Below are 72089 nucleotides of genomic sequence, written 5' to 3' on the forward strand. Positions count from 1 at the left end.
TATGAAAGTGACAAAACAAGAGACTCTCTATCATGAAGATCATGGTGCTACTTTGAAGCACAAGTGTGGCAAAGGATAGTAGCATTGTCCCTTCTCTCTTTTTCTCTCATTTTTTTGGGGCCTTCTCTTTTTTATGGCCTTTCTCTTTTTTTGGGCCTTCTATTTTTTATGGCCTTTCTCTTTTTTGGGCCTTCTCTTTTTTATGGCCTTTCTCTTTTATTTATTTATTCCTCACTTGGGACAATGCTCTAATAATGATGATCATCACACTTCTATTTATTTACAACTCGATACTAGAACAAAGATGACTCTATATGAATGCCTCCGGCGGTGTACCGTGATATGCAATGAACCAAGAGTGACATGTATGAAGGAATTATGAACGGTGGCTTTGCCACAAATAATATGTCAACTACATGATCATGCTAAGCGATATGACAATGATGAATGTGTCATGATGAACGGAATGATGGAAAGTTGCATGGCAATATATCTCGGAATGGCTATGGAAATGCCATACTAGGTAGGTATGGTGGCTGTTTTGAGGAAGATATAAGGAGGTTTATGTGTGAAAGAGCGTATCATATCATGGGGTTTGGATGCACCGGCGAAGTTTGCACCAACTCTCAATGTGAGAAAGGGCAATGCACGGTACCGAAGAGGCTAGCAAGGATGGAAGGGTGAGAGTGCGTATAATCCATGGACTCAACATTAGTCATAAAGAACTCACATACTTATTGCAAAAATCTACAAGTCATCAAAAACCTCGGTGCTACGCGCATGCTCCTAGGGGGATAGATTGGTAGGAAAAGACCATCGCTCGTCCCTGACCGCCACTCATAAGGAGGACAATCAAATAACACCTCATGTTTCAAATTTGTTACACAACGTTTACCATACGTGCATGCTACGGGACTTGCAAACTTCAACACAAGCACTTCTCAAATTCACAACTACTCAACTAGCACGACTTTGATATTATTATCTCCATATCTCAAAACAATCATCAAGCATCAAACTTCTCTCAGTATTCAATACTCTATATGTAAGTTTTTACTAATCTTGAATACCTAGCATATCAGGATTTTAAGCAAATTACCATGCTATTAAGACTCTCAAAATAATCTAAGTGAAGAATGAGAGTTCATCTATTTCTTCAAAATAAAACTACCACCATGCTCTAAAAGATATAAGTGAAGCACTAGAGCAAATGACAAACTACTCCGAAAGATATAAGTGAAGATCAATGAGTAGTCGAATAATTATGCAACTATGTGAAGACTCTCTAACATTTAATAATTTCAGATCTTGATACTTTATTCAAACAGAAAGCAAAACAAAATAAAATGGCATTCTAAGAATGGCAAACATCATGTGAATAAGAAAAAACTTAGGATCAACCGAAACTAACCGATAGTTGTTGAAGAAGAAAGGTGGGATGCCAACCGGGGCATCCCCAAGCTTAGATGCTTGAGACTTCTTGAAATATTATCTTGGGGTGCCTTGGGCATCCCCAAGCTTGAGCTTTTGTGTCTCCTTAATTCCTCTCATATCACGGTCTCCCTAAATCTCAAAAGCTTCATCCACACAAAACTCAACAAGGACTCGTGAGATAAGTTAGTATAAACCATTGCCAAAACCTTATCATACTCTACTGTAGCAGATACCTAAAATTATTATTCAACATTGCATACCAAATGCCTCTGCATATTTAATAGTCCTATCCTCAAATATAATCATTAGAGAAGCAAACATATGCAAACAATGCAAACATAACAGCAATCTGCCTAAACAGGATAGTCTGTAAAGAATGCTGCAACATCCATACTTCCCTAACTCCAAAAATTATGAAAGAAAATTAACACTGTAGTAAATTTATCAGAGCTTAATATGCAAAAGGTTTCAACATTTTGTCACATTCTTACTTTTCTCGGGAATTATTGCAACAGCGGTAAACTTTCTGTTTTCAAACAGCAACATGTATACTTGTAACATAGGCGTAGTAAAGGCTATCAATGCCACTTTTATTGAAATAAAAGATGCAAAACATTGTTCTAAATAACAGAAAGCAAATCCTAACAAAATAAATTGACGCTCCAAGAAAAACACATATCATGTGGTAAATAAAAATATAGCTCCAAGTAAAGTTACCGATGGACGAAGACGAAAGAGGGGATGCCTTCCGGGGCATCCCCAAGCTTAGGCTCTTGGTTGTCCTTGAATATTACCTTGGGGTGCCTTGGGCATCCCCAAGCTTAGGCTCTTGCCACTCCTTATTCCATAGTCCATCGAATCTTTACCCAAAACTTGAAAACTTCACAACACAAAACTTAAAAGAAAACTCGTAAGCTCCGTTAGTATAAGAAGGTAAATCACCACTTCAAGGTACTATAATGAACTCATTCTTTATTTATATGGGTGTTATACCTACTGTATTCCAACTTCTCTATGGTTTATAAACTAATTTACTAGCCATAGATTCACCAAAACAAGCAAACAACACACGCAAAACAGAATCTGTCAAAAACAGAACAATCTGTAGTAATCTGGATCAAACGTATACTTCTGGAACTCATAAAATTCTCAAATAAATTGCTGGACCTGAGGAATTTATCTATTAATCATCTTCAAATAGAATTAACTAAATAGCACTCTCAAAATAAAAATGGCAGCAATTCTCGTGAGCGCTAAAGTTTCTGTTTTTGACAGCATGATCAACAAGACTTTCCCAAAGTCTTCCCAAAGGTTCTACTTGGCACAAACACTAATTAAACACATTAAACCACATCTAAACAGAGGCTAGATGAATTATTTATTACTGAACAGGAACAAAAAGCAAGGAACAAAAATAAAGTTGGGTTGCCTCCCAACAAGCGCTATCATTTAACGCCCCTAGCTAGGCATGATGATTTCAATGATGCTCATAAAAGATAAGAATTGAAACATAAAGAGAGCATCATGAAGAATATGACTAGCACATTTAAGTCTAACATACTTCCTATGCATAGGGATTTTGTGAGCAAACAACTTGTGGGAACAATAATCAACTTGCATAGGAAGGTAAAACAAGCATAAATTCAAAATTTTAAGCACATAGAGAGGAAACTTGATATTATTGCAATTCCTACAAGCATATATTCCTGCATCATAATAATTTTCAGTAGCATCATGAATGAATTCAACAATATAACCAGCACCTAAAGCATTATTTTCATGATCCACAAGCATAGAAAATTTACTACTCTCCACATAAGCAAAATTCGGGATAGTGGGGGTATCATAAGAGACTTGAATATTATAAATTGTTTCCACATTAAAAGAGTAATGTTCAGAGAAGGGGTAATGATAATCATGACAAGTTTTATAAATATAATCCTCACTACTTTTTATAGCATATGTATCATCACAATAATCATCATAAGTAGGAGGCATGCTATCATCATTATAAACTTGCATATCAAAACTTGGGAGACTAAAAATATCATCTTCATTAATCATAGCTTCCCTAAGCTTGTGGCAAACATTAATTGCAGCAAATATATTCTCAAAAACATCACCTTAATCAAACATAGCATCCCCAAGCTTGGGCCTTTTCATATCATAAGAATAATCACTCTCATCGTTAATAGTATGGATAGCACCAATAGTATAGCATTTATCATATTCTTCCAAGAAAGTGCCAAAAATATTTTCAAGATCATAAGAAGTATCATTATCTTCCACAATTATATTTTCATGAGGCACAATAGTAATAGGAGCAGCATTATTTGGGAGAGATGTCTTTTTACCTCTCTTCCTTTTTCTTTTCTTCTTCTTCACCACATCATGTGTGGGTTCAATCCTCTTTTCAGAGCTCTTTATTAATGAGATTGGTTGAATAGGAGGCTCCTCCTCGTTACCTGATTCATCATAAGAAATAATAGGAGGATATTGGGAAGTCTCTTCCCTTTCATTAGTATTCTCTTCATCTTCTATTTGTTTTCTTTTCTTTATGTAGTTGGCAATATAAGGATTTTCAATGCAATTTACCGCACAATACATATAAATTTTCTCTAGATCAAAATGAAGAACTTTATCAAGATTAAACTTTGGAATACCCTCCGTTATACGTTTCATTTCCTCATACCCCAAAAGAAGACTAAGCTCTTTATGATGCTCAAGGGTAATCAAATTATCACAATTTTTGGATACGATTCGGTCATGAAACAATTTGCATTGGAGATTTAAATGACCATGTTCATTGCAAAGTTCACAAGGGGTGCGAAAAATATTGAATTTTTCAGCACAATCATCAAGACTTTCTTGCAACAATTCAGTTTCTAAGTACTTATGCCTATTGCAATATCTATCTTCCCTATTTGGTGTGTACTTACAAACCCAATGCACTCCACAAAAATTGACATGTTTATAGGAGACATTTTCATCATAACTAGTGCAATCATCATTAGTATCATGGATATTCAAAGAATTCGTACTAAAAACATTGCAATCATGCTCATCATTCAAATATTTAGTGCCAAACATTTTATGGATTTCTTCTTCTAGCACTTGAGCACAATTATCCTTTCCATCATACTCACGAAAGATATTAAAAAGGTGAAGCGTATGAGACAAACTCAATTCCATTTTTTATAGTTTTCTTTTATAAACTAAACTAGTGATAAAACAAGAAACTAAAAGACTCGATTGCAAGATCTAAAGATATACCTTCAAGCACTCACCTCCCCGGCAACGGCGCCAGAAAAGAGCTTGATGTCTACTACACAACCTTCTTCTTGTAGACGTTGTTGGGCCTCCAAGTGTAGAGGTTTGTAGGACAGTAGCAAATTTCCCTCAAGTGGATGACCTAAGGTTTATCAATCCGTAGGAGGCGTAGGATGAAGATGGTCTCTCTCAAGCAACCCTGCAACCAAATAACAAAGAGTCTCTTGTGTCCCCAACACACCCAATACAATGGTAAATTGTATAGGTGCACTAGTTCGGCGAAGAGATGGTGATACAAGTGGTATATGGATAGTAGATAAAGGTTTTTGTAATCTGAAAATATAAAAACAGCAAGGTAACTAATGATAAAAGTGAGCGTAAACGGTATTGCAATGCTAGGAAACAAGGCCTAGGGTTCATACTTTCGCTAGTGCAAGTCCTCTCAACAATACTAACATAATTGGATCACATAACTATCCCTCAACATGCAACAAAGAGTCACTCCAAAGTCACTAATAGCGGAGAACGAACGAAGAGATTATGGTAGGGTACGAAACCACCTCAAAGTTATTCTTTCCAATCAATCCGTTGGGCTATTCCTATAAGTGTCACAAACAGCCCTAGAGTTCGTACTAGAATAACACCTTAAGACACAAATCAATCAAAACCCTAATGTCACCTAGATACTCCAATGTCACCTCAAGTATCCGTGGGTATGATTATACGATATGCATCACACAATCTCAGATTCATCTATTCAACCAACACAAAGGACCTCAAATAGTGCCCCAAAGTTCTATCGGAGAATCACGACGAAAACGTGTGCCAACCCCTATGCATAGGTTCATGGGCGGAACCCGCAAGTTGATCACCAAAACATACATCAAGTGAATCACGTGATATCCCATTGTCACCACAGATACGCACGGCAAGACATACATCAAGTGTTCTCAAATCTTTAAAGACTCAATCCGATAAGATTACTTCAAAGGGGAAACTCAATTCATTACAAGAGAGAAGAGGGGGAGGAGAAACATAAGATCCAACTATAATAGCAAAGCTCGCGATACATCAAGATCGTGCCAAATCAAGAACACGAGAGAGAGAGAGAGAGATCAAACACATAGCTACTGGTACATACCCTCAGCCCCGAGGGAGAACTACTCCCTCCTCGTCATGGAGAGCACCGGGATGAAGATGGCCACTGGAGAAGGATTCCCCCTCCGGCAGGGTGTCGGAACGGGTCTAGATTGGCTTTCGGTGGCTACGGAGGCTTCTGGCGGCGGAACTCCCGATCTATTGTGCTCTCAGATGTTTTTAGGGTATATGGAGATATATAGGCAGAAGAAGTACGTCAGGGGGGCACGAGGGGCCCACGAGGGTGGAGGGCGCGCCCCCCTGCCTCGTGGCCTCCTCGTAGGTCCCCCGACATGCACTCCAAGTCTTCTAGGCTTCTTTCCTTCCAAAAATGAGTTCCGTGAAGTTTCAGGTCAATTGGACTCTGTTTGATTTTCCTTTTCTTCGAAACCGTAAAACAGGGTAAAAACAGAAACTGGCACTGGGCTCTGGGTTAATAGGTTAGTCCCAAAAATGATATAAAAGTGTATAATAAATCCCATAAACATTCAAGACAGTAGATAATATAGCATGGAGCAATCAAAAATTATAGATACGTTGGAGACGTATCAGCCATCCCCGCTTATGATGACGGCACAGTGGAACTCTCAATGAAAGCACCAATGTCGGTGTCAAAACCGGCGGATCTCGGGTAGGGGGTCCCGAACTGTGCGTCTAAGGCGGATGGTAACAGGAGGCAGGGGACACGATGTTTACCCAGGTTCGGGCCCTCTTGAAGGAGGTAATACCCTACGTCCTGCTTGATTGTTCTTGATGATATGAGTATTACAAGAGTTGAAACCCTAGAAGCTAGCCTATGGCATGATTGTATGTTGTCCTACGGACTAAACCCTCTGGTTTATATAGACACCGGAGGGGACTAGGGTTACACAAGGTCGGTTACAAGGGAGGAGATCTACATATCCGTATTGCCTAGCTTGCCTTCCACGCCAAGGAGAGTCCCATCCGGACACGGGACAAAGTCTTCAATCTCGTATCTTCATAGTCCAACAGTCCAGCCAAAGGATATAGTACGGCTGTCCGGAGACCCCCCTAATCCAGGACTCCCTCATGCACCATCCATGTTCAGCTGCAAGGAATCGTCACTATCATTTCCCGGAGTGTCATTCAGATCAATGCCATCATCTTCTTCTTCGTGCGCAACATTTTGCATATCATCATCAAGGAAAATCGATGGCTCCACAACAACATTCTACAACAAAATCAACACCCAAGTCAGTTTTTTTTGCTATGTGAGAAAACATGCAAAAAAACGTGAACAAAAAAAGTGGATGCAACATGTCAATCACAATTCCAAAACAACTCCTGCATGCAGCATTTTTGGATGTAGCATGTAACATCCAACAAGTAGCACGTAGCAAGTGCAACACATACTTGTAACATTTTACTAGCAGTCAACAGGAAGATGCTAGCATTAATTGACAACATATCCGAAAAATTACACAAAAATCAAACATGAGTATGTTGAGAACATCTCTTTTTAATCTCATGCTCATCAATTGAAATCAAAGGTTGCAACATTTTTTTGTGAACAAAAGGATCTAGGGTTGCAATTGGAAATCATACCAGATCAATTTCATCCCGGCCATGCCGTGCTGCATCTTGGAAGACCACACCAGGGTTGTAGTACCGTTGCAGCACCAGTCCACTACCACCAGGGCCTTGCCGCCTCAGGGGACTTCGGCCATGAACGACAGCGGAACTTGAGCCCAAATCCATGGAGGCAAGGAGGTCATTACGTATGTAAGACATGATTGAAGCAATTCCAAGGCCACTTGATAGATGGGGGAGCCCCTCCTCGACGTGATTTGGCTGTGGGGAACGAAAAACAGGCGGATCCGGCCGCCGCCGCCGCGGATCGGGGACGGGCAGACGCGGGGGATCTAGCTCCCCTATTTTTCAAGTTGTGGCTGTTTGTACAACGATTGCAACAAAACGTGTCTTTTTTTGCTGCAACGGTTGGTTCGGTACACACTCGCGCGCAGATCTAACGGTTCACACTAACCGCATCGGACGGCTCGAGCTTGACCGGCCCAACAGTTGGGCCGGTGCGCCGGCGTAGATCGCTGCCCTAAAAAACGACCGTGGGAAAGAAACAACCCATATGAAGATGGAGATGGGATAATTAGAGAGAAGAACCAAGCTGCACGGAAGGACTGGAAGAGAGGCAGCAGTCACATATGAAGAAGCAGAGTCCGAAACAAAGCACGTCAGCAGCGCGAAGGACGCAAGCAGACACCGAACCTGCCAGACCAAAGCGGCAAGGCCGCTGCAGCTCCCGCAAATTCCGCCCAAAATCACCACGGCCTCGCACCTGGTCCAGGGCAGAATCACAGAGCCACAAATGTCGCCGACGGCGAGGACGGCGATTACCCACAAAAAGAATAGATCCTAGCGGAGAGGCGCAGAACTCCAAAGCGCACGACGCTGGGCGCTGGCACCGCCCGACCTCCTCGAGCGGCAACGACGGTGGCAATGGGAACCCAGCGCAGCACCTCCCCTCCGTCAAGAACCGATCCGCCTTGCTTCCTCTGCATGCTCCCACTTCATCCTACGACTGTCTTTTTTCCTTTTTCCTTCCTAATCTAATCACCCCCCTATTTTAAACAGGATGGGGCCGGGCCTTATTTTGTTCCAATCAAATTAAGCCACATACGCGGAGCACGGATGGGCGCATGCCCGGGTAGCAGGCAAGTCTCGTCTCGTGAAGAACCGACCGGGCCGCCCACCAATTTTGACCCGAGCCTAAGCCAGCCCTTGGTCCCACCGACACCGCCGGCCCACAAGGCCACAACAGGCACATACTTTTACGTAAGGAGTCCAGCCAGCATCGGTACCCTCCGCACGACGTCTCATGATGGGGACCAGGTCAAAATCAAGACACCAAATCCCAAATTGCCAGCCTCAAATGATTGTGAGGGCTCTCAAACTAGAGAGCATAGTGAATTAAAAGATAGAATTTGGACGACAGGCCAGCTTCGGCGTAGGGGCTGGCCAAACTGTAACCTCTACCTGCTATGCAAGCAAAGTACGAAATCAGCAGCTCACCTTCTCTTTCAATGTCATCCATGATGTTCATCCTATGGATTGGGGAAACTGATTAAAACTTGGCTTGGTCGTCCGTGGTGGCGCAACAACGCTTTCGGAAGGTCACAATATTGAAGGGCGCTTAGAGCATCTACAACCGGACGCCTCAAACCATCCCTCATACGCCCGCGGACGCGTCCGATCACTGACCAGAATGAGAGAGAAGGGAAAACGTGACCCAACCGGATCCCTCGTATCATCCCTATACGCTCGGGCTGTCTGCGAGCCCTCATATCCATTTCAAATATGGGGAGGATATGAGGGCTCGCGGATGCGCCCGGGCATTCCGCCACGTAGGACACGGCCCCCACCCCAAACCATCTTTTCTCTTTCTTTATTAATTCTTTTATTTTTCTCTCTTCATCTTCACCAATCACGTGCAAGTGATCGGACATATGAGAAGAAAAATGAGGAGTGTGGCTGTGCAGATGAATAAATAGGGGCTCAAAATGGACACGCCCGGTCACTCGTGTCCGCGGGTGTTTAAGGAGTCATATTTGTTATGTCCCGCTGTAGATGCTCTTATCTTCCATGTGCTTCATATCTCTTGGGAAATCTGCAATGAGCGTAATGCACGAGTGTTTTGCAACAATGCGATTCCGGTAGGTGAGCTTGTGACCCGTAACAAAGCGGAGGCGTCGTTGTGGTGCCTTGCTGGGATGAAATCTTTGTGTAACATAATGTCGCGAGAGTGATGCTTGTAATTTGGCATTTGGCCTGAACTCCTAAAATCATCTTCTTATTTAAAAAAAATGGCAATTCGAATCTTTGGCTTGTTTAGAAAGAAAAGATTGGACTAGTAGTACTAGCCCTCGAAGTCGCACCCTCGCATGTACCAGGTCATAATTCGCTTCAAAAGAGATGGCAAATGACAGCAAATATGACATGATCATCGTTCGTCTGAATTGGAGGCTTTCAATAAAGTACCCCCACTTAATGATGAGCGACCCTACCAAAGCTCCTGCAAATCAAAAAAAAATCTTGACTTTAGCGAGGGAAAGGCCACCATTATCTTAATTTTAGTACCCGAGTGTGTTTGTTTTGAGCCCCTTATTATCTGTTCATGCAGTCATACTTCTTATTTTCTTCTTCTATGTTCGATCACTTGCATATGATTGATGGAGACGAAGAGGGAGAAAGAAAAGAAAGAATAAAAGAAAGAGAAAAGGCGGGTCATGTCCTATGTGGTGTACTGACCGGGCGCGTCCCGGCGCATTCACGAGCCCTCATATCCTCCCTATAGTTGGTCTGAATATTAGGGTTCATGGATAGCCTGGACGTATAAGCACGATATGAGGAGTTCGGTTGGATCACTTTTTTCTTCTCTCTCCTTTCAGTCACTGACCAGAAGCATCCGCGGACATTTGGGAAGGCCACATGTAGATGCTCTTAGCTATATATTCGTCACATGTTTTTCTTTTTGTTTTCTCTGTTGGTCACGCTAGTGGCGGCCGTGCGAGGGTCTTTCATCGGCTTCTCGTCCCATATCTAAAGGTATTCGTCTCCTTCCCTCCGGCTATCCTCTCCCCAATGGGGTCCGGTAGCAGGTGGACTTTGCTGATACTGGAGTAAGTGGGGTGCTGGTAGGGGTGGGGCCATGGGGGCCATTGCCCCCTCAAACAATTTACAAATTTTATTTTACTACTGCAATGTTTGTTCATCATACTAATTTATGTGTATTATAGTGTATATTTTTTATAGCCATTGGAGTGTCGATCATGGTTGACCCCCACATTGTTAAATTCTAGATCCACCATTGCTGGTAGCGTAGGGTCGGTTTCGGAGCAAGTGGTGGCCATGAGGCCAACTCCACCGCGCGACCCCAAACGGACGTCCATTTTGTCCGGATTCTGTCCGTTTGGTTAGGGATTTGGGGTCGTGTCCGGGTGTGTCCTGGGATGCGGTGGCCGTGCGCCCAGCGCGCGGACGCATCCTTTTGCCCCATCCTGTCCGTCAGGGCCAAAAATGCCCAAATTTTCATCAAAACTAGTTTTGAACCCAAATATTTGTCTGAAAATTAAAATAGTTTTACAACCCAATTGAAATTGTCTTTAATAAAATAGTTTTACAACCAAATCGAAATTGTCTTGACTAAACATAAAATGGACCAATACATCTATTGGTTGCCAATGTGATCCCACACGTGCTCAACCAAGTCATTTTGAAGATTCAAATGAGTGTGCTAATCACGCATCTCACGGTGGAATTGGGCAAACTGTTCAAATGTGGCCGGGTCTTGGTGCAGGGGCTCAATATTTTCACCTTGATAGTCAAATCATTGGTCGAAGATACTCTCATCACGCTCGTCCTCGACGATCATGTTGTGCATGATCACACAAGCAGTCATCACCTCCTAAAGCTTCCTTTCATCCCATGACAGTGTAGGGTTTCGAATGATACCCCACCGGGATTGTAGCACACCAAAAGCACGTTCCACATCCTTTCTAACACTCTTGCATTTGGGCAAATCTCTTTCTCTTCTCACCTTGGGGTTTCGAGATTGTCTTCACAAAAGTTGACCACTGAGGATATATACCATCTGCTAGATAGTATCCCTTGTTGTAATGGTGGTCGTTGATCTCAAAGTTGACAGGTGGGGAGTGGCCTTCTGCAAGCCTCGCGAAGTTTGGAGAATGCTGCAGCACGTTGATATCATTGTGAGAACCTGCCATGCCAAAGAAAGAATGCCATATCCAAAGATCATGTGATGCCACCGCTTCTAATATGACAGTGCACGCCTTGACATGCCCTTTGTACTGGCCCTTCCAAGCAAATGGATAGTTCTTCCACTCCCAGTGCATACGATCTATGCTGCCAAGCATGCCTAGAAAGCCTCTAGCTGCGTTGGTCGCCAACAATCTCTCTGTATCAGCGGCATTTGGCTGCCTCAAGTACTCTAGGTCAAACACCTCGATCACAGCCTGGCAAAACTTGTACATTGACACCAGACATGTTGTCTCACTCATACGCACATACTCATCCACCAGATCGCCTGGAATTCCATATGCAAGCATGCGGATGGCCGTGGTGCATTTCTGGTAAGAGGAGAATCCAAGCTTGCCAAGGGCATCCGTCTTGCACTCGAAGTATGGGTCATGAGCAACCACTCCCTCTCGGATACGATTGAACACATGGCTAGCCATTCGAAAATGGCGACGGAATTTATCTGGCTTGAAGAGAGGGGTGTTGGCAAAGTAATCAGCATAGAGCAAGGCGTGGCCTCTCTCCCTGTTGCGGTTCAGGTTGGGAGCATGGCCAGGGAGTGACCCCCTGTACCGAGGAAGCTGCCGTTGAATGTGGTCGTGAACGACCAGTGCAGCCACCACAATATCTTCATCATCCGATGACGAATCGTCCGATGAACAAAGGAAGTGATGGAAGAAAAACTCGTCTCCACTGTCCATACCTTTGTGGGAAAAATGCCGAACACCTTGCGGGCGTGGTGGTGAAGAGGCCACGATGATCACCTCGACACAGCAGGGGTGGTTGCCGGCCGGCTACTGGCCGTTGTGGAGCTCTCGTCGGAAGCTGCCGAGGACGCCGTGGTGCGTCGCCGACGGTCCTGTCCCCTCTGCGACTGGCAAAGACGGCGACGGCCAAACCTCCGATCGACGACCAAAACTACGGCCAAGGCGCGGTTTGGTAGGGACGGCCGGGGGCTGCGCGGTGAGGAGGCGGCCGGAGAATAGCGGCGGCGCCGGCGGCGGGGCGGGGTGGGAGAGAGAGGGTGGAAGCGTTGGGAGCGGAGGGACTGCTAGTGTCCCCGACAGGCGGGCCACGAGGGGGACAAGGGCGTGCGTCCAGGCCGTCCGCGCGCGTCCGTTTCACCCCAAACCGAGCGCAAGTTTGGGCCGGGGATGGGTCGAAAACAGACGGAATCCGGACTTTTGTCCGTTTGAGGTCGTGCGCTGGGCCGCGCTATTCGTCCGTTTTACCCCAAACGGACGGGGGCGGACAGGATAGGGTCGCGTGGTGGAGTTGGCCTGACGTTGGCAACACCCAAGGGCACCGCTTTTCTTGCTAGAGGCGATGTTGAGGTCCTCTCTTTTCATCCACATCCCCGCTGTTGGTGTCAAAACCGGCGTATCTCGGGTAGGGGGTCCCGAACTATGCGTCTAAGGCGGATGGTAACAGGAGGCAAGGGACACGATGTTTTACCCAGGTTCGGGCCCTCTTGATGGAGGTAAAACCCTACGCCCTGCTTGATTAATATTGATGATATGGGTAGTACAAGAGTAGATCTACCACGAGATCAAGGAGGCTAAACCCTAGAAGCTAGCCTATGGTATGATTGTTGTCCCTATGGACTAAAACCCTCCGGTTTATATAGACACCGGAGAGGGCTAGGGTTACACAGAGTCGGTTACAATGGTAGGAGATCTACATATCCGTATCGCCAAGCTTGCCTTCCACGCCAAGGAAAGTCCCTTCCGGACACGGGACGAAGTCTTCAATTTGTATCTTCATAGTCCAGGAGTCCGGCCGAAGGTATAGTCCGGCTATACGGACACCCCCTAATCCAGGACTCCTTCAGTAGCCCCCGAACCAGGCTTCAATGACGACGAGTCCGGCGCGCAGATTGTCTTCGGCATTGCAAGGCGGGTTCTCCTCCAAATTCCGTGTACCTGTCGAATAATGTCTGGTTTCTTGTAAATGTAGCGCTCCTTGGCTTCTACGCCCAATAATGGCCGTCTTCCACGTGTCAAACAAATACGAAAAGTCAGGGTGTTTTTATATTTACACCCCTAGCCGCGTGAATGAGCCGCCTATTTAAGGGGACGAGGATTTAGATCCAAACCACACCTTCTCCCCTCCGCGAGTATTCATCAGAGCGTATCCGACAGAGGTCCATTCTATCATGGCCGGCCGCCGCAGCTCCTCCTCTCGCCCTTCCAGCCCTCAGCCTGGAGATTGGGAGAGATGCTCCATCCCGCATAGCGAGCTAGTGACGCTCCAACCCAAGGGATTTCTCCCCCCGGCCTATATGGTCCCGGTTCGAGACGGACTTGCCACCTATAATGGCGAAGAGCAAGCGGAGAGCGCCCCCAATCCCTCCAAAGGAGAGCGGGTATGCCTTGTCCCTTACTTAATAAGATGGCTCGGATTTCCAATTTCATCCATTTCTCTGGGGGCTCCTGGAGTTCTATGGCCTCCAGTTGCACAACCTCATGCCTGCCTCCATATTGCATATCGCGGGCTTCGTAGCCCTTTGCGAGCTGTTTCTGGGCTGCGAGGCTCATTTCACGCTGTGGAAAAGGCTATTCTGCCTTGTGCCCCGTTCTCAGAAGGGGTCAATATATCAAGTGGGCGGAGCCAAAGTGTGGCGCATCGCCGGGACCGGATATCTATCCGGAACCCCAAAGAAGGCGTCCGAGGACTGGCCTTCGGAATGGTTTTATATAGAGGACGTCCCGCTGCCGGATCCTGTCCGGATCAGCCTCCCTGAGTTCGACAGTGCTCCCCTAAAGAAGTGCCTAAGCTGGCGTCCATGGAGCCCTCAGAGGGAAAGCGACAAGGACGTTCTTTACCTGATGGGCCAGATAAGATTGTTAGCTCATTCCAGACAGACCATGATCGGGGTCATGGTCGCATGCATCATGCGAGGGGTGAAACCGCTCCAGTATAGAGGCCACCCCATGTGGGACTTCAACGAGGAGGACGACGCCACCCGCCACGGCCGTAAGGGGCCGGATTCGGCTGCCGCTCTAATAAAGATCTTGTCCGCTTTGTACAAGGGAGAAGAGGATGAATTTCTCCGCGTCAACCCACAGGGTGGATTTTCTATGTACAATCCTCCAAGTTGGGTAAGTGGACACTTTTACTTGCCCATCCGTTTTACATTCCCATCGTTAAATATTCAGTCTAACGACTTCAACGCAGGAACTGCGCCAGACTGTTAAAGAAATAAACAGCCCTCCTCCACAACCCGAGGATCCGGGATGGTCTCTCGACCCGACCTCTCAAGAGAATCCGGACTTATCTGTGGAGCTGATTGATGGGGTGTTTCATCAATTGAGCAAGGACAATGCCTTGGTGGCCATTACGGCCGATTACCCAGGGCTACTCCCAGCCTCACAAGTAACTGAGACCGGAGTCCCAGCACTTTGAAAAGGGATCTATCCTCGCGTGTTTTTGATTGCCGTATGACAACCGTGTTTTGCAGGGGAGGTCCTTGAGACGGGAGGCCGAGCCTGCGGTGACTAGCCAACGAGGGGCGGAAAGGCCCCGCGGGCTGAAAAGAAGTGCGGTCCGGATTGAGACACCGGTGCAAAGGTATAGCACGCCATCTTATTCCCAGGTGTTATTCCTTCAAGGCATATTAACGCTCGTGCTCTCTTCAGGACGAAGAGACCTCGCCGGACTATATCCGGAGGGGTTGCCAATCACGCCTCCACCATCCAGGCTCCAAAGCCTGGTCCGAAAGCGGAGGCGAACACAAGGCGCGCACCGGACGCTCCTCCGACAGAGGATGCGGACAGGCCATCTGCCACCAATTCTGAGGTGGAGAGTGCCATGAACCACAGGCGTCGCTGGACAGTTCTTCACGACGCTTGTTTCTCCCAAGAGGCATTGGATGCCTTCAATTCGGGAGATGCGTACCTCCGTGTCACTCAAAATGGTCTAGCCAGAGCCACGGAGCAGTATGTAAAAGACATACGGGTAAGAAAATTTTGGTAATTATATATATACCAGTAGCCCCTGAGACTTGAAACATTTAGAATAACTGATTTAAGGATCATTTGTTATGCAGGTTCTTACAGAAAAGAATACCCTACTGTCCTAGGAGCTGGAAGAGTGCAAAGCACAACTTGAGGCCGCACTAGCCATGATAGGGGAGCCCAAGGAGACCCCCTCTGGTAATATACGCTTCGAAAGATAAGTATTTTGCGAAGTGCGGCGTGGGTGCAAATCTGACAAATGAAATTGCAGATTGCGCCGGATTAAATCCGGAAAAGCAACAACTCATATGCCAGCTGAAGGCTGGTGAGAGTGTGCTGAGAAAGGTGAGGCGGGAGAAGAACGATCTCCAAGATGCCAACACCAAGCTGGGCGTTGAACTGAAGGATGTTCGTGCCCAGCTGTTGGACTCCGTTAAGGAGAATCAGCGGCTTCGACGCGGCATATTTAGTAAGTGCTTAAACGAACTTTGAAAAAAGAGTTCGGCGAGGAAGTCGACTAACAGAGTAATGTCTGTAGGTATGCTAACAAGTCATCCTGCAGAGGAAATGCCCGGTTCTACGGGTGACCTTCTTTCCGAGCTCTCACAACTGCACGAGCGAGTTCGGCAGGTGATGCAAGGCGTCGCCCAGGCCTTGTGGCCATCCGTCTCCATGCCCGAAGGCCTTGGAGAGCTTGTAGAGAAGCTGAAGGGAGCACGGCGGTGCTTCCGATTGTGGAAGATGTCGGCCTGCCGTCAAGGCGCCAGGGAGGCCTGGGCCATGGTGAAGACGCGGTACATGAAGGCTGACCCAAACCGCATGGCCGAGGTCGGACCCGTGGGGCCTGATGGGAAGGAGATCCCTGTGAGCTTAGTATACGGCCAAGTAGAATTGGCCACAAAGTATTCCCAACAGTATTGTAAGCTAGACAGCCTGTTAGATGGTATTGAAGAGGAATATAATCAGTCAGATTGACTATGTAATTTTAATTGACATGTGTAATGCCTTCTAGCCGGATTGTAGATCTTTGTCATGGCCGACATTTTCGCTTCAACCTCGGGACCTGACGGTCCGGAGTGTGTCTGAATACCCTCGCGGTTATATAAGAACCAGGGTATGCATGGAGACCAGGCGTAGGGGTCATTAGTGCTTGAACAAACAAGTGCCCAACTAGTTATGTTATATTACATGGTTAGTAAGAAACATCTTCCAGGGAGAATAGTTCCGTTAGGGGTTCCTTTCCCTGGGAGGCATGCCCTAAAGTGCATGTCCATTTTGCGAAAAGAGATGTAGGAAAAACATCTGGGGCGTATAGATAAATAAGTGAAAAAAAGATCATCTTTAGTTCACCGACCCAATATTCCCTTAAGAACGCTAGCCTTCAGCTTCACCCAGTCTGAGGTACATCCGGCTGACCCGACAGTAACAATCGCAGAGGTGCTCCCTTTACCACCTAGCCGAACAATCGGGAACGTAGGGGTAAGCACAGGAGCCAGGCAACCCAGCTTGGCCAAAACTTAAGTCATATCGATGCATATAATGGTGAATAAAAGGTACATGCGGAAGTGTGACACATGTGTTGGGCATGAAGCCCGTATAAATAAGTTTCTGTTTAAAGAAGCCCCCAGGTTTAATGAGCGTGGATAGTGCGTCACTTTATGAGCCTTTAAAGGCTATAAGAGAGACAGAGAGAGAGGGGAGAAGGAGAGAAATGTAAGACAGAAAGTATAAAAAATGGACATAGGAAGGAGACGAACAGAGAGTCCGGCGCTAGGCATAGAATCTTCGGAGACGAGCTGCGTTCCATGGGTTCGGCTCCAGTCAGTTATCCGATGCATCTCGCAGGCGGTACGCTCCACCAATCGGGACTTGGTAAATTATGAAGGGACCTTCCCACTTGGGCTTGAGTTTGTCCTTTTTCTTGTCCGGCAGGCGTAGAACTAATTTGCCAACATTGTAATTTTTGGCCCGTACTTCTCTGCTTTGGTATCTTCGAGCCTGCTGTTGATAGAATGCGGAACGGGCTTCTGCCACGTCACACTCTTCCTCCAAGGCATCCAAACTGTCCTGCCGATCGAGCTCAGCTTCTCTTTCTTCGTACATGCGCACTCGAGGTGAGTCATGAATTATGTCGCAGGGCAAAACTGCCTCTGCACCGTACACCATGAAGAATGGTGTGTATCCGGTGGTGCGATTCGGCATGGTCCGTAGCCCCCAGAGTACGGAGTCGAGCTCCTCTACCCAGTGCGTATTAGATTCCTTAAGGGACCGCACTAATCTGGGTTTGATGTCGCTCATGATAAGACCATTTGCACGTTCGACCTGGGCGTTAGTTTGTGGGTGATAGACGGAAGCATAATCGAGCTTGATGCCCATGTTTTTGCACCAGAGTTTTACCTCGTCGGCCGTAAAGTTCGTGCCGTTATTAGTGATGATGCTGTGGGGGACGCCGTAACGGTGTACAACCCCGGATATAAAGTCTATCACCGGTCCGGATTCGGCCGTCTTAACAGGCTTGGCTTCTATCCATTTGGTGAACTTATCCACCATGACCAGTAAGTATTTTTTCTTGTGGGTTCCGCCTTTAAGGGGTCCAACCATGTCAAGCCCCCAGACCGCGAAGGGCCAAGTGATGGGGATAGTTTGGAGGGCGGTGGGTGGCATATGGCTTTGGTTTGCAAAAAGCTGGCAACCGACGCATCGTTGGACTAAGTCCTGGGCGTCTGCCCGGGCCGTCGGCCAATAAAAGCCGGGCAGTGCGGTTGGGTCCGGGCTGTTATTGCCGGGTTCCCCTTCCCATACTACGGATGGCTTGAACAGCCTTTCCAAGAAGATGTTGGGGGGACTACATCGCGTTTTGTGCCGATGCGTTCCAGGACATCTGCCGCCTGATTATTTTCCCGGGCTATATGGTGAAATTCGAGCCCTTCAAACCGAGCTGACATTTTTAGGACAGCGTTGCGATAAGCTGCCATTTTTTGATCCTTGGCATCAAAGTCTCCATTTATTTGGGATATTGCAAGGTTTGAGTCCCCGTGCACCTCTAGGCGTTGAATGCCCATGGATACTGCCATCCGGAGACCATGTAAAAGGGCCTTATATTCGGCTGCATTGTTGGAGTCTGTGTACATTATCTGGAGTACGTATTGAACTGTGTCTCCTGTGGGGGACGTCAAAACGACGCCAACCCCTAGACCGGCCAACATTTTGGAGCCGTCGAAGTGCATGACCCAGTTTGAATATGTGCCGTACTCTTTAGGGAGTTCGGCCTCCGTCCATTCTGCGACGAAGTCGGCCAAAACTTGCGACTTGATAGCTCGCCGTGGCTTGTAAGTTATGTCGAACGGGAGGAGCTCAATGGCCCATTTTGCAATCCGGCCCGTCGCGTCGCGGTTGTTTATAATATCGTTAAGTGGCACTTCTGAGGCTACTGTTATTGAACACTCTTGAAAGTAGTGTCGCAGCTTCCGGGATGCCATAAATACCGCGTATGCAATCTTTTGATAATGCGGGTACCATGACTTGCACGGAGTAAGGACAGTGGACACATAGTAGACTGGCTTTTGAAGGGGGAATTTGTGTCCGTCCATTTCTCGTTCTACGACGAGCACTGCGCTTACGACCTGATGGGTTGCTGCAATGTATAATAGCATTGGTTCGCCAATGTTTGGCGTGGCGAGGACTGGGTTTGTTGCCAAGATGGCTTTTATTTCATCGAGTCCGGCCGTGGCTGCATCCGTCCACTCGAAGTGTTCGGTGCGCCAAAGGAGGCGGTAAAGGGGTAGGGCCTTTTCTCCCAAGCGGGAGATAAAGCGGCTTAGAGCCGCCACGCATCCGGTTAATTTTTGTATTTGCTTGAGGTCCTTCGGGATATCCAATTGTGATAGAGCTCGGATCTTGGCTGGATTTGCTTCAATTCCTCTACCGGATACAATGAAGCCCAAGAGCTGTCCGGCTGGAACGCCGAAAACGCATTTTTCCGGGTTGAGCTTGATGTCATATGTTCGGAGGTTATCGAATGTTAGCCTCAAGTCGTCTACTAGAGATTCGACATGTCTTGTTTTAACGACCACATCATCTACGTATGCCTCCACTGTTTTGCCGATCTGGTTTGCCAGACATGTCTGAATCATGCGCTGATATGTTGCGCCAGCGTTTTTGAGCCCGAAGGGCATTGTGTTGAAGCAGAATGGGCCGTATGGTGTAATGAATGCCGTTGCGGCTTGGTCTGACTTTGCCATCTTTATTTGATGGTAGCCGGAGTATGCCTCGAGAAAACACAACGAATCGTGTCCTGCGGTAGCGTCGATAATTTGATCGATGTGGGGAGAGGGAAGGGATCCTTTGGGCAAGCCTTGTTAAGGTCTTTAAAATCAACGCACAGGCGCCAGGATTTGTACTTCTTTGGTACCATCACCAGGTTTGCTAGCCAGTACGGGTGTTTTATATCTTTGATGAATCCGGCCTCCAATAGTTTGGCTAGTTCCTCTGCCATGGCCTGTCTCTTAGGTTCAGAAAAATGCCGAAGAGCCTGTTTGACTGGCTTGAATCCTTTTAGGATATTTAAGTTGTGTTCGGCCAGCCTGCGTGGGATTCCTGGCATGTCTGAAGGGTGCCAGGTGAAAATGTCCCAGTTCTCTCGTAGGAACTCTCGCAGTGCGGCGTCTACATCAGGGTTTAACTGTGCCCCGATGGAAGCTGTTTTATTGGGGTCCGTTGGATGGACCTGGAATTTAACTATTTCGTCTGCCGGTTTAAAGGAGGTGGACTTGGATCTTTTGTCGAGTATCACATCGTCCCTATTCACCGTGGAGCGCAGCGCAGTCAGTTCCTCAGCCGTTAGGGCTTCGGATAGCGCCTCGAGGGCCAATGCAGCTGTCTTGTTTTCGGCGCGGAGTGCTATGTCCATATCACTAGCGAGAGTGATGATTCCGTTAGGCCCGGGCATCTTGAGCTTCATGTACCCGTAATGGGGTATTGCTTGGAAGATTGTAAATGCTTCCCGCCCTAGCAGAGCGTGATATCCGCTACTGAACGGGGCCACTTGGAACGTGACCTCTTCGGACCTATAATTATCCGGCGTGCCAAACACCACATCTAGTGTAATTTTTCCTATACAACGCGCTTCCCGACTGGGGATTATTCCTCTAAAGGTTGTGCTGCTTCGCTCAATGCAGTTCCAGTCTATTTCCATTTTTTGAAGGGTTTCCTCATAAATGAGGTTCAATCCGCTGCCGCCATCCATGAGTACCTTGGTAAGACGAAAGCCGTGCACTATTGGACTGAGGACCAATGCGGCTGGTGCTCGGGCTGTTCGGAATTTAGGTTCATCACTGACATTAAAAGTAATAGCCGTGTCACTCCATGGGTTTGTTGTTGCTACTTGGTAGACTTCAGCAAGGCTGCGGAGTGTTCTTTTTCGCATATTATTTGATGCGAAAGTCTCGAAGACTGTTAATACCGTACTGGTGTCTCTGGGTGGCTTTCTGTGGCTTCTGGAATTAGAAGATCTTCGCCAATTTTTGCCACCTGCCGGAGTATCCAACATGCTCTAAGGCTGTGAGTTGGTGTGGCGCCCTCTGCACTGTGAATTTTACAGGGTCCATTAAGCCATCCTTCCAGTATGGTTCCATGCCCTGTAGAGGGCTTTTGCTTTTTGGTATTGAACCCGGGTTTCTGGCGATGATGCACCCTTTTATTTCGGACTGGGTTTGTATTCAGGGCCGGATTGTCCCAAAATTTTATTTCGGTTTTCCAGGCGCTTTCCATCGCACAGTACTTTCGTACTATGGATGCCAAGTCAGCGAAGCGTGTAATATCATGGTGACTTATGGCATTGAGGATTCCCTTGTCCGTGCAATTATTGCAGAAGAATGAAATTGCGTCTTCCTCGCGGCAGTCCTTTATCCTGTTCATAACCAGGAGGAATCTGGCCCAGTAATGATGTACTGTTTCTTCGGGCTCTTGCCTAATTTGGGATAGATCGCTTATGTACGGGTGGGTGGGTGGAATCAAATCTGAAACCTCACCCAATCTAAGACCCAGGGGCCAAGGAGTTTCCGAACTCAGAAGTTTGGATTCTTGGACGCTGTCCAATGAATCTAGCCCGTCGCCTGACTTTAAGTTCAGGTCTTGAGTGATGTCCTCCCCTCCGCGGGTATCCGGCTTGGAGGGATCGGGAATCCGGACATAGCTAGTCCTTAAGATAGATGAAGGGTCGCCGCACTGTCCCTCTACCACGGCAACGTGATGGGTGACCTGGGGAGAGTTAATCTCTCTCAGATCGGGTTTAGGCCCAATCTGGTCGTAATCCGTAGCAACTCCCAGGGCGGCGAAGCGATCCAAGAGCTCATTTAGGGAAGAGAGCTCCATTGGATCTAGCTTCTCGGCGAATTCCGAGCTGACGTGAAGATTGCTTTCGATGACCCGAGAGGTCATCGTCGGCACAGCAGCCGAACGGGGGGTCATAAGGAAACCACCTAGCCTGAGAGTTTGGCCGACAGCCAAAGCTCCCTTAGCAACGGTGCCGTCTTTAAAGACGGGATGAGGCATCCTTCCTGATGGCGACGGCACAGAGGAACTCTCAATGAAAGCACCAATGTCGGTGTCGAAACCGGCGGATCTCGGGTAGGGGATCCCGAACTGTGCGTCTAAGGCGGATGGTAACAGGAGGCAGGGGACACGATGTTTTACCCAGGTTCGGGCCCTCTTGATGGAGGTAAAACCCTACGTCCTACTTGATTAATATTGATAATATTGGTAGTACAAGAGTAGATCTACCACGAGATTAAGGAGGCTAAACCCTAGAAGCTAGCCTATGGTATGATTGTTGTCCCTACGGACTAAAACCCTCCGATTTATATAGACACCGGAGAGGGCTAGGGTTACACAGAGTCGGTTACAATGGTAGGAGATCTACATATCCGTATCGCCAAGCTTGCCTTCCACGCCAAGGAAAGTCCCTTCCGGACACGGGACGAAGTCTTCAATTTGTATCTTCATAGTCCAGGAGTCCGGCCGAAGGTATAGTCCGGCTATCCGGACACCCCCTAATCCAGGACTCCCTCACCTGCTCTCTGCCGAATTTTGCCTCAGATTGGGCGGCGGTGGCGTCATTGTGTGCGTCATACCTGCCTTGGGGTGCCGCCTAGGGACCGTTGGGATCACGGGCAAGAGATGACGTGATTGATGGTCGTATGACGGCTAAGCGAGACAATATGTGGTCAGTCGAGCCTGGTTTGATGATCACTTCTTGTAGTGTGTGCGACGTAGTTACAGTGGGTCAACGCCATCGATCCTAGGATGAAGGGCATAGAGTTCCCTTTCCCGGTATGGCAGAGGCGACGTGTGTCAGAGCTTGTCTCTGTAGGTGTGCCCTTGCTCTCACTATCATATCATTCGTCTTGGTCGCTCAACAGTTTAATCTTCAAGTGATTGCTTTCAATAGTTTTCCTTTTCATCCGGTTATCTAATGGCTACACTATTAGTGTTGTGGTTGACACCTACCCTAGGTCTCGGGTGAGTGCCTCTACAGCAAAAAAAAAAGGCTCTTAAAGAAACTTCAAAAAAGGAGTATGGAGATCCATTTTTTTCTAGATCTCCTTGAATGTGATTTCACCATGAAATATTGTGGAATTTTTAGAAATTGTTTTCTATTTTTTTTCTGAATATAATGTTCATTGGAAGTTTCATCTATGGGATTATCGAAGAACATTCCTTCATATCTCGGATGATAGCACCAAAGTGTTGATACTTGTGAGCTGCGTTGGGATTTTCCCGAAGAGGAGGGGATGATGTAGTACAATAGAGATAAGTATTTCCCTCAGTTAAGAACCAAGGTTATCAATCCAGTGGGAAAATCATGCAGTGATATGTCTCCAATGTATCTATAATTTATGAAGTATTCATGCCGTTATATTATCATTCTTGAATGTTTTACAATCATTTTATAGCAATTTTATATCATTTTTGGGACTAACCTATTGACCCAGTGTCCAATGCCAGTTGCTGTTTTTTGCTTGTTTTTTACATCACAGGAAATCAATATCAAACGGAGTCCAAACATCGCGAAACTTTTTGTGGATTTTTTATGAACCAAAAGACCACCAATGGGCCAGAGCAGCACCTGGCGGGTGCCCCGAGGGGGGCACAAGCCACCAGGGGGCGCCTGGGGGCCCAGGCGCACCCAGGTGGGTTGTGCCCACCTCGGTGGACTTCCACACCTCTCTTTACCATATAAATTCCCAAATATTCCAAAAACCCTCGGGGTTAACCTAGATCAGAAGTTCCGCCGCCGCAAGGCTCTGTAGCCACCGAAAACCCTAGACCCCGTTCCGGCACCCTGCCCGAAGGGGAATCATCTCCAGTGGCCATCTTTATCATCCCGGCGGCCGCCACGATGAGGAGGGAGTAGTCCACCCTCGGGGCTGAGGGTTTATACCAGTAGCTATGTGTTTAATCTCTCTCTCTCTCTCTCTATCTCTCTCTCTCTCGTGTTCTTGAGATGTCACAATCTTGATGTATCATGGGCTTTGTTAATATAGTCGGATCATATGGTGTTTTCCCCTCTCTATCTTGTTGTGATGAATTGAGTTTTCCCTTTGAGATTTCGTTTTAACGGATTGAATACTTTTATGGATTTGAGAGCACTTGATATATGTCTTGCAAATGAATACTCGTGGTGACATTGGTGTGTTATTTTGATTCACTTGATATATGTTTTGGCACTCAACTCGCGGATTCCCGAGGTGACATTGGGGTAATCTACGCATAGGGGTTGATGCACGTTCTTGTCTTTGTTTCTCCGGTAGAAATCTTGGGGCACTCTTTGAAATTTGGATTGAGTATTATGAATCTGAAATTATTTGGTGTTATTTTAGTACGAACTCTTGGATAGATCGATCGGAAAGAATAGCTTCGAGGTGGTTTCGTACCCTACAAACGATTTCATCTTATGTTCTCCGCTAGATAGGAACTTTGGAGTAATTCTTCATCGCACTTTGAGGGGTGGTTATATGATCCAATTATATTAGCGCCGTTGAGAGATTGCACTAGCGAAAGTACGGACCCTAGGCCTCATTTTCAAGCATTGCAATACCGTTTTTGTGCTCGTTTACTATTTGCTATCTTGCTGTTTTTATTTATTTAGATTATCAAAATATATTTTTACCATCAATATTACACTTTTATCACCATCTCTTCGCCGAACTAGTGCACCTATACAAATTACCATTATATTTGGTGTGTGGGGACACAAGAGACTTTTTATTATTTAGTTGCAGGGTTGTTTGAGAGAGACCATCTTCATCCTACACCTCCCACAGATTGATAAACGTTAGGTCATCCACTTGAGATAAAATTGCTACTGTCCTACAAAACTCTGCGCTTGGAGACCCAACATGTGTCTACAAGAATAAAGTTGCGTAGTAGACATCATGAAACAACTCGTTAGCAGTACCTGCACACAAAATAACAAATACTTGCACCCAATGCAAACAAGGGGTTGTCGATACGTCTCCAACGTATATATAATTTTTTTATTGTTCCATGCTATCATATTATCATTTTTGGATGTTTTACAATCATTTTATAGCAACTTTATATCATTTTTTGGGACTAAGCTATTGACATAGTGCCTAGTGCCAGTTGCTGTTTTTTTTGCTTGTTTTTTTTTGCAGAAAATCAATACCAAACGGAGTCCAAACGCAACGAAACTTTTTGGAGAATTTTTCTGGGCCAGAAGACACATGATGGGCCAAAGAAGTACCAGAGGGGTGTCCCGAGGGGGGCACAACCCACTAGGACGCGTACCCCAATATTCCAGAAACCCTAGGGGAGTCGACGAAAATCAGTTTCAGCCGCCGCAAGTTCCAGAAACCACATATCCAATCTAGACACCATCACGGAGGGGTTCATCTTCCTCATTGGTGCCTCTCCGATGATGCATGGGTAGTTCATTGTAGACCTACAGGTCCGTAGTTAGTAGCTAGATGACTTCCTCTCTCTCTCTCTCTCTCTCTCTCTCTCTTTTGATTCTCAATACGATGGTCTCTTGGAGATCTATGTGATGCTTTTTTTGCGGTGTGTTTGTTGGGATGCGATGAACTTTGAGTTTATGATCAGATCTATGTTTTTATCCATGAAAGTTATTTGAGCCTTTTGATCTCTTATATGCATGATTACTTATAGCCTCGTATTTCTTCTTTGAATCTTTGGTTTAGTTAGGCCGACTAGATCGATTTTTCTCGTCATGGGAAGAGGTGCTTTGTAATGGGTTCAATCTTACGGTGCTCGATCCCAGTGACAGAAGGGAAAACGACATGTATGTATTGTTGCTATTACGGATAACAAGATGGGGTCTATTCATACATGAATAGATCTTGCCTACACCATGTCATCGTTCTTATTGCATTACTTCGTTTCTCCATGAACTTAATACACTAGATGCATGCTGGATAGCGGTCGATGTGTGAAGTAATAGTAGTAGATGCAGGCAGGAGTCGGTCTACTAAGCCTATATAATGATCATTGCCTGGATATCGTCATGATTATTTGAAGTTCTATCAATTACCTAACAGTAATTTGTTTACCTATATGCTATTTTTTTCGAGAGAAGGCACTAGTGAAATCTACGGCCCCGGGTCTCTTCTTTATTATATTTGCCTTTGAGATATATTTTTATTTGCTTTTATTTTTAGATCTATTAAGTCAAAAACCCAAAAATACGGTGCTGTAATTTTATTTATTTATTTTATCTTGCGTTCTTGCGAGATCTATTTATCCAATCTACTACAATTTTTATCTATCTTTTACCCGAGAGGGATTGACAACCCCTCTTTTACGTTGGGTTGCAAGTATTTGTTCTTTGTGTGCAGGTGCCGTTTACATAGTGTTGCGTGGTTCTCCTACTAGTTCGGTAACCTTGGTCTTATCACTGAGGGAAATACCTACCATAGCTGTGCTGCATCATCCTTTCCTCTTTGAGGAAATACAGACGTAGCTCAAGCCGCATCAGTTGTCAATCGCTCAACGGTTATTTGCAAGATCAAATTTTGTAGTGGTAGATAGATAGATTGAACACAAAATAAATAAAAGTAAATAAAATTGTAGCAAGGTATTTTTGGATTTTAATATATGATAAAAGTATTACCCGGGGGCCATAGTTTTCACTAAAGGCTTCTCTCCTGAAAATAGCATACAGTGGCTAAACAAATTACTGTTAGGCAATTGATAGAAAAGCAAATAATTATGACGATATCCAAGGCAACGATCATGTATATATGCATCACGTCCAAGACAAGTAGACCGAAACGATTCTGCATCTACTACTATTACTCCACACATCGACCGCTATCCAGGATGCATCTAGAGTATTAAGTTCACAAAGAACGGGGTAACACCTTAAGCAAGATGACATGATGTAGACAAAGTAAACTCACGCATGAATAAACTCCATATTTTTATTCTTAATGGGAATGATACAAATACATATCATGTCCCTTTCTGTCACTGGGATTGAGCACCGCAAGATCGAACCCATCACAAAGCACGTCTCCCATTGCAAGATAAATCAATCTAGTTGCCCAAATTAAACCAAATTAATAGATCATAGAGAAATACGAAGCTATAATAATCATGCATAAAAGAGTTCAGAAAAGACTCAAAAAAATATTCATGGATCACCTGATCATAAACTCACAATTCATTGGACCCAACAAACACATCGCAAAAAGTGATTACATCGAATAAAACTCCGAGAATATCGAGATTACATTGTATTGAAGATCAAATAGAGAGAAGAAGCCATCTATGTACTAACTATGGACCCGTAGGTCTGTAGTAAACTACTCACACATCATCGGAAGGGCAACAAGGTTGATGTAGAGCCCTCCGTGATTGATTTCCCCTTCGACAGAGTGCCGGAGAAGGCCCCCAGATGAGATCTCTCGAGAACAGAAGCTTGCGGCAGCGAAAAAAGGGTTTCTGGTGGCTCTCTGTTAGTTTCCTGATTTTAGAGAATTTATAAAAGCGGAATTAGGTCAAACGGAGCAAAGGCGGGCCCATGAGGCACTAGGCCGCACCTACCCCCTGGGCATGCCCTGATGGCTCGTGGCCACCTCCCTCATCTCCTGACTTCCTCCCGAAGCTTCTAGTGTCTCTTTTGTCCAGAAAAAAATCATTAAAAAGTTTCGTGTTATTTGGACTTCGTTTGGTACTAATATTCTGGAAAACTAAAAACAAGCAAAAAACTACAACTGACACTGGCACTAAGTTAATAGGTTAGTCCTAAAAATTGATATAATTGCCTGTAAATGTATATAAAACATTCAAGATTGATACTATAAGAGCATGGAACAATCAAAAATTGCAGATACGTTGGAGACGTATCAAGCGTCCAAATGAGCCCCTCTTGATATTAGAAAAAAGTCAATTTACTACCCAACCCCTTAATCTATCAAATGCCGCTCATAAACCATCTATGGTGGGTTTGCTAACTTGGGTGAGGTCAAAGCAGCATTTGACCAATGGCGCCCTACCATGAGCCACAACCCCTCTGCCCTCATGTATGCCAGAGCATAGTCAGTGCTCAGTTCATGCCGAACAAGTGCATCCGGCTTGGCTTGCTCGGTGTTGTGCTGCAGAGGGCTCCCCAGGACAGGAGTTCATCTCAGTAAGGTGGAGCCAAATGGCAGGGTGGCTTTGACCGGGGTGCTACTCGGCGACAAGGACTTCACCGTTGATGATTGGTGGTAGAGCGACTACTCGCGGTGAGGGCGTATGGATGCTCGTGGAAGGGTTCACGACTTTAGGAGCACTAAGGAGAGGAGGAAGCCGAGGAGGGGCAGGGGACTCATCGAAAAAGGAGATCAATGGCACGCAGGGAGATTCATGCCGGCTCCAGCGGCGACACCGCACTCGCAAGGTTGAGTGGCCCCGAGGGCGAGCTTGGGTAGGGGAGCGCCAGCAAGGATGAGTGCTGATGGGAGCGGCGCACGTGTAAGGTGATGGGTCACCTGACAAGAGAGCCCAATTGGTCAAATACTGCTTTGATCTTGTCCAGGTCAGCAAATCATGTGAGCAAACCCAACTAAACAGTATTTGATAGATTAGGTGGTTAAGAGAGAAAACAATGGTCAGCTGGTCATATGAATCATTCAATTTGTTTAGAGCAAGTGCAATAGTGCATAGTCAGCCGGCTGCAAGGCGTTCCACGTCAGAAAAAATCAAGCTGGAGGGGAGAGAAAGTAGGAGAGAGAACGGAGCGGGCGCTCCGTGAGTCGCCCGGCTACAGCGCATGCAATAAGGAAACATTGGATATAGAGCCGTCCGATAGTGTTGGTGCTTTTCCACACGCAAGCGCCGATACACATAGTATTGAATGTAATCCCGAAATCACTAATTGAGAAGTACTCCTTTCAAAGATTTCTATCCCCAGATTGCGACATGTGGCGCACTGCATGTGCGTCGCTTGTCGCAACCTGGGAATTTTCCTTTTTTTCTAGATCCGTTTATTCAAAACATTTTATCTCTTAAACCATGCGTCCAAATCTCGAACCATTTTCATTGTTGGATTCCTCGCGTCGAGATCTTCAAAACTAGATCCCACATTGATAAGTTTTGACGAACTTTTTCTCATAAAAAAACCGAACCAGGAGCATGTTATTTTTTCCCTTTCTGAAAGCCGTTCCCGAGAGGCACAACCATGCTTCTCACGGTAGCAAATCCGTGTCTCTCGAAGAAGCACAAAAAAACATGTATTTTTTTTCGTTTTCGAGAGGCACGTCCATGCCTCTCACGGAAGCAAAACCGTACCTCTCATGTAAGGAAAAATATGTGTTTTTTCGTTTCCGAGAAGCAGGGCCATGTCTCTCGCGAAAGCTAAGCAATGCCTCTCACGAAAGGAAAAAAGAGAGATAATGCTTTTTTTTCGTTCCCGAGAGGCACAACCATGCCTCTTGCGGAAGCAAAACCGTGCCTCTCACGAAAGGAAAAAAAAGAAAAAAAAACACATTTTTTTGTTTCCAAGAGGCATGGGCCTCTCGCGGAAGCTAAACCGTACCTCTCATGAAGAAAATAAATAAAGAAAACACGTTTTTTTGCGTAAAAATAATTTTTTGAAATTTTTTGTCGAAAAGGTAAGAAAACCGGTGAAAAACTGAAAAAACATCTAAAAAGCCAAAAATGCGTGCGAAAAAATAATAATAAATAAATCCCATAAGAGCGACGAGAGTGCGACACGTGGCAGCCGCTGAGAGCGCCCCACTCCCGAAGGAGTGCTCCTCAATTAGTTGCTCTCATGTAATCCATTGTAGCGACCCGACCCGAATGGGTCAAGTCTATGTGCTTAAGTGTCATCCCTGGATTGGTATGCTGACACACACAGTACTCGAAGGATTTATAACAGAGGTAAATCACATGTATAAAGTAACGTAAATACTATTACCTCAATCCATATAGCGGAAGCAACAAGGTTGTGGATTCCCATCAACACCAACGGCAAAGTTGAGTGTAGAAATCGTAACCCTAACGTATCACTTACTCGTCGTAAGATAATCCTGCAACATGAGACGTTGCAGCCCGGAACGGGTCAGTACATTGAATGTACTGGCAAATTCACACCATAGAGAATGATGAATAAAGACTATCACTACATGCATATTTGGCTGGTGGAAAAGCTCTATGGTTATAAGGTTTTTGCGTAAAGCCAATTTTTCCCTACTGCAAAGGAATACATTTTAATTAACTATCATGGTGGTTGTTGAACATTGAGAATGGTTGACAGCATTCTCAATCCCAATTAAGTAACATCATTAAACCCAACAATATTCATTTAAAGTAACGTGATGAGATCAACAGGATAATCCAAGAACTAAACACTCAAGATGTCCATAACCGGGGACACGGCTAATCATGATTAGTTTATACACTCTGCAGAGGTTTGCGCACTTTTCCCCACAAGACTCGATCGCCTCCGTTGGATTTCTCGCACTACATGGTGTTTGAGAAACGGATGACCGAGACACAGTCTTTCAGAAGCGCTAGCACCTTACGACGGATAGACCAGTACACCTACTTTCCCCTACATCTGCTAGTCTACCCTATAAGAGTTCGCACAACCTAGTCAACTATGCCAGAGCCCATAATGGCTTGTGGCTGCACACAGAAGTTTCTAGTATGAATAATCTCATGATCCCTTTGGGCCTGGGTGGCGGTCCAAATAAAAACAGGCAAATCCTGGAAACCCCAGGTGCCTCAATCCATCCAGATGTGTGTTAGGTTGCCACATTAGATAAACCCTTAATTATCAATCTCACATCTGTCATGGATATCACTCACCCAATCCACGTCTATTAGCATAGCATGGCATAATAAGCAAACGTAGAAGTAACTCCCAAAGGTTTGATAATAAACAGGTAATAGGTACTACCTCATATACTTCCCATCCCATAATTTAATTAGATCCTAATCATGCAATGTGTGAGGATTGATCTAATGCAATAAAACTGGGTATGGAAGGGGATATGATCAAAGTGTGAACTTGCTTGCAATGTCGATGAAGATGATTCGCACTCAAACTCTTGATAGATCTACTCGTCACACTCCGGTCAATCTATTGTAAGCAAGCAATAGTAACCACACATAAGCAATCACTCAAAAGACCAGAAAGATCGAAGAAGTCAATTCGGGAAACATCAAAACCAAGCAAATAGCTCTTGCAACATAAAACAATTTCTAATAGTACCAAAATTATGTGAATTTGGCCTTATCAGAAAATTTAGGTCAAGAGCTTCGATTTGCAAAAAGAATCAACTCAAGCGGAGTTACGGATAAAAAGATATGATCAAAAGAAGTTTGAATTCAAATCTGATCTAATTCAAATTTTAAAATTTTCAAAAACATGTTTGAGTTGGATTACTGGATAGAGGAGATCATAACGAAGAAGTGGGCGTTGGTTTCGTTGGATTTGGACTAACGAGTAAAAAGTTGTGCTTGTTTGAAGTATAGGGACTATTCTGTAAATAAAGTATTCACATCTAGGTCCCTAGCCGAAATTACAGAAAAAGAAAAAAAACTAAAAGGTGAACGTTCGTTTTCTATACCTAACCAGCGAACGTTCTCTGAATAGATCAATCTAAAAAAAAACTAAACCGTTTTTTAAACGAAAACCGAAATAAAGGAAAATAAACCGGACCTGGGCGGTTTTATACCGGTTCGGGGCGGTTCTTCGGTGAGGAACCGGCGGCGGATCTCCGACGAGGGCGGCGCGGCTCCGGCGACTGCGAGGAGCGGCGACAGCGGCGGGTGGCGGCGCGGCTAGGGCGGGGAGCGGCGCGGGGCGAAGCAGCAGGCCGGCGGCAGCAGCGGCGGCGGCGCGCGGCACAGGGCGGCGAAGCGTGCAGCGGCGGTGGCGAAGTCCGGCGAGGCGGCGCGATTCGGCGGGGCGCAGCGAGAGGAGAGAGAGGGAAACGGGGCCGGGGCGGCGCCCTTTATAGGAGGGGAGGGGAGGAGGACTTGGAGAAGGGGGCGAGGAGGAGGCCGGAGGCGACACGGCGTCCATGGTGGCGGCGGCGCTCCCGTGCTGGCTCGGGAGACCGAGCGGAGGTCGGGGACGGGGCGACGCGGGCTGGGCCGGCTGGCCTGGCACGGAGAGAGAGAGAGAGCAGTGCTGGGCTTCGGCCTGGCACTGTTCGAAGAGTTTTTTTAAAACATTTTTCACAGGCAACAAAAACAAAAACAAAAAAAAATTAAAAATAAACTAAAATATTATATAGGCATATAATATATCAAAATTTTCAGAAAAAGATTTTCTACAACATGGACATTTTTATAAAATCAAATAAAATCCAGAAAAATTCAAATAATTCAAAGAGTGATTCTGCTCTAATAAAATCCAGTAAAAATCATTTTAAAAATACCAAAATGATTTCAAATTAATTTCTCTCCAATTTTCTATTATAGGGAATCATGTTACCCTATTTTCCATGTATTTTGTTTTTGAAGAAAAATAATTTGAATAATACTCAATTAAATCCAAATTGAAAATAATTTCAAAAGAACTTTGAAATTGATCCTTTGAAACTCCCAACTCATATTTCATATAATTTGAAGAAGTTATTTTATCTTCTCTCGTGAAAATCATTGAGTTGCATAAAGTTTCAGAATTGAATTATTTCAAAATGAATTTCAAATATTTCCAAATACCCTTTCATTTAATTTAATGGAAGAAGTCATATCATCTTCACTTAAGGGTTTTGTATTTGAAAAGAATTTGAATTCATGGAGATCAGAAAGCAAATATGAAAGTTTGGGAAAGTCCTTTTATTCCCTCTCATTTAACTTTCAAAAAGTTTTAAATTCACTCACTTTCAGACAATCAATCAAACAATCAGTCAAATCTATCTATTTATTATAACATTCCAAAATTTAGAATTTTGGGATGTTACATCCATCCATAAATCCAAAAAAAAGGACCCCCGTCGGTATTGGGCTTTGGCGTGTGGTTGCTATGCTAAAAGGCCTTTGCACCTTAAAAAACCGGAGAAGACCGGTTTTGGTTCCCGGACGGACCGCCAGTCCGGTTCGGACGTGGAGAGCGAACTCGAGCCTCGCGGTTGTCGGAAAAGTCGGGGCGGCATAAATTTGCCAGCGCCGAGACACCCGGTGTCTACACAGGACAGGCCACGCAGGCAGGCCTCGTACGAGCCGTCCGATCCGGCCTCGCCTCCGACGCGCCCATCCGAGCCCTTCATCCCCGAACACCGGCCCCACAAAGACCTCAATCCGGCGCCACCTCACCCGTCTCCTCCTGTCGCCTGGGTGCAGAGTCCCCTCCTGAATCCGGATCGCATCGCGCGCTCCACCGTGCCGCCTCGATCGCCTCCTCCTCCGACGCCGGCGACGCCGACGCCGACGCCGGTGCGGCTGGCCGGCACCAGGAGGCGACCTGCCCTCCAGTTTCTCGCGGCGCGGCAGTGTTCGCGAGTGATCCGCCGGTAAGCGCCGCCTCTGCTTGCCGCTCCTGCCTTTCCTTTTCCTGAAGGCGAGGCCGTCCTTGGAGAGATCTCGGGACTAGGGTTCTCCGTCTTTAGCTGCGAGGATTTTCGGTAGTGTCTGGTGGGCGGGGCCGGGAAGCAATTGCGATCTCGAATATTTTGCGGTGGTTTTGTCATAGAAGTAGAACAAGTCGAAATCAACCCTGGCCACTTCGCTAGTTTGTGATAATTTTGGGCTTCCTGGGTGCAATTTTGTGCTGCGGGTCACCACATTCGGTTATTTGTTTGATACGAATGCAAAAAGGTTCGTGTGATCGTTTCGTGCGGCTATTTGGAGTCAAGTTTTATAAGTTATGTATAAACCGGAGAGTTATCAGGAGTGATCGATGCTGCTTGAAGGGTTGGCGTATTGATATTCGAAGTTGTACGATCAGGTTGAACCATCGGTTACACTACTGTGTACTGCCAGCAACTTCGTTTTGGTGAAATAGGATTCTAGGAATGTGCAACATTAGAATTTTGATGTAGAAGAACTATTGTATCAGATAGTATTTGAGCAGATTGGATTGAATTGTCTTTCTGTGGTGGTTTTCGCTTGCTTATGCTCAACTGACTTTTCACTTGCTATTGATCTGAAATTTGCAGGTTGGGTACCATTTCACTTGCGGAGGCCACCTGACACAGTTATCTTAAGACTGCTGTATACAAAATGTCTGAATTTCTTGAGCTTGAGGCTCTGGATGGGATAAGGATGCCATGGAACGTTATTCCAGGCACAAAGGAGGATGCTGTGAGCTGTGTCGTCCCTGTTTCTGCCATCTATACTCCTCTCAAGTCAATTCCTGATATGCCAGTAGTGCCATATGCTCCCCTTCGCTGCCGCATGTGTCGTTCCATCCTCAATCCCTTCTCCAGAGTCGACTATAGTGCTAAGATCTGGCTCTGTACATTCTGCTTTCAGCGCAATCAGTTCCCTCAACACTATTCCTCAATCTCAGAAAACAATCTTCCTCCAGAACTCTTCCCTCAGTATACCACTATTGAGTACATATCCACTGCAGAAACAGGTCCTGTAATGCCTCCTGTTTTCATCTTTGTTGTGGATACTTGCATTATCGAGGAAGAAATTGGTTACTTGAAGTCTGCTCTGGCACAGGCTACTGAGCTATTGCCAGATAATTCCCTTGTTGGATTCATTACTTTTGGGACATATGTACAGGTATAGTTCTGTGTTTACTCATAATGCTCTGTCCTTAAATGTTTTGTTCTGTATTCAATGCTTTATTTAGCAATATATTTTCAATATTGGTGCATGTAGGTGCATGAATTGGGTTTTGGTTTGTTGCCGAAGTCATATGTGTTCAAGGGAACAAAGGAGGTCAGCAAGGAACAAATATTGGAGCAAATGTGCTTCTTTGCAGGCAAACAAAAGCCCACCACAGGGGTTATAGCTGGAACTAGGGATGGTCTTTCATCAGAGAGCATCTCTAGGTTCCTTGTGCCTGCTTCAGAGTGCGAGTTTGTACTGAACTCAGTTAAGAATCGATATCATTCAATAGAAAATCATATTGTCTATATAACTGTTCTTATCCCAAAATTTTAATGTGGCAAGTCCATGATACAATGATTTCACTGTATGTATAGGTTATTGAAGAGCTGCAAAAGGACCCTTGGCATATTCCAGCTGATCAACGTGCATCAAGATGCACTGGAGCTGCATTAAGTGTGGCCGCCAGTCTCTTGGGGGTTTGTGTCCCTGGATCAGGTGCTAGGATCATGGCATTTGTTGGGGGTCCATCTACAGAGGGACCTGGTTCTGTAAGTCCAATTAATATTGAATAATTGCCATCTTTTGAGCTATTTGGTTGTCTATCATACTATCACAATTATGGGTTCACATGTTTAGATGTGAAACTGGAAAGGTTCTTACTCTTGGAGCACCATCCTTTCCTCATGTTCTAAGAAACACTACTATTTTATATTTGAACATTAAGTCATTTTTGCATGCTCTAGCATTCCACCTTTGCTTTGTGACAAAATACTATTGTTTCTTTTCTTGAAAAGGTAAACTCATGTTTATCTCACTGTTTTCATTGGTTTTAGAGCAAATCTCTGCACCAAAAGCTCCCCTATTGAAGGACAGCAATATGCACTGTTTTCTGCCAAATTGCTCTGAGTACATATGTTGATTATGCTTGGAACTTATCTTATCTATGATTTACATATATCACAATAAATTGTATAATGTATACATATTCTTTTATATGATTCTTGTGTAATGTGATGAGCGTTCTGCAAAATTTTCAGATTGTATCCAAATCCTTAACAGAACCAATTCGCTCACACAAAGACCTTGATAAAGACTCGGCTCCACTTTTTGATAAAGCTGTTAAGTTCTATGATCAGATTGCTAAGCAGCTTGTGCACCAAGGACATGTGCTGGATTTGTTTGCTTGTGCAGTCGACCAGGTCTGTTGCTTATTTTATTTATACTCCTTATTTCTTGTATAGATGTTGTATTAGTGCAGTTAAATCTGTAAACTGTTTCCTAGCATATACAGCTACTTAGATTTGTCAAAATTATATTGAGTAGAATTGGCATCATAAGTACTTCTGTATCATTGCATTTATAATTAGAAAAAGGTATGATCAAAGTTGTGTACTGGAGACAACGTCTATATTAGTAAGTTTCATGCACCAACCAGTAGAACCAAAAGTCTGAACTAATGAAGAAAGTTTGCACAATCCACATATATTTCAACAGATGTCTATAATGACAAGCAAAAGAGAATGGAGAGGGTACTAAGTATGAGGCCACACATACCCTTGTATGGATAGAAATCAGCTTGTCGAATGCGTTCTCTAACGCTTTCACCCTTTTCTCCTTGATTTTGCAGCTATTACTATGAGAGGTGTGTAGCTAGAACCGTTGATTATTGCTTACGTGTCTAGAATTTGTAGTTATTTAGCTGTTGCTTGTGCTGAAAGTCCATATCAATATCACATATCTATGTTAGTGCGTCAGATATCAGCCATATGCACAATTCTAAGACATGAACTAGATTCCTGACCAACAGCAGTATCACCATAATGCAAATTAGCAACCTTTTTTTTAGCCAAATGGGTCCATTTTATGTAAAGCAATAGCTGAGCTATTACTGTGTATTTGTGTGAGTTGTATGCTAGTGAGGGACCTCAACACAGGTACTATATCCAATGTTTGCAAGTAATAAAATGTAAGAAACACTTAGTTGCTTCTAGTGGCTGTGTAATAGGACCACAGAGTTGATAGACAGTCAGTTATGAAGGGCATGTCCACGGTCATTGTGTGGTACTGCACATGGCATTTAGTTATTTATAGTAGTAGCTGCTTATTCTCTAGTAAGATGTTGCTGTTGTGGATAAAAAATGCTCTCAACTAACTGTTGTATCAAAAACTGATTGAAAACACGTGCTTTTGAAAAGCTACTACACTGCCTAATGAAGCCATGGAAACTCACCTTTGTGTCCACTATTTGATGCGTGGCTTAGATGCATGGTTATTTTGTCTGAAGTAATATTTTCGTTATGCTTGATTTTCAGGTTGGTGTTGCTGAAATGAAGGTTGCAATTGAGAAGACTGGGGGAATTGTTGTGCTTGCTGAAAGTTTTGGTCACTCTGTTTTCAAAGACTCGCTTCTTCGCATCTTTCAGTCAGCAGACAACGGCCTTGGATTATCATTCAAGTAAACAATTATTTTCTCTTGCTCTTATTTTTATTTTGTTGGCAAACTGCTGCCTACCTCTTTTTCACCATAGTGTGAAGGTTCCTCGTTTAAAATTTCCATACTATCCTATAAAGTCGTACATGTGCCAGTGAAGCTTTCAAGGTAGCTCAGCTGCTCTGCTGCATATCAAGGCCACCCGGATCGACCCTTGTACCGAAGATACCATAAATGAATCTAAAATTTATCAATCAATCAATATAATACACCCAATGTTTGTGTGAAGGTGACATCTTTATTTGAATTTTACATTAATATTTTTGAATTGCCTCAACAGTGGTATTCTCGAGATTAACTGCTCAAAAGATGTAAAGATTCAAGGCATTATTGGGCCTTGTTCTTCCCTGGAGAAGGTACAACCATGTTGTTAACTTTTTAGCTGTAAAGCGTATACAATGACAAGACTGCAATTGTGTGCCGTTCTAATGTTGCAGTTATCGTATGCAGAAAAGTCCTCTGTCTGCAGATACTGTTATTGGTCAGGGAAACACCAGCGCCTGGAAGATGTGTGGTCTTGACAAGAAAACATCGCTTTGCTTTGTATATGACATCTCAAGAAAAGTTGGCCCAGATACAGTCGCTCAGCAGACAGGCGAACAGCTCTACCTTCAATTTGTAACCTAGTAAGGAACATTTTTTTTCCTTCTCAATTTTCCAAACAATCTGATTCTGCTTTAGATGTACTTACCTGGCTGACTTGAGGGTGTCACATTCAGTTATCAGCATCATGAGGGCCAGATGAGATTGCGAACTACTACGATCTCCAGACAATGGGCTTCTGGTGCTGCTACTGTGCAGGCTAGTTTCTCTTATCTTTGATCACTTTGCTAATCATGAATTATTGATGACACTTCTTCTAGTGAGCACAATTCTTTTTTGGCATTGAAATATTTGCTGTTCCTTATTAGAAGACTCTGTACAAGGCGCAAAAGTACAATCCACAAACGGTGGCCAACGACTAGACCAAATAAAACCATAAAAAGTACAAAAACACAACAACAAAACTGAATGGAAAGCTTAACTTAGCTACCTACAATAAAATTGCAAAGGCTAAAAGAAAGAAAGAAGAGGAGGCAAGATCTATGTTCAGAAAACAGCCATATTGTTGCTCATGCCAGTTCCTTTCGAATCCGACGGGTTTTCTGGTGTTTGCTTGTTATTCTTTTGAACAAAATACTTATTTGTTTATTAATAAACTTTTTTCCTGTTTCAGGAGCTGATAGATGGCTTTGATCAAGAAGCCGCAGCCGCAGTTGTGGCACGCTTGGTCTCATTTAAGATGGAAACTGAGGTACATCCATGTGTTTCAAAATTAAATTAAATAGTTCGCAATATTACTCCATTTTTAGAATTTACAAATTGAATGCATTTCTTACTTCTGCCGATATGGATAATTTTTTTAGCAGTATTGTTCAGCACTTGAGCTGTAGGCAGTGACTTGGCTGTTGATGTCACATAGATTATCTGAAATAATTCAGGCCTTAAACGATTATAAATTCAAGTTATAGTTCCATATTTATGTAACACTACCTTATCTGGATGTTTTCAGGCTGATTTTGATCCAATAAGATGGCTTGACCGTGCTTTGATACGTTTATGTACCAAATTTGGAGACTATCAGAAGGAAACACCCTCATCTTTCAGTTTGTCTCCACGTCTATCAATATTCCCCCAGTTTATGTTTAACTTGAGGCGTTCTCAGTTTGTCCAGGTTGAGGGTTCTGGCCTTTCTTCATTAAACAATGCTACAAAGATGGAAATTTACATTTTGACATACTGAATTGCTTACCTTAATGCAGGTTTTCAATAATAGCCCCGATGAAACCGCATATTTTAGGATGATGTTGGAGAGGGAAAATGTGGGCAATGCAGTTGCAATGATTCAACCTTCACTTATATCCTACTCCTTCCAATCAGGGCCAATGCCTGTTCTCTTGGATGCAACTGCAATTGGTCCTGACAAGATCCTTTTGTTGGATTCTTATTTTTCTGTCGTCATCTTCCATGGGATAACCATTGCACAATGGCGAAAGGCTGGTTACCAAGATCAAGAAGGCCACGAGGTAATTGTTTGTCAGCTATACTGCAGAATAATGTTGGTTTACTGAGATGCACACGAGTCTAGTTCATCGATCATGAAAGACTTCATCCAGTGTGCCTTCCAGTGCTTAGTCTTGCGTCTTGCATGATTTTCAGGCGTTTGCCCAGTTGTTAAAAGCTCCACATGACGAATCTGATGCCATAATCAAAGAGCGGTTTCCTGTGCCCCGTTTGGTTGTTTGTGATCAATATGGATCTCAGGTAATTCTTCTGCACTTGTGATTTTATTAGTATTGAAGGAATAGATAAATATCATTTTCGTCTGAACCTGCAGGCTCGATTTTTACTGGCAAAGCTAAATCCATCCGTGGCATATAACTCTGACAACCCTGCTCCCGGAGGAGACGTGATATTCACGGACGACGTGAGCTTCGAGGTGTTCATGGACCATCTCCAGCGGTTAGCGGTCCAATAGGGAATACATATATGACTCCTGAGGAGAGCAATTTTGTGCCAGCAAAGCAAAGCAATCATCTCTTGTGGTGTACAGTAAAGAGGCATTCTTCGTTGGTGTTTATCGTTCTTGTTACTTTGTATTGTGTCGACCGGCTTTGTGCTTCGGTTACAGAAGTGTAAAAAGGCGCATGCTATCTTTTTTTTTTTTTTTTTTGCAATTCAGGAGCTCTATAGATTACTCAGTCGTAAAACATTTGCGGGTAATACAATCACGGAGAAAATTTGGAACAAAGTTGATCCAAAGACATCTCCGACGAACCTCACTAGCTTGATGACCACAGAGATGAGTCGCCATATTGGCTTCCCTGCGAACAAAAGATATACCAAAACTAGCAAAGTTCCCGCATAGCTCCTTGACCTCCTGCATAGGACATGCAATATCAGCCCTTTCAAATGCTTGGGTCTTCCACAAGTTGACAACTTGCAAAGCATTAGTCTCGATTTTGATCCGCTGCCATCTCATGTCGCTCGCTAACCGGACCGCATCACGAATTGCATATGCTTCCATCATTCTAGCAGAAGCGGCAAATTCGTACCATCTGGATTGTGCCTGAATAAGGTTCTCATTTGTACCACGAACAACACATCCGGTACCCCCATGACCTACAGCCTCCCCATACTGAGCATCCACATTCAGTTTTAGAATATTTTCATCCGGTGGCTTCCAGCAAGTCTGCACCCGCAGACTAGACTTTTGTTGTTCCTTCCCAAGTTGTGATAAATCTACTGCAATATCTATTGCCCACTGGATAGATTTTGCAATTGATCGTCGCTGCTCCCCATGTCTTCTGGCATTGCGCTCAGACTAAACTGACCATGCCCCGCATAAGATCGTACATGCTGAAAAGTGATACACCTTACCTCCCTGTATCATATCAAGGGGCCATGAATCAGGATGAAGATTTGGAATTTTAATCCCAGTGCGTACCTTCATCTGCTCCCAGAACCTGCGAGCCCAATTGCAAGTGAATAGAGCATGGTATGTAGTTTCTTCAACACCACAGTCCTCACAGTAAGGTATTTTCTCAATATGACGATGTTGCAGCACAACCCGACACGGAATAAAGTTGTGAATAACTCTCCACCAGAAACATCTTACTTTGGGAGGAACCTCCATTCGCCAAAGTATCTTAAACGCCTTATAGTACCCATTGTCCGAGCCTGACGCCTGGGTCATCCTACCCTGTTCCTCAGTCAACAACTTATAAGCCGACGTCACAGAGAAAATGCCCATCTCATCAGGTTGCCATGCCCAGAAATCCTCTCCCGCATTGACTGGAATTCGCAGGATAGCTTCAGCATCAATCACAGTAAAATTAGTTCTCACACATTCCTCATCCCATGTTCTGCTATCTACATTCAGTAGCTCATTAACTCTATTAACTGCAGCAAGACGAAGCTTTACTAAGGTCTTGTAATTATAGTTGGCTGGGATCCACGGATCATCCCATATTTTAATTGATTCGCCATTACCGACCCTCTTGATTAGGCCCAGCTCAAGAGCTTCTCTACCAAACAATATGGCGCGCCATGTGTGTGAGGATCCCCTTCTTCTTGTAGCGGTCATGAAGTCTTTGCCGTTATAATACTTCCCTCTTAGAAGTCTTGCACATAGCAATTCGGGATTAGTCAATAGCCTCCATCCTTGTTTAGCTAACATGGCTTTATTAAATAACTGGAGGTCCCTAAAACCCATTCCACCAACACATTTGGGTACCACTATATCCCGCCACTTTTTCCAATGCATCTTTCTTTTTACTCCGTCTCCTCCCCACCAATATTGTGCCACCACACTAATAATTTTTTTGCATGTTTTCTTTGACAATTTGAAGCAACTCATCGAGTAAGTAGGTATTGCTTGGCAAATTGACTTGATCAAACCCTCCCTGGCTGCACTGTTCATAAGTTTTGCGGCCTGTTTGGATAGTGCCCACACGAGCCCTACCAAAACTAGGGCGTGCCAATTTTTTGGCGAGCAAATTTGCCGCCAGCCTTTCGCCAGCACGCGGGCGCAGAATGGCTACACATCTCAGTAGGGTGACCAAAAAGTTGGTAAGGCTTCTAAAAATTGGCTGTGATCCAAACACCTTTCAACCCATCGGTCAATGACCAAAAAATTGGCAGGGCAACTCTTGGCTCCCATCCAAACAGGCCCTTGGAGCCCAGCCAGTAACCAACTTCCTTATACTTGTAACAATATGGTCGAATTGATCCTTAGAAGATCTCCCAAGTGCCATGGGTAATCCCAAGTACTTCTCAGCTAAAGCTTCTGTGTGAACATCCATTCTCTCATGAAAAATTGCCTTCTCTTCATCCGAGCTGTTGGCACTAAAGAAAATAGCCGATTTCTCCTTGTTTACCAGCTGGCCGGAACCTTCTCTATACAACTCCAAAATATCATGGAGCCTTTCTACACCCTGAATCGTAGCCTGGGAGAAAATCATGCAGTCATCTGCAAATAAGAGGTGCGAGATCCAAGGTGCATGGGTTCCCACTCTCATACCTTTAGCCAAATGAGCAGGCCCCTTGTACTTCAACATGCTACTCAGACCTTCGGCGCACAACAAGAATAGATAAGGTGACAAGAGATCCCCTTGTCGAATTCCCCTGGATGGCTTGAAAAATTCAGAAAAGCGCCCATTCACCCGGACTGAAGAGACAGTCTCCACACACGCCATCACTCTCCCTATCCACTGTTCTGAGAACCCCATTTTCCTCATTACCTGTCGCAAATAAGACCACTCGACGCGGTCATAGGCTTTCGCCATGTCAAGTTTGACTGCACATGCATTTCCTCTACCTTTCTTCTTTTTCAAGTAATGGATATTCTCATAAGCAATCAAGACATTGTCTGTGAACCATGTTGTGACATGCCAGTTTGGTATATGTATGTGGATGGACTATAGTTGATTAATCGTCGTATACTACCTCCGTCCTAGTTTACCAATCCTCATCATATTTTGTGTCATATTTTGACTATAATTTTAACTAACAAAATATAAGTTACACATAACAAAAATAATACCATTAGAAAGTACTTTCAAATACGAATCCAACAACATATTGTTTGATATGCAATAACATTTTGCTAGTTAAATTTATGATCAAAAGGGACCAATAAATCAGGATGGAGGTAGTAGAGTATAACTGAAAATAGACTTTAAAACATGCCCCAAAACCCCGAGTGCGGCGTTTCGGTGCCTAGGCTCATCTGCACCCGGTCAGAAAATCAAAACAATACTAGAAAATTTCAAAGAATTCTAATTTTTTTGTATGATAGATAATTTGATGCGTGAGGTTCGTTCCAATTTTCAAATCATTTGGACATCTGAGAAGCTCTCAGCAAAAAAGACAAATCGGATCATAATGATGTGTGAACAGTAAACAATTTTTGAATTTTTTTGTATTTATTTTAAATTTTTTCATCAGTGCGGGTGCAGCTGAGCCTCGACTCAGAAGTGGATAACCGCAAAACCCCTCGTTTATTTTTCTTTTTTCTTTTGTTCTTTAGAGTGGCGTATCTGAACCCACGCCGCGCAGAACGTGCCATCGCTGGTGATTGCGCTGTTCAGCCGGGGACCAGGGGAAATCGCGTGGGCGGCTCAGTTGCGCGGGCGGTATGGACAGACGGAAGATCTTGCCCCCATGTCGGCGTGCGCTTGGTCTCTCGACGTGTCCCTTTTAGAACGTGCCCGATCTTTTGAGGTAACGTTCTCACGTGTCCTTTCTACAACGTGATCTGTCCTAAAGCACAAGCGGTCGGTAAGGTCCATGCATGCGTGTTTAGGATTACTGGCTGGCTGCATGATGATGATCCTGGACCGGCCGGACCTTTGCCACCACGCAAAACCTTACTCCCTCCGTTTCTAGTGCGCCCGCGCTTTTCAAGATCCAACTTTGATCATAAATTTAACCAACGAGACCAACTGCAGCGGGAGAAAAAATTATATAATTGAAAACTTTTTTCAAATACGAATTCACTGATATAATTTTTGCTCCCGCCGCAATCGGTCTTGGTAGTTAAATTTACGGTTAAAGTTGAAGCACGGAGATAGAGGAAGCACTACATTGTGGAATGGAGAGAGTATCTGTTAGCACTGTTACTGCATCCAAGGCGGCCTAAACATTAAGCAACACCTGGCTCTTATCTGCTAGCCTGTTACTACACCAAGGCCGTCTGAGCAACACTCGGACAAAAAGAACACTCGGCCTCCATGGCCACCACCATCAGGAGCGGAGTCGTCGCCATCTGCGCTGCTTGCGCGGCCACCCGACCTCGCCGGCGGCTACCACTTGATCGAACAAGAAGGTTACCCCAACTCCAACGGCCTTCCTTGTCGACCACATTCTTGCCTCAAATAAGATGCCAGGGCGTGTGGCGATCGACAGTCCGTTCCGCCTCAGACACGAGTGGGGCTCCTCCGGTGACTGCCCCGGGGACATCTGATGCCGCCGCCGCCGGCGACGAGGTGCTGCTAGAGGCGCCGGGGAGCTTCCGCGTCTACAGGAGCGGGAAGATAGACCGCCTCAACGACCCCACCATCCTGCCCGCCGGCGTCGACGAGGCCACCGGCGTCACCTCCAAGGACGTCGTCCTCGACGCGGGCACGGGCCTCTCCGTGCGCCTCTACCTCCCCAACAAGCTCCAGGACGCCTCCACGAAGCTCCCGGTCGTCGTCTACTTCCACGGCGGCGCCTTCCTCATCGGGTCGGCCCGCGACCCCACGTACCACAACTACCTCAACGCGCTCGCCGCCGCGGCCGGCGTCCTCGCGGTGTCCGTCGACTACCGCCTCGCCCCGGAGCACCCGCTCCCCGCCGCCTACGACGACTCCTGGGCCGCGCTCCGGTGGGCTGCCTCGGCGCAGGACGGCTGGATCGCCGACCACGGCGACGCCTCTAAGCTGTTCGTCGCGGGGGACAGCGCCGGCGCCAACATCGCGCACGAGATGCTCGTGAGGGACGGCGGGCCGAGGATCGAGGGCGCGGTACTGCTGCACCCGTGGTTCAGCGGGAACACGGCGATCGAGGGGGAGCCCCCGGCCGCGGCCAGGGTGACCGGGCTCCTCTGGTCCTACGCGTGCCGCGGGTCGGCGGTGGGCGGCGCGGACGACCCGAGGATGAACCCGCTGGCGTCGCCGGCGCTGGAGAGGCTCGCGTGCGCGAGGATGCTGGTGACCACGGGGCTCGAGGACGGGCTGGCCGCGCGCAACCGCGCGTACTACGAGGCCGTGGCCGCGAGCGGGTGGCGCGGGAGGGCGGCTTGGCTGGAGCTGGAGGGGGAGGGCCACGTGTTCTTCCTTGGGAAGCTCCATTGCGACAGCGCCAAGCGGCTCATGGACCGCGTCGTCGCGTTCATAGCCGAGGCATGAGCTGCACGTTGTATTGCCCGTATCTTCTTCCTGGAGGCACACATACATAGCACGCCGACATCTGGTTCTGAGCCTCATGTCCAGCAGAAAAACCATGGGGACCTATCACGCCAAAAAAGCACACGCTGACCATCCCCAACCATGATTTTAACCATATGGGAAAATGGTGCAACCTAGGGCCAGGGAACTCCATGTCCGACAGCCACGGCAACGGGGAGATTGCATAATCCTCTTGGGTTTAATGCAACAATAAAAAAGAATTCTCTCCATTGTCAATCCTCTTGAGTTGCAGACTTGGTACAGATTGCTAACAGGTTTTTCAATTCGGTTTGCTATTATTGCCTATTATGAACATAAATTACAGCCAAGACATGTTTTACCTTTACAGCACTGCCGATACCACGTCAATGTGTAATCAAGATTGGTGTCGTCTTCATCTTATCAGTGAGCTGTGAGTCATCTTGTTTCTCGGCGGGCAAAATCGTGCTTGATTCTGAGGTGTAAGGTGTTTCGGCCGTCATCATCAAATATACTACATCTTGACTCTGTCCAGTGTTGATAATAGCAGCATCTGTGGACGACTTCATAAATTTAGCTCATGCGTCTGCGTGATGATTCGTTTGCAACCACCAAGCTCAGTAACAACTCTGATCAAACCCTGGCCTGCTATGCCAAGCGAACAGATGGCTTTGGATCACGACCGCCCCCCTCCGAAGATATTCCAGCGAGATTTGCCGTTCTTCCTGCTTGCACTCGCAGTGACCTTTTTGCCTGATTCCTGGTGCTCCGCTGCTTCTGGTTCCTCGTCTTCCTGAACACCTTCAAGGACAGAGACCGCCGCATCCATGGTCGGCCTCTTTTTGGGGTCCAAGCAAACGCACTCGAGGGCAAGGGCAGCGATTTTCTGTGCGGCACTGAACGAGTAAATACCACCTAGATTGGCATCTATGACACAGCGTATCTTGTGCTTATGTTCGAGATATGGTCTGGCCCAGTCCACAAGATGCTGCTCCCCTGCTGGCCGGTTCGGGTCAAGGACGCGGAGACCTGACAACATCTCCAGAAGTAATACTCCAAAGCAATAGATGTCACACTTCTGTGTAAGATGGCCTGCAAGTGTAGAATTGTTAGGCTTTGGATAAAGGTGATAACTACCAGAAAGACACCATGGCAACATCTTCACACTGAAGTAATGGATTAACAAAAATAAAATGGTTCAAAATAATAAACAAGGCCATTTACACCTCTCTTAAAAGACCATGTAGAACTTTTCGAGCCCACAGTAAATAATACTCCCTCCGTTCCAGAAATAAGTGTGAATGGCCAATCTTGTGTGAGACTGTTCAAATTTGAACTAAAACCACGACACTTATTGTGAAACGGAGAGAGTACTTTTAAAGCAATGGAAGGCAAGTGGCGATGCTATCTGGCAGGCAGCTGTTAGCCAGCCCCAATGCGGTCAGCTCTTGACCAGTACCTTTTCATTTCTAGTAACCTTTCGGTTTTTAGCACTTTCCTCTTTTGTAACTTATCAAGTTTCAGAATACTCCTTCCATTCACAAATACAAGATGTTCTAACTTTTTTGTGAATCGAATGTATATAGACACGTTTTAGTGTGTTTGATCATTCATTTCAGTTTGTATGTAGTCCATATTGAAATATCCAAAACATCTTATATTTGTCAACGGAGGGAGTACATGTCTGTACTGTAACTTTCAGGATTTTGACTTCTGGACAGAACTTTTGATGCCGTGAAGTCGTCTAAGACATGATAGTTGTGACACGCGGCCGTACGTGTTGGATATTTAGTTGTTGAAGAACTCGTATTTGTCGATTCCTTACATGTTATTATAAGGACGGAAATTAGTCTTCAAATGAAGATTGTAGATATATGATCGGAACTCTATCAGAGGTCAGCGTCTGCCGTAGCGAAGGTCGGTAGACCGGGTGTGCAGAGAGCAAAGCACCCGTGGTATGAATTACTCATTTGTTCCTATTAGCGGATTAGCTTTCTACTTCCAACTCAATTCACTTGTACACAACCTTATATATACCCCTCTTGTATGACGGACCAGATGACCTCATTATTAAATTTCTGCATGTGCAAACACTATTGATATAGTGAAGATCACTGTTGACCCATCGGACGGAATGTTTGTAATGGTAAAACTCCGTTTGAAACAATGTGGTAGAAAGCAATGTGCGAATTGACCGTCATGCGCATTTTTTAAAGGTTTTCCATAAACACATTTGCATAATGTCAGAAGTTGTATTCTGAAGATTACCTGTTGCAATGTATTCTGGAGCTGCATAACCATGTGTCCCCACAACCCTTGTGGTTAAATGACTCTCCTCACCAACAGGACCATTAACTGCCAGTCCAAAACCAGCGAGCTTCGCAGTATAGTCCTGCACAGTAGTATGATGCATTCCTTTCAGTAGACATCACATGCTCATATAGGTGAAGTATGATGTACTGACGATTCACTTACTCTGTCAAGTAGAATATGGGAACTCCCAAAATCTCTAAAAATGATATTTGTCTCTGCACAGTGAAGGTAAGCTAGTGCTTTTGCAGCTCCAAGTGCAACTTTCATTCTCAGGTTCCATGAAAGAGGTTGACATGGGCCTCCTACATCAGTGATTTATATAGCAATTCATAAATATGACATACATAACAGTGGACAACAGCGGAGCACGAAATCCTGCTTCAACTTACTCCTATAAAGATGATTGTCCAAGCTCCCACGTGGTATGAACTCATATACTAGTAGCTGGTGCTCATCCTCCAAGCAGTACCCAAATAACTTCACAAGGTTGGGGTGGGAAAGGTGACCTAGGTAATTAACTTCTGCCGCCTATAAAGTTAACAGAGTTAAAAATCCTCCAATATTCCATCAGCACCTCTGAAGCTGTAACTGATAAATTTGAAGTCATCCCTTCCAGATAAAATTTCGAAACTGCGCTAATACCAAACATGAATCATAGCTTCGAGGACAACAACACAAAATAGAATAACAGTTATGCTCACCAACCACTCTTGGTGCCCTTGCAAACTCTCCTGGCTTAATCTTTTCACTGCAACAATTATACCAGTGCCAGGTTTGCAAGGTGACAATGTGTTCTCATCAATCCATCCTTTATATACACGTCCAAATCCTCCTTCACCGAGCAGAGTGTTAGCGCGGAACTTCCTTGTGGCTAACCTGAGATTATCATAACTGAAGATTTTAATACTGGCTGATGGCAAGTTCTGGCATTTAATATCCGCACTTAGAAGCACTGAATCCGAAGAGGCTCGAATGGCTTGACTGCTGCAGGAACTAATCATTTTCCCATCTTTACCACCACCTTTTGAGAACATTCCTGCATATTATGTCTTCAGTACTCTTTAAGGAACAAAACATACACAAAAATACCAAATTAGCTTAATATTTTAAGAGAAAATGTTCTCTGGTGGATACTTTTGCATTGATTTACCTCAGGTCCATAGTTAACTTATCATGTTTTGCAAGTTTCAGATGTTTGATTCTGTTTTTTAGGAAAACTTTGCACAGAAATTTGGAACTGGCTGATGCAAGCTATGGTCAATTGGCCTTGGCCATCATCTGAAAATGGTATGAGCGGAGAGAAGCATAGCAACAGTTGGAAAGGTCAGGTCTTAAGTACTATTTGCCTACCTGAGTTCACACATGGGTTGAAGGCCTGATTGCTTCGTAAGTTGGTTACCTACAACAACGAACTTTAGAGCTTCAGTTCTTGTCTACATGAGTCTCTCTTAGACTCTGAACATATACTAGTAGTATTTTCCCTCAAAAAAATATAGCAGTATTTAAAAACTATTAGTCGTATTCTGTAGACTCACTTAAAACAGATTACAGTGGTTGGTTGAAACATCAAAGAGCTGGCAATCTACTTCAGTTTGTCGGGTGGGAAGACACAACCAAATAATTTTGAGCTTATTGTACATGTTATGAAGTCAATATATTTTATGGATAATGTACAGTATAACTAGTTATTTTATGCATCAGAACATCGCAATATCTATTTAGAGAACACCCTGATATAAAATAGGTGAATGTGCAAGATGAAGGTTCTTCTATAGATAAATATCCTTTTTGGTTCTCAAGCGTAATTTTAAATAAAGGTAACTTATAAAAATGGAATTGGCAGGATGTAGTAAGTGTGCTTTTTGCAAACATGAGGAATCTGTCCAGCACTTGTTCTTAATGAGTTCACGCATTTTATGTGGTGTATGGTCAGATCCGGCATTCCTTCACCACAGAGCACTACTGATATGTTTGACAATTAGCTCTTACGGGGACCTAAAAGATTTTGGGAAAACTTATTAGTTGGAGCGGCCACATGTTTGGGCAGCCCTGGCGCTGGCAGCGAACCTGGGTGCTACTACTGTGGCAAGAGGAAGGGGAATGGCGCTCTCAGCGTGTACAAGATTGGACTTTTCACGAGCTGGTTGGCTGTCTAGGTTTTACACCTCATCGGAGGATGAGGACCACCACATTTGCTCTTTTGCTGAACCTTTTAATCCAACATATTGTTTACTGGACTGTGTAATTATTTCTTTCACCGGGGTGTGTGTGTTACCATTACCAGAAACTTTGTTTCAGCGTTGTAAACTTTTATGGATGTGTGCATCCTGGATGCAGATGCTTAGCTGCGAATCGTCTACATACTAGAGCAACGAAAAGTTCCATTATCTCAATACATGGTTAGTTATTCATCTTAGAAAATGTGGTGGACAATTCTAGTTAATCCAGGAACCTAACTGAATCAGGCTGCAAATAATAATACCCATCTATCTATTAAATATCAAATCCAATAAGCACATACGACAGAACTTATTTTTTAGTTCTAGCAAGCTATACTGTTATAGAATACAAAAGGTTAAGTTAATAAATAGTATAGGTGTAATGAAGGGAAGATTATAATTAAAGGGCAGGGGTATATTAGTGGTATTCATTATTTAGAGAATATGGCAATGAGTTTAATTTAACTCTTCCATATATGTCCACATAGCAAGAGAAAGGCACAGCCTCAGCATTAACCCCATTTGGTGCTGTGCGTGTGTGTGTTTTGAGGTTTCAGGGCTTGTTGAGCTGTGCCCTCAGCATTAACCCCATTTGATACTATGTGTGTTTGTGGACCTTGTGTGTGTGTGAACCTTGTTGGATGCTTGGCTCGTGCGGTTTGCTTTATCTATAAAGCGGGGCGAAAGCCTTTTTCGGTAAAGGCACAACCTGTGAACAGATCCAAAGAAAAGCCATGTCAAAGATGGAGATATCACTGTTCCAGCAGTGTGAGAATATACCTGCTCTATTGGTGAACTTCTGGCTGTATCAATCTCATTTAATTCATCGATAATGGCAGTATCAATCTTACTCAATTCATCCACAACCTCAGCTATAGTAGGTCTTTTCACTCGGTCAGCCTCCACACATCTTAACGCTATTTCAATGCATTTCTTAACTCCATGTGATGTATGCGACAACACAGTTGCCTGCAATGCCTTTTCCCACTTTTCATGTACCTACAGAATTGAGACATAATATACTGGAAGTGGAAGGTGACATGCATGCACACTGGTAAGTCGATAGAACATAATATTTGGAAAACATATATTTTCTTACAAGTTGAATAAATTCTTGGGAAGACATATCCGCCAATTTGGAGTAGCCCTGGTGTCCTGCCATTATTTTTATAATTGTAACGCCCAAACTGAATACGTCAAACTTTGGTGTGATGTGGAACCTATTGATGTATTCTGGTGGCATGTATCCACTGCATGTATCAAGTACACTTACTTCAATAACAAGTTATAACCAACGAAGTCGATTACTTTTCATCAGTTATAAGCTTACGGTGTTCCTATAATTCCTTTTGTGGAACAGGTTTCTGTTGAATCAAAGAGTCTGGACAAACCAAAATCTCCTATCTTTGGCATCATATTCCTATCCAGCAATATATTGGCTGGTTTCAAGTCCAGATGGAAAATCGACTCTTTTGATCCATTATGAAGGTAATTTAATCCCTCACAAATTCCTTTAATGATTTTGTAACGCGTGTGCCAACCAAATCCGCAGGATTCATCTGTAGAGATAAACAAAAATATGCTACCAAGCCTTAATTGGGGGATTGTTTTTGCGTTCATGCAAAAAAGAATACTGTCTAAGTAGAGCATATCATACCCGTGAGATGTCTGTCAAGGCTTCCACCCTCCAAGTATTCGAAGCAGAGAGCTCTATCTTCCACCATAGCAAAAACATATCTCCCATTGTGCTCTACGCATATATGACGAATTTCATGGAAGTAGCCAACTAACCTTACTATATTTTGATGATGGACCCTCATAAGGTTAGTACACTCGTTCTGAAATTGCTTGTCGCTGTCAAGTCCTGGATGCTTGTAATAAAGCTTCTTCACAGCAATCACTTCACCATTGTCGAGTGTTCCCTGTTAAATTATCGTGTTAATATGGTACATGGGTTCTCGTAGTTTGTGATAGTATCATTTGAAAAGAAAAATGGTATATAGCAATCATACCTTGTAGACTACTCCGTACCCGCCAACACCAATTCTGTTGTCCTCAGAAAAATTATTTGTAATTTGCTTTAACAATTGGAATGTAAAATCCCTCGGCGTCGCACTTACATGCTGTAACTTGTTCTCCATGGTATTGTCTATTTCCTAGTAGGACAACTTCGACATTCCATCGACCTAATAATACCACAAAATTCTTTCAGAGAAGATATGGACATGTGTATGCATTGTTTTAGGAATGCATATGCACAATTGTAAACAAAGAATGGACATTTTGCTGCAGCCACTCATTCAAGCATATGTTTTACTGAAGGCTTATAGAGCCTAAACTTTGGGCCCAATCAGAATTGATTACAAATGTCTCCCAAATCAGCAGAAAATACCCCAAAAGGAAAAACTACCAGGAGTACATGGATGTGGCCGGCGAGGTGTGTGAAGTAAATCTTATGAGACATCACAAAACCAGAGAAAAGGGGAGGAAGAACTGAAGAGCAGATCTGGGCCCTTACCTCTGTACCTGCGGTGGCATGGCACATACGGCGCAGGGAGTCGCAGTCAACGGTCGACAGTAGCTACTGTAGAGACGGAGAAACTGCTAGGTAGGTCGCTGCTGGTGGGTGCGCCCCCCTCCCCTCGCACCGCCGGCGAGCAGGACGGCCGCAGGCCCGCAGGCAGGAAGTTGGGGAGGACCGCCGGAGGGCTGCGAGGTTGGAAAGTGGGAGTGGGGGTGGGCAGAACTTGATCCATTGACGAAAGTGGTAAACTATAGGGCGGCGAAGCTTCTGCGCGTCCCCGCGGAAGCGACTACGCGAGCGGTGGTCAGTCCCGCGTTCGTGGCTCCTGTTGTTATTCCTTCGAGTTGAACTCTCGCGCGAACTGCCTGGCGGCCGTTGGATCATTTACCCGCATCTCAAAGCAGGCCTGCGTGACACGTCAGCTAAAGGGAAACGTTTGCATGGTGCGCCTCCTCCAGCGAACCCAGGGCATCTTCAGTTGTTTGGCCCCCAGCGCATCCGGTAAATGCCTTTGCGCGCCGAACGGTTTTTTGATCTGAGGAAAAACAAGTTTCCAGCCGCGCTCCTAGGTTTCGATCCCCCAAACGCACAAAAATTCATAGTTCTCTTTCCCGCTATCAAAAAGTGTCACAGGTTCGACGATCATCATGCCACAGATCGGCGATCGAACATAGCCAAAGTCCGGCGATCAAAAGGTCGGCGTGTACCCCCACACTAGCGGCGAGAAGCTGGCCGGCGACGCGACACTCTGCTGGTACCCCACGCGCCTTGTGGGTACTGGTGATGACGGGAAAATGGCGGGCGTGAGACATGCGTCCACGTCATTGATACATAGTCTTTACCTAATAATAAAGCAAATTGGGTTTCTTTCGTCCGTCATGGCATTTTTTTAGAAAAATCCTTCTATTTTTCTTTACCTAATAATAAAGCAAATTGAGTTTCTTTCGTCCGTCATGGCATTTTTTAGAAAAATCCTTCTATTTTTCTTTACCTAATAATAAAGCAAATTGGGTTTCTTTCGTCCGTCATGGCATTTTTTAGAAAATTCAACCCGCAATTCTGTTTTAAGTTAAAATAAATCGTTATTTTTGTATTTTACATAAAAGTCCCTGTCTTTTCTTGAAATCAACCCGCCGTCCGGATTTAAGTCACACCCAAACCGTTATTTTTATATTTTTTGAAAAACCCCCTGATATTTTAGGTAATTCATCCGCGGATCATATTTAAGTCAAACAAATGCATTTTAAAATCATCCATATCTTTTAAATCGTAACTCCGATTTGAACATGTTATATATCAAATTTGATTAGAAAAATATGTAGAATATGAATATGGGATTATCTTTACCTGTTAAGTATTTTTAAATATTATTTTGGAATATATTTGAGTCAAACCAGATGATTTTTTAAATTATATGTATCTTTTAAACCGTAACTTTGATTTTAACATATTATATATGAAATTTTATTAGAAAAATATGTGGAATCTAAATATGATGTTAATTTTACCTGTTAAATATTTTTAAAATATTGTTATGGAAGCAAATTTATAATTTATAGCGCAAGATTCATTTTTTTCATACCAGCGGCGATCCGGATTGCAAATAAACACCCCACTATAACCATATACGAAAAAGAAAATATCGATAACTACACATGCATACCTCTGAAAAATGTCGCAGGGGAAAACAACAGATTTCTCATCGCGAGAGTGAGAGAAAACGAGAGAGAGAGAGAGAGGGAGGGAGAGAGAGAGAGGGATGGACGCCTTAGGATTAACCATATTCAACACATGTTTTTTGTGTGAACACCGAGGCCATCACAGGCGAGAGTGAGAAGGAGGATAAGTAGCAACACAAATATGATGCCTCGCAAAAATAAAGGAGATGAACCTATTATGGTCTTGAGTGATGGTTGTTGAGTTAAGAACGTGTGTTATGTTTTCTCCCCCGTTGCAACGCACGGGCTCTTTTGCTAGTGAAACTTAAATGCATAAAATAAAAATAAAGATCAAACATTGCAGGTACATTATTTTCAGAACTCTTATATTTACATAAAAATTCTATTAATTACATCTCCGAAAAGAAAACCTCTGATTAAGAATTCCAACTATCTTATTACATAGAATTGCAACACATGACTACTATAAAATGATAAAGAAAAATCGCTCCGCCTCGCTGTCGTTGACACCGGTGTGCTCGAGGGAGCATTCTCGATCTTCTTCAAGTTATCATGTGTCTTGTTCATTTATATTTTTACTCTTGCACTCTTATGAGCAGCACGTAGAGTATGAGTGCAATGCATGCTTTTTTGCATGAGACACCTAATTTATGTAGTCGACTTAACCAACATATGCTAGTATGATCATGCGGCTATCTTAATCAGTTTTTAGGTCATTTCATTTTAACGAGTGATAAGTCGACTAGAAGAGTATCCACTTAATACATGCATGTTACATATTTTATTAATGCACATATGAACATGCATAAGATGATGAGGCACATGATTTAATTCATGTTGGCCTCTGCGCATGCATGGAAATTTAGCAAAAGGGGGTTCTAATATTAGAACCATCCCGTATGTTATCTTGTTTGATATGTTTGATGAGATGCAATATCTTTTATTTTAGTATGGGTCACATGCATATACTCTAACCATCAGTGGACAGTATATGTGTGTTGCATAGAGCCTCTACGCTCTAGATATATAGAATTATATTTTACTTAACCTACACACATTAATTTTCTTTTATGGGCATATTTTATTTAAGTGTGAACTGAGACAACTAGTATTTTCATTATCTCATGTCTACACACGTTGGATTTCACTCGGCACGTTCTATATGCATTAGAGTATGTTTATTTAATCATCTATATGACAGATGTATATAACATTTGTACACCCTGTTTGTATTACTATTGACGTGGCATAGCATATATGTCCGCAGTGTAACCAACTAGAGGATTCAAATATAATCTGGCAAACACCTAATTTATACATTTTTTTATGCACTAGATCAGGAGGTACATGCACAATTTACATGGTCTTATTTTATGCAACTCAAACATGCAGCAAATGACGAGTGCATTTTTTTGTAGGCACAAACCTCTAGGGTTCGTGTATGTTTGATATTTGTTTTTCCCCAAGCTTTATCTTCGCGTCGCTCTCATCTACAATGGAAAGGAAAATATATCCTCCTTAATTTGGGTCACCATGATCAACCAAGGAGTGAAATTTATCCTCTTTGACATAATCGCACTTCGGCTCGTATCACGATGATCAACCAAGGCAAAGATGACAAGATGGAATTATATGTCGTATGCTCCTTGATTTGTATCATGATGATCCGCCAAGAAGTATTTTTGTTGCCCTTAAACATATTCGCACTTTGGCTTGTATCATAATGATCAGCCAAGGCAAAATGTCAAAATGCAGCTATATGGAGAATGCTCCTTGGTTTGTATCACAATGATCAACCAGGGAAAAATTTTCCTCTCTTAAATATAAGTGCTCTTTGGCTCGTATCACAATGATCAGCCAATGCAAAATATCAAGATGAAGATATATGGAGAATACTCCTTGGCTTGTATCACAATGACCAACCAAGTGAAAATTTTACTCTCCTGAACATACACTAGTAGAAAACAGGGCTTTGGTTGGAGCCTGCCAAGCCCATTAGTCCCGGTTCAGTCAAGAACCGGGACCCATGGGGGACATATGTCCTGGTTCATGCGCCCAGGGGTCCGGCGGGCCTCGGGAGGCATTTGTCCCGGTTTATGTGGACCCATTTGTCCCGGTTCGTGCCTAGAACCAGGACAGAAGGGGGGCCTTTAGTCCCGGTTCCAGTCACGAACCAGGACCAATGAGATGGCTATATATATACCCCTCGCCCACGAGCAGAGCACTCCACACTGCTCTGTTTTTTCTGGCCGGCGAGGGGAGAGCTTTGTGGTGCTCTAGCTCACCTCCTATGCACACGAGGTGTTCGATGAAATGCATGAGCCACACCAGTTAAGTTTTCTCCTCTCGAAGCTCGACCTCCAAGCTCCATTTTCCCCAAGATTTGTCGGTCCGTCACGTCCCGTCTCCGTCTTCACCGCCGTCGATCGCCCGCGCCAATCTCGTCGCCTGCACCACCGTAGTGAGCCTCTTGTTCTTATCTTCTTCTGAAAGAAAAAAAATCCTTACTTTAAATAGATACTTGTCTAATTTTCTTACTTTTATTATTGCTTGTTATTATATAGTGCGATGGTTTTGGTATCCGCCCCCGTCGGCCCTGATCCTGGCTATGATTCAGATGTGGTATATATTATCTTTTATAACTATTTGGTTCATTTATTGTTTATGACAATTATGCCAATCAAGTTGACATAGATTTTATTTATCTAGGAGGTAGTTGAACCAGAAATTCCAACTGACCGTATTGTCGAGAGGTTAAATTTAGTTGAAGAAGAAAACAATTATTTGAAGGAAAAAATAAAAAAAATTGAGGAGGAGAAGATGATATTGGAGTTGCATGTTGTAGATGTCGTCGATGATCACAAGATCAAGATGGATACAATGCGGTTGAAGATTAGAAAGATTAGAAAATATGCCATTCATACCGAGGCCTGGTATCATTATGCTGTTGGATCAAATTTTACCTTGGTTGTGATTATGATCGCATTTGTTGTTGCATTGAAAGGTTTTACATAGTTTCAATGTATGGTTTAACTAGATGCTCTGGAGAGCTATATGGTGTTCAATGAGAACTATATATGTACTTTGGTTTTAATGTGATGATGAACTTCTATTAATTTGGTCACTTATCTATCCATGTGAATCTGTAATGGTTTTTGACACACATAATTATATATAATGCAGGCAGATGAACCGGCAAAGGAGGTACGGTGATAGACACACCTCCGAGTACATTAAGGGCCTGCATAATTTTCTCGAAGTGGCTTAGGCAAACAAGCAGAATGGTTTTATGTGTTGTCCATGCCCTAATTGTGGGAATACGAAGTCTTACTCTGACCGGAAAATCCTTCACACCCACCTGCTTTATAAGGGTTTCATGCCACACTATAATGTTTGGATGAAGCACGGAGAAATAGGTGTTATGTTGGAAGACAACAAAGAAGAAGAGGACGATGACAACTATGTCCCCATGAATACGGTGATGCTGCAACGGGGGAAGCTGCTGAAGATCAAGAGGAACCAGACGATGTGCCCGATGATGATGATCTCCGCCGGGTCATTGTTGATGCAAGGACACAGTGCAAAAGTCAAAAGGAGAAGCTGAAGTTCGATCGCATGTTAGAGGATCACAAAAAAGGGTTGTACCCCAATTGCGAAGATGGCAACGCAAACCTCGGTACCGTACTGGAATTGCTGCAGTGGAAGGCAGAGAATGCTGTGTCTGACAAAGGATTTGAGAAGCTACTGAAAATATTGAAGAAGAAGCTTAAACGATAAGGAATTGCCCGACAGTACGTACGCAGCAAAGAAGGTCGTATGCCCTCTAGGATTGGAGGTGCAGAAGATACATGCATGCCCTAATGACTGCATCCTCTACCGCGGTGCGTACGAGGATTTGAACGCATGCCCGGTATGCGGTGCATTGCGGTATAAGATCAGACGAGATGACCCTGGTGATGTTGACCACGAGCCCCACAGGAAGAGGGTTCCTGCAAAAGTGATGTGGTATGCTCCTATAATACCACGGTTGAAATGTCTGTTCAGAAATTAAGAGCATGCCAAGTTGATGCGATGGCACAGAGAGGACCGTAAGAAAGATGGGAAGTTGAGAGCACCCGCTGACGGGTCGCAGTGGAGAAAAATTGAGAGAAAGTACTGGGCTAAGTTTGCAGGTGACCCAAGGAACGTATGGTTTGGTTTTAGCACGGATGGCATTAATCCTTTCGGGGAGCAGAGGAGCAATCAAAGCACCTGGCCCATGACTCTATGTATGTATAACCTTCCTCCTTGGATGTGCATGAAGCAGAAGTTCATTATGATGCCAGTTCTCATCCAAGGCCCTAAGCAACCTGGCAACGACATTGATGTGTACCTAAGGCCATTAGTTGAAGAACTTTTACAGCTGTGGAATGGAAACGGTGTACGTGTGTGGGATGAGAACAAACAGGAGGAATTTAAACTGCACACGTTGCTGTTTGTAACCATCAACGATTGGCCTGCTCTTAGTAACCTTTCAGGACAGACAAACAAGGGATACCATGCACGCATGCACTGTTTAGCTAACACCAAAAGTATATACCTGGACAAATGCAGGGAGAATGTGTACCTGGGCCATCGTCGATTTCTTCTGACCAACCATCAATGTCGAAAGAAAGGCAAGCATTTCAAAGGCGAGGCAGATCACCGGAAGAAGCCCGCCATGCGTACCGGTGATCACGTACTTGCTATGGTTAATGATTTACATGTAATCTTTGGAAAGGGTCTCGGCGGACTATCTGTTCTGAATGACGCTGAGGGACGCGCACCCATGTGGAAGAAGAAATCTATATTTTAGGACCTACTCTACTGGAAAGAGCTAGAGGCCCGCTCTTCAATCGATGTGATGCACGTGACGAAGAACCTTTGCGTGAACCTGCTAGGCTTCTTGGGCGTGTATGGGAAGACAAAAGATACACCGGAGGCATGGGAGGACCTGCAATGTTTGCATGAAAAAGACGGCATGCCTCCAAAGCAGTATGAATGTCCTGCCAGCTACGCTCTTACCAAAGAAGAGAAGGAAATCTTCTTTGAATGCCTGCTCAGTATGAAGGTCCCGTCTGGCTTCTCGTCGAATATAAAGGGAATAATAAATATGACAGAGAAAAAGTTCCAGAACCTAAAGTCTCATGACTGTCACGTGATTATGACGCAACTGCTTCCTGTTGCATTGAGGGGGCTTCTACCGGAAAACGTCTGATTAGCCATTGTGAAGCTATGTGCATTCCTCAACGCAATCTCTCAGAAGGTGATCGATCCAGAAATCATACCAAGGCTAAGGAGTGATGTGGTGCAATGTCTTGTCAGTTTCGAGCTGGTGTTCCCACCATCCTTCTTCAATATCATGACGCACGTCCTAGTTCATCTAGTCGACGAGATTGTCATTCTGGGCCCCGTCTTTCTACACAATATGTTCCCCTTTGAGAGGTTCATGGGAGTCCTAAAGAAATATGTTTGTAACCGCGCTAGGCCAGAAGGAAGCATCTCCATGGGCCATCAAACAGAGGATGTCACTGGGTTTTGTGTTGACTTCATTCCTGGACTTAAGAAGATAGGTCTTCCTAAATCGCGGTATGAGGGGAGACTGACTGGAAAAGGCATGCTTGGAGGGGACTCAATAATATGCAGGGACGGGCATTCTTGGTCTCAGGCACACTACACAGTTCTACAGAACTCTACTTTGGTGACCCCGTATGTCGATGAACACAAGAATAGTCTACGCTCCAAACACCTAGAGTAGTGTGACGACTGGATTACATGTGAACACATCAGGACTTTCAGCTGTTGGTTGGAAACACGTCTCAGAGGTGACAACACTGTTTGTGATGAGTTGTACTCGTTGTCCAGGGGACCATCTTCGATTGTATTGACTTACAAAGGATACGAGATAAATGGGAATACATTTTACACGACCGCCCAAGATCAAAAGAGCACCAACCAAAATAGCGGTGTCCGCTTTGATGCAGCAACCAAGAGGGGAAAGGACAGATATTATGGTTACATAGTGGACATATGGGAACTTGACTATGGACATGATTTTAAGGTCCCTTTGTTTAAGTGCAAATGGGTCAATCTGTCAGGAGGCGGGGTACAGGTAGACCCACAGTACGGAATGACATCAGTGGATCTGAACAATCTTGGGTATACTGACAAACCGTTCATCCTAGCCAATGATGTGGCGCAGGTTTTCTATGTGAAGGACATGTCTACCAAACCTAGAAAAAGAAAAGATAAGGAAGCGAATACATCATACGATGAGCCAAAGCGCCACATAGTTCTTTCAGGAAAAGGAGACATCATGGGAGTGGAGGGCAAGATAGACATGTCTGAAGATTATGAAAAGTTTCATGAAATTCCTCCCTTCAAAGTCAAGGCTGACTCAAGCACCCTGTTAAACGATGAAGATTATCCATGGTTATGGCGCAATAAGCAAAGGACACAAGTGAAGAATTTCTCTCCACAACTATTATGATGATGCCTTTGATCTAGAATATCCATGTAACAGACGAGTTTCCATATGAAACCATGATACTTCGAAAGAGATTGTCCGTTTTGTACACGAAGTGCATCCAGTTTTTGCCGTAACCCTCTAAACTTTTTAGCACATGCTATGTGGGTGAAATGATGATATCATGCCAACTTTCAACCTTGTCAGAGTTCATTTGTAGTGCTTTTCATTTTCAGGGTCATATAGCTAAAAAATCAGCAAATGCATGAAAAATAACAAATGAAGTCAGAAAGGGTTGAAAATTGATGATGTGGCTTTGAATGGTGCATTTTGAACACACAAAAGTCTGGAGTTCAAATAAGTTCAAAAAAATGAAATCCCTTTGTAACAGATGTGCTTTCGTCCGAAACCCTGATACATCGAAAGAGATTGTCTGTTTTGTACACGAAGTGCATCCAGTTTTTTCCGTAACCCTCTCAACTTTTTAGCACATGGTATGTGGGTGAAATGATGATACCATGCCAATTTTCAACCTCTTCAGAGTTCATCTGAAGTGCTTTTCAATTTCAGGGTCATTTAGCTCAAAGAATGAAGTAATATAAAAAAGAATGATCTGGAAAACTTTTATGAAACTCTAATAGCAAAAATAATAAACTAAAAGAATGAACTAGAAAACTTTATGCAACTAAAATTATCAAAGTATTTTCTGTTCAAAACATTAAAAGCAAATAGAATTTTCATAAAATAAATAAAAATGGAAAAAATTAAATAAATTAAATAAGTAGAAACAAAATAAACTTTAATAAATAAGTAGAAACAAAATAAAACAAAATAAACTTTAATAAATAAGTAGAAACAAAATAAAATAAAATAAACTTTAATAAAATAAATAGAAATAGCAACAGTAAAATTTTTGTTGTAAGTAGAAACAAAAAAAAGCAACAAAGAAAAAAACTGGAAAAAATGCCACCTACTGGGCCACCATGGCGTGAATACGACTAGAAACCCACCCATGGGCCAGGATTCAGACCCGCGGAAGGCCCAGTAGGCCCACAGGCAGATACAGTGTGTTTAGGCCCGTAAGCCTGCAGTTCAGAGGAGTTCAAAAGGGGAGGCAGAGCCGCTGTCGGTGTCAAAACCGGCGGATCTTGGGTAGGGGGTCCCGAACTGTGCGTCTAAGGTTGATGGTAACAGGAGACAGGGGACACGATGTTTACCCAGGTTCGAGCCCTCTCGATGGAGGTAATACCCTACTTTCTGCTTGATTTGATCTTGATGATATGAGTATTACAAGAGTTGATCTACCACGAGATCGTAGAGGATAAACCCTAGAAGCTAGCCTATGATTATGATTGTTGATGATGATCTATCGACTAGCCTGGCCTCGGTTTATATAATGCACCAGAGGCCTAGGATAACAAGAGTCCTAGCCGAATATGCCGGTGGGGAGGAGTCCTTGTCTTGATCACCAAGTATTGTGGAATCTTCCTTGTATGCGGCAGCTGTCCGAACTAGCCCATGAGTATATGGCCATGGGGGTCCTCGGCCCAATCTAACAAATCGGGAGATGACGTGGTGAGTACCCCCTAGTCCAGGACACCGTCAGTAGCCCCCTGAACCGTTCTTCAAGTTAGGGATGCTCCTCGATTCTTCCGAACTGTTCTTCATCTTCGGTCGTCGGTCTTGAAAACTGGTTCAAAAAAAATCTTCTCATCTTCGATTTTGAGGATCGCCAAAGTGAATCCGAAGAGTTTACACGTCGGGTATCCGAGGAACCCCCTTAAGTTTCCGGCCTTTATCAATGCCTTGCTATTTTTATGCCACACCTCGGGATTGAAGTTGTTCCCGGGAGGCAGTGTCCTCTTGTGTCCGAGCTCTAACGCCGGACTGCATTCGAGGTATCTTTTGCAGCCGAGCACCAACACCGGACTGCTTCCGAGCTCCAACACCGAAATGTATCCGAGCTCCAACACCGGACTGTGTCCAAGCTCCAACGCCGGACTATATCCAAGATGCCATAGATCATCTTGGTCCAAAAAAGTTGAAGGAGTTTAGCCGAGCTTAATGCCAGAAATGCCCTCTATGGAGCTAGCCGCTAGCGCCCGAGCTTTATGCCGGACTGCTTCCAAGGTGGTGCACCACCCCGACCGCAGGCTGATTTTTTATGAATATTTTTAACTGGTGCAGTTTATTCTCTGCCGATGTATATCCAGTAGCCCTCAAGGTGTGTATCAGTCTAAAACCCGAGATGCACCTAAAGGCAAGCATAAAACCGCTGTTCCCAATAGCCCCTGAGACTCAGGTCGATGCGCGAAATCGTCCTGAGGATCAACTCCTAGCTCGACAGCATACATAGGAATAAAAACACAGTGTAATATATTAGAAATAATAATGATCAGCGGACGGGCCCCTGAGAGAGGGTCGTGAAAAGTCGCTGTGATATATTAGCTTGATGCCAGATAGGTCCAGATGGTACTTACTGTTGTTCGAAGACGCGCATTCCCATAGTTCGATCAAGCCGAACACTGAGCCCTTTGAATTTTCTACATTGAATAGGCAATGCAGTAGCCCCCGAGACACTGGTCGGGTGGCAACACCAGATCAGGGGATCGATGTGCCCCTTTAATATTTGTGAATAATGAGCGCAAAGCCCAGTAGCCCCCGAGCCTTAATGTGGGCACGGGTGGCCGAATTAAGGATCGACATCCAGAGTAAAATCACGGATTATGTGTAATGATTATATATATCCAAGTACTTTACATCATTATTTTGATTCCATTACGACCGTTTATCAGTTGAAAGTGGCCCATCGTCGACCTCTACCCCTTGGTAGATACTACGCAGGGTGTTTCCGCAATAACAAAACAACCCTTAGCCGATGTCTCGGTGCCCGAAGGCAGTTGTGTTAGCGGAAACGAGGCAATCAGATATGCGGGGTTTATAACTTTCGCTTAGTCATAGGAGCTTTAAACTGGGGAAGCTAGCTATGAGCCCCCGGTTAGTGTTCGTGGACATCCGTGGTCAAGCCGTAAACACTTCGGCCAATGTTATGAACGACCCGTCATTTAACATAGTCATCGGATTGCTGACCAGTTTACGCCTATTGTGACAGTCAATTTTCGGCTTTCTCCACTAAGATGCTTAACCATGCGAGCTGGAAGCACAATCGCAGTGGTTCTCCCTTTGCACACCTAGCCGAACAAAGCGGAACGTAGGAGGCAAGCACAGGAGCCGGGCAACCCAACTATTGACCGAAGACACAATTCGAAACTGATGCATATATGGCAATATCCGAGAGTGTTTTTGCCGAATCTCTAAAGGTGTCCGGCGTTGTACTACGAGACTAATGCTGGAATACACAAATAGTTTAAAAGTACCATAGGCTTGGAAAACCAAAAAATGTCAGTGAAAACCTGACGTCCGAATAAGATCAAGTGTTCGGTGCCAATATGAAAATTGGACTGTAGAAAAAAGTGCTTCTGTCGTGCTTTAACATGACACATCCTATCTCAAGAGTTCAAGCGGGTCAGCCTACGGCTTCAACCTCCTATCTCGAAGGCGGAGTACTTCTCATTGGGCCAGTTTAGCAAACTAAACTCTAGCGGCTTTGAGAGAGAAATTAGGCTCCCCGGCTAGTGACCACACACTCATGTCGAAAAAAGGAGTGATAAATAATAATAATATAAAAAAAAACTCTGCAACGACTAAGAAGAAGAACACTTATTATAAAACGGCTCATATAAATTTAAGAGCCCCCAAGTGACTTGGGTAAAAGAATTTTATGTATAATGATTCTATGTACCGAAGTAATTATATCATATCTGTGTTCAGCCAAACTTTAAACGCGTCTTAACCGACCGTCGGCTTCTCCCTCTTCGGTTAAGGGCCGAAAAGTGTTATGTACTCCACCTGTCGAGAATATCGATGGTGTTTCCGATAACCAGGCAATCAGGCCATAAGGCTGTAACAGACAAAGCGCGCTCATGGAACTTATGCTATATTACTGACGAAGTGTAAGAAGCATCTTCAAAGAAAATAGTACCCCCACCGATACCTTTCTTCGGTTGCTCATTGCTACTATGAGACTTGTGCAATAGATTTTTTGTACTCATGAGTTCCGTCATGTGCCGACCATAATTGAAAATAATAAGAGCGCTAGCTTTCCGCTTCACCCAGTCTGAGGTCCGCCTCAGATGACCCGATCGTGACAATCGCAAAGGTGCTCCCTTTACTCCCTAGCCGAACAATCGGGAACGTAGGGGTAAACACAGGAGCGAGGCAACCCAGCTTGCAAATCGCTTAAGTCAACATGGTGCATATTGTGGCGTAATACACGAACAAGGAACGAAGACGTACAAGTGTAATCATTTGCAAGAGGAAAGGCTTCATAAAGGAAGCCCCCAAGTAAATGGGGTATTTGAATTTGTGTGTCACAAACAAAGTTTTGACAAGGAAATTTTTTACAAGCAACTTTTTTCCAAAAAAAGTATAATGCTTGGTCGAACCGAACACAAGTTAAAAATTTAAAACTTTGAGCATGAAGGCAACTTAGCTGGTTAATGTGTTTGGTATTGATGACGCGGTCCGAGCTTGATGCGGGACAAGGTTCCATCCCCCAAGCCGGCCCTGAGGTGGCGGAGCAAAGAGCTCGGCACTCCAAAGTGGTGACATAGCACGGTCAATGAAGGTCGGCAGAGTGATGCCGAAGTCCCCGGCATAGGGTAATGAAGTGTTGACGAAGCCCCCCGTCCATCCGAGGTGACGTGGTATGTAAGTATGCCGAGTTGACGACACTGCCCAACCCGGATCATTTTCCTGTGCACAAAAAATAGTGCAAACCGGAGATAATAGTAATAATAACAATTTAAAAAATCGTTGCATAATGAATAATTTATGCAAAGTGAGTAATAAAAGAAATATGGCCTGGCACCAAAGTCAATGTCGATGCAGGGCGTCGGCGTGATGCGGTAAAGGCGTGGCAAAGCCTGAATTCACAGGTCGGTCCGAGTTCCGGATGTGGCGTTCGCCGGACTATGTACGAAAACTGACCGAACCACCATGCGACCATCGTTAATGCGGCCACCATTTGATAGACCTGTATACATATGATGGACAAACCAGAGTAATAATTCCTTGGGAAAAATAAACTCAAACAAGCAAAAAATACTAGGATTAATAGCACCTGATTTATTTGTTGTAGCAATCTGAAGAAAGGTGATTCCCAAAATTGGGACTCGATCCGCACACCCATTGCTTGATGGGCGATAAAGCGACAGCATGGCAATGTTGGCAAAGGTTGGCTCGCCGAGGCAAAGCCCTCGGTCGAGCTAACGTGACGGAGCTGGTCGGCTAGTGACGCCAAAGTCTCCGGAGTAGGTTGATGATGAGATGGCGAAGCCCCCGGTCCAACCGAGATGTCGAAGCCTCGATGTCAGCCGATGAGTCGAAGTAGGTCGGTGTGATGGTCACCGGCTTGAAGGAGCAACAGTGCTGCCCTGCCGATGCAGGTCGTGACGTGGTCAATGCCGTCTTGATGAAGTGACCGTGCGGCGATGTCGGTGTGCCTGCTCCGTGTAATCCGTGGGGCGTCGATGTTGGTGATGATTTATCCTTCGTGATGCCGAACTCCTGTTTGGCTTGCCGAGATGATGATCCGAAGAAGTTGAGCTCGGCTCAACAAAGTGACGACGTGTCTAGCGCAGGTCGACAGCCGTGGAGCAATATTGCCGGACTGGTTTGACACCAGCATGATGGTGAAGATCATGTTCAAAAGATTTTAAAGTTAGTGTGATGTGTTCGGGAACAAAACCCACAATACCCCCTACAAAACTTCCTTCAAAAAGGATGTCCGAAATCCCATTCATAAAAAAGACGAACTCGGGTCGGATTCGTTTTCGCGCAGAAAATAGATCCGAAAAATGATGCACTAATCGGAAGGTTCCCGAAGTTTGGACGGTTGGATCGAGCTGAAAGTTTGAGGGGTGGTAGATATGGGAATTCTGCAGCCGGTCAACGGTTGGATTTTCCAAAGGACGTCCGAGCTAAAAGCTGAGCACCACGCCCTAAACTCGTCCATATTTTCATCTAGATTTGACAGGGCTCCGGTATATCGCGGATTGCCAGAGATTTCTCCATCGGAACTCAACAAAATTTTCCAGGGTTGTCGTAGACTTAATTCCGAACAATTCCACTGAAGAAATCATTAAAACAATACTTGAGGAGGCGATGGCGGCGGATACAAGTTCGATGTCCAGAAAAACAGCACGGTCGCCCGAGGGCAATGTTGACGTTGAGCCTGCGGGCTCCCTGGATGATTCCTCCATGATCTTGATAGAGATCAGAGTTGATGTTGATGAAGGCCCTCATACGAACATGATGATCGGAGGTAGGGCGCGGTCCTCGGTCTAGCCAAGGTGACCAGTCGAGCCGGTGACGAAGATGTCGACGTCGTAGTTAATCTGCAAACGAGCTATCGATCCTTTTGCCGATCATACAGCGGAACTCTGAATGAAAGCACCATTGTCGGTGTCAAAACCGGTGGATTTCGGGTAGGGGGTCCCAAACTATGCGTCTAAGGTCGATGGTAACATGAGACAGGGGACACGATGTTTACCCAGGTTCGGGCCCTCTCGATGGAGGTAATACCCTACTTCCTGCTTGATTTGATCTTGATGATATGAGTATTACAAGAGTTGATCTACCACGAGATCGTAGAGGCTAAACCCTAGAAGCTAGCCTATGATTATGATTGTTGATGATGATCTATCGACTAGCCTGTCCTCGGTTTATATAATGCACCAGAGGCCTAGGATAACAAGAGTCCTAGCCGAATACGCCGGTGGGGAGGAGTCCTCGTCTTGATCACCAAGTCTTGTGGAATCTTCTTTGTATGCGGCAGCTGTCCGAACTGGCCCATGAGTATATGGCCATGGGGGTCCTCGGCCCAATCTAACAGATCGGGAGATGACGTGGTGAGTACCCCCTAGTCCAGGACATCGTCAGCCGCGCTTATAAACCGGTGCGGAAGCCTCTCAGCTAGCGAGCTGGGACTAAACTTTTGGCCGCGACAGCAGCACCCCCTTTCATCCCGGTTGGTGGCACCAACCGGGACCAATACCCACCTTTTGGTCTCGGTTGGTGGCACTAACCGGGACTAATGCCCACCTTTAGTCCCGGTTGGTGCCACCAACCGGGACCGAAGGTCTCTGCTTCCCGCCCTTTGGGCTGCTGAAAAGAGACATTTGGTCCCGGTTGGTGGCACCAACCGGGACTGAAGGGGTGCTTTTGTCCCGGTTGGTGCTACGAACTGGGACCAAAGGGCTGGCTATATAAGAAACACTTTGCAAATTTTCAGTAGTTTCTCCCTGACGCCGCTCTCTGCCCCGACGCCCTGCTCCTCGTCGCCGTCGTCCACGTCCGTCGTCGCGCTGCCCCTGCACCCGCCGCCGCCCCCACCGTCGCCATCATCGTCGCCCGCTCGTCGTCGCCGTCGCCCGCGCCCTTGCCGTCGCCCGATGCCGTCGCCGCCCCGGCCCTGCCCCGACGCGCGTCGCCCCGGCCCGCCCCCGTCCTCGTCGTCGCCCTGCCACGCCCCCTTCGTCGCCGTCGCCCCCTGCCCCAAGCGCGCGCCCCCTGCCCTGTCGACGTCATCGCCGTCGCCGTCCTCGCCGCCGTCCCCGCGCCCCTCCTCACCTTGGTCCGGCCGGCGCCCTCCCTGTCCTTGTTTTTTCATATATATGATGATATATATGCTTGTTTTTTTCATATATATGCTTGTTTTTTTCATATATATGATGATATATATGTTTGTTATGATAATTGTTTTTGTTCATATATATGATGATTTTTTTATAGAATATGATGTTTTTTGTTCATAGATGATCATATATATGATGTATGCATGGATGTGGATGAAATATGATGTTTTTTTGTTCATAGAATATGATGTATTTTTTATTCATAGATTTTTTTTGTTCATGAGAGAGGCGGGGACGTCGAGGAAGTTGTATTGTTTAGGGTTAGGGTCGTCGAGGAAGAAGGAAAATAAGGAAAAAGAAGAAAAGAGGAAGAAGGCGAAGAAGAAGGAGAAGAAGAGGAGAGAAAAAATAAGAAGAGGAAGTAGAAGAAAAAAAGGAGAAGAAGAAGGAATAGAGGAGAAGAAGAAAAAATATCTCCTCCATTCCTTCTTCTTCTCCTCTTTTTCTTCTTCTCCTCTTTTTTCTTCTTCTCCTCTTTTTTCTTCTTCTTCTTATTTTTATCGGGAACGAGGGTGTCGAGGGTCACCGAGTGGTCGAGGGTCGAGGATCACCAAGGGGTCGAGGGGACGAGGGTTCGAGGGTCGAGGGTTGAGGATCGTCGAGGGGAAGAGGGTTCGAGGGTTGAGGGTCAGGGATCGCCGAGGGGTCGAGAGGTTTCCTAGTGTCAAAGTATTGAAGAAATCCATGCCTTCATCATTTGCGGAAGTAACCGGGGCATGTTGGTACGAAGATCTGCAAAGTTGTTTTGGAACAGAGTCCCGATAGAATAATTCGTCTTTTTGTACGAATTTCAGCAAAGGCCTTCCAAATAGCGATATTCAGAAGGCTCTTGCTGAACTTTGTACCAAAAAGTGAATTATCCTATCTGGGAATCCGTTCCAGAACAACTTTGAAGAGCTTTGTACCATCGTGCGCCTGTTAGTTTCACCTAATGATGAAGACATGGTTTTGTTGAATCCTTTGACACTAGACAAACGTGACATGAGGGGGTCAAGGGCCGGGAACTAGGGTAGAGGGTCGTGGATCGCCGAGCGGTCGAGGTTTTGAGGGTCGTCGAGGGACCTAGGGTTCGAGGGGCCTAGGGTTCGAGGGTCGAGGAATGCCGAGGGGTCGAGGGTTCTAGGGTCGTCGAGGGGCCTAGGGTTCGAGGGTCGAGGAACACCGAGGGGTCGATGACTGCCGAGGGTTCGAGGGTCGAGGGTCGAGGATCGCCGAGGGGTCGAGGGTCGTGGATTGAGGAGGGGTCGAGAGGTTGCCTAGCTAGTGTCAAAGTATTGAAGAAATACATGGCTTCATCATTAGCCGGAAGTAACCGGGGCATGATGGTACGAAGTTTTCCTAAGTTATTTTGGAAGGGAGTCCCGAATAGAATAATTCGTCTTTTTGTACGAATTTCAGCAAAGGCCTTCCAAATAGCGATATTCGGAAGGCTCTTGCTGAACTTTGTACCAAAATGCGAATTATCCTATCTGGGACTCCGTTCCAAAGTAACTTTAGAGAGCTTCGTACCATCATGCGCCTGTTACTTTCGCCTAATGATGAAGACATGGTTTTGTTGAATCCTTTGACACTAGACAAATGTGACATGAGGGGGTCGAGGGTCGGGAAATAGGGTACGTAGAGGGTCATGGATCGCTGAGCGGTCGAGGGTCGAGGGTGTGGCAATGTGCACAAGTTGATCCAAACCCTAGAAGCGCCGCGGAGGCCACCCAAATTTACCAAGTTAAAAGAGCGTTGTCATCGAGACTGATAACCCACAAGTATAGGGGATCGCAACAGTTTTCGAGGGTAGAGTATTCAACCCAAATTTATTGATTCGACACAAGGGGAGCCAAAGAATATTCTCAAGTATTAGCAGTTGAGTTGTCAATTCAACCACACTTGGAAACTTAATATCTGCAGCAAGGTATTTAGTAGCAAAGTAATATGATAGTAGTGGTAACGGTAGCAAAAGTAATATTTTGGTTTTTATAGTGATTATAACAATAGCAATGGAAAAGTAAATAAGTGAAGAACAATATATGGAAAGCTCGTAGGCAATGGATCGATGATGGAGAATTATGTCGGATGCGATCGATCATGTAATAGTTATAACATAGGGTGACACAGAACTAGCTCCAGTTCATCAATGTAATGTAGGCATGTATTCCGAATATAGTCATACGTGCTTATGGAAAAGAACTTGCATGACATCTTTTGTCCTACCCTCCCGTGGCAGCGGGGTCCTATTGGAAACTAAGGGATATTAAGGCCTCCTTTTAATAGAGTACCGGACCAAAACATTAACACATAGTGAATACATGAACTCCTCAAACTACGGTCATCATCGGGAGTGGTCCTGATTATTGTCACTTTGGGGTTTCCGGATCATAAAACATAGTAGGTGACTATAGACTTGCAAGATAGAATCAAGAACTCACATATATTCATGAAAACATAATAGGTTCAGATCTGAAATCATGGCACTCGGGCCCTAGTGACAAGCATTAAGCATAGCAAAGTCATAGCAACATCAATCTCAGAACATAATGGATACTAGGGATCAAACCCTAACAAAACTAACTCGATTACATGATAAATCTCATCCAACCCATCACCGTCCAACAAGCCTATGATGGAATTACTCATGCACGGCGGTGAGCATCATGAAATTGGTGATGGAGGAAGGTTGATGATGACGATGGCGACAGATTCCCATCTCCGAATCCCCGAACGCACTCCAGATCAGCCCTCCCAAGAGAGTTTAGGGCTTGGCGGCGGCTCTGTATCATAAAACGCGATGAATCCTTCTCTCTAATTTTTTCTCCCCGAACACGAATATATGGAGTTGGAGTTGAGGTCGGTGGAGCATCAGGGGGCCCACGAGGCAGGGGGCGCGCCTAGGGGGTAGGTGCGCCTAGGGGGGTAGGCGCGCCCCCACCCTCGTGGACAGGGTGTGGGCCCCCTAACGTGGATTCTTCTTCCAGTATTTTCTATATATTCCAAAAATAATCTCCGTTGATTTTCAGGTCATTCTGAGAACTTTTTATTTCTGCACGAAAATAACACCATGGCAATTCTGCTGAAAACAGCGTCAGTCCGGGTTAGTTCCATTCAAATCATGCAAGTTAGAGTCCAAAACAAGGGCAAAAGTGTTTGGAAAAGTAGATACGTTGGAGACGTGTCAACTCCCCCAAGCTTAAACCTTTGCTTGTCCTCAAGCAATTCAGTTGATAAACTAAAAGTGATAAAGAAAAACTTTTACAAACTTTGTTTGCTCTTATTGTTGTAAATATGTAAAGCCAGCATTCAAGTTTGCAGCAAATATTATGAACTAACCATATTCACAATAACACTTAGGTCTTATGTTTACTCATATCAATCGCATAATCAACTAGCGAGCAATAATAACAAATCTCAGATGACAACACTTTCTAAAAACAATCATGATATGATATAACAAGATGGTATCTCGCTAGCCCTTTCTGAGACCGCAAAACATAAATGCAGAGCACCTTTAAAGATCAAGGACTTACTAGACATTGTAATTCATGGTAAAAGAGATCCAGTCAAGTCATACTCAATGTAAACTAACAGTAATGGATGCAAATGACAGCGGTGCTCTCCAACTGGTGCTTTTTAATAAGAGGATGATGACTCAACATAAAAGTAAATGGCTAGGCCCTTCGCAGAGGGAAGTAGGGATTTATAGAGGTGCCAGAGCTCGATTTTGAAATAGATATGAATAATATTTTGGTCGGTATACTTCCATTGTCAACATAACAACCGAGAGATCTCGATATCTTCCATGCTACACACATTATAGGCGGTTTCCAAGCAGAAT

At 44.7% G+C, this 72089-nt stretch overlaps 3 protein-coding genes across 3 annotated transcripts; 2 read left to right on the top strand and 1 right to left on the bottom strand.

Annotated features, from left to right (window-relative positions):
• Window positions 1-33376: 33376 nt before the first annotated feature.
• On the top strand, window positions 33377-40046 carry LOC125509574 (protein transport protein SEC23-like). Its single transcript, XM_048674566.1, has 14 exons — window positions 33377-33580; window positions 34226-34799; window positions 34899-35114; window positions 35225-35398; window positions 35888-36049; window positions 37163-37305; window positions 37622-37697; window positions 37792-37967; window positions 38061-38142; window positions 38558-38635; window positions 38894-39055; window positions 39144-39407; window positions 39541-39645; window positions 39719-40046. The coding sequence occupies exons 2-14, from the start codon at window positions 34290-34292 to the stop codon at window positions 39857-39859; spliced, it is 2289 nt and encodes a 762-aa protein (XP_048530523.1). The 5' UTR covers window positions 33377-33580; window positions 34226-34289; the 3' UTR covers window positions 39860-40046.
• Window positions 40047-43922: 3876 nt separating this feature from the next.
• LOC125509576 (probable carboxylesterase 2) lies at window positions 43923-45548 on the top strand. The gene has a single exon (XM_048674568.1). The coding sequence runs from the start codon at window positions 44115-44117 to the stop codon at window positions 45270-45272; it is 1158 nt and encodes a 385-aa protein (XP_048530525.1). The 5' UTR covers window positions 43923-44114; the 3' UTR covers window positions 45273-45548.
• On the bottom strand, window positions 45523-52650 carry LOC125509575 (receptor-like cytoplasmic kinase 176). The gene is made up of 12 exons (XM_048674567.1): window positions 52341-52650; window positions 51835-52008; window positions 51480-51744; window positions 51153-51381; window positions 50922-51072; window positions 50603-50821; window positions 48954-49002; window positions 48305-48639; window positions 47993-48131; window positions 47766-47905; window positions 47559-47682; window positions 45523-46382 (listed from the first exon to the last, which is right to left on the bottom strand). Exons 2-12 carry the CDS (start codon window positions 51961-51963, stop codon window positions 45967-45969), a joined length of 2196 nt encoding a protein of 731 aa, XP_048530524.1. The 5' UTR covers window positions 51964-52008; window positions 52341-52650; the 3' UTR covers window positions 45523-45966.
• Window positions 52651-72089: the final 19439 nt, after the last annotated feature.

Source organism: Triticum urartu, chromosome 5 (assembly GCF_003073215.2).
Source record: "Triticum urartu cultivar G1812 chromosome 5, Tu2.1, whole genome shotgun sequence".
Classification (NCBI taxonomy): Eukaryota; Viridiplantae; Streptophyta; class Magnoliopsida; order Poales; family Poaceae; genus Triticum; species Triticum urartu.

What these genes read in the sequence shown, in the direction of transcription:
- LOC125509575 (XM_048674567.1), bottom strand. Translation starts at nt 51,963, where the DNA reads ATGGAGAACAAGTTACAGCATGTAAGTGCGACGCCGAGGGATTTTACA. An exon ending in GAAGTTCACCAATAGAGCAG is followed by an intron (nt 49,003 to 50,602) that starts GTATATTCTCAC and finishes TCGTTGTTGTAG; the next exon opens with GTAACCAACTTACGAAGCAA. An exon ending in AAGGGCACCAAGAGTGGTTG is followed by an intron (nt 48,132 to 48,304) that starts GTGAGCATAACT and finishes TTAACTTTATAG; the next exon opens with GCGGCAGAAGTTAATTACCT.
- LOC125509574 (XM_048674566.1), top strand. Translation starts at nt 34,290, where the DNA reads ATGTCTGAATTTCTTGAGCTTGAGGCTCTGGATGGGATAAGGATGCCA. An exon ending in CTTTTGGGACATATGTACAG is followed by an intron (nt 34,800 to 34,898) that starts GTATAGTTCTGT and finishes TGGTGCATGTAG; the next exon opens with GTGCATGAATTGGGTTTTGG. An exon ending in CTGGTGCTGCTACTGTGCAG is followed by an intron (nt 38,143 to 38,557) that starts GCTAGTTTCTCT and finishes TTCCTGTTTCAG; the next exon opens with GAGCTGATAGATGGCTTTGA.
- LOC125509576 (XM_048674568.1), top strand. Translation starts at nt 44,115, where the DNA reads ATGGCCACCACCATCAGGAGCGGAGTCGTCGCCATCTGCGCTGCTTGC.